Below are 71,886 nucleotides of genomic sequence, written 5' to 3' on the forward strand. Positions count from 1 at the left end.
CAACGGGCAGAGGCCAGGTCAAGCTCAGCTCTGTCCTATCTCTCACCTCACGCTGTGTCAGGAGCCCTGGCACAGGCTGAAGTGAGGTCCTCAGCTCAGGAGAGCTGGTCCAAGGCTCCCCAGCTGCCCAGGGGCTCAAGGGCCCCCTGGGGTGACTCGACCTCGTGAGGCAGCCTTCAGACAGAAGGCCCTGGAGTGAAGCAGCCACTGTGTGACCCTGGCCTCCTTTAACCCAAGTGTCCCATGAAGATGACAGTGGTTCTCCCTCATAGAATTGCACACAGCATTGAGATGGCTCCTTGGCAAAATGGGCAAATGTTCACTGGAACTCTTGGCAGGAAAGTTAGATGGCCTCCTGGAATGGAGAGGCCCGGAATCCCTGACGTGATAGCCTGGGTCGGTCCTCTGCAGAGGTGACACAGCTGTAAGTAAAGGGTGCTGTATTCCCCACTCCAGGGCAAAGGGGAAACTGAGGGCATGCATGTTGGGGAGGAAGAAGGGCCACAAAAGGACCTCAGCAGTCCTGGGTGGAAGAGACCAAGGCCAGGACAGCGGGACCTGCAGGGGCTGGGAGAGGTGGCTGAGTACTGGGAGACGGGACATCACCTCTCTGAGCAGGGGATCCCCTAGCCACGGCTTTAAATACTAGTCCTGCCACTTGCTACCCTGTAACTTCTATATGTCACTTGTCCTCTATGAGCCTCAGTCTCCTCATCTGTACAATGGGGACAAGAAGGGTGTTGTGAGGAGGTCATGAGGTCAGCTGTGCTGGGGAAGGCAGCCCTCCATCGTGGTGGTGCTGCAGTGGAAGCAGAGTGAGGCTGTCTCTACGATCCCTCAGGTCACTTTCTTGCCCATCCTGGGCCTCAGTGTTCCTGCTTGTAAGACAAGGAGGTGAGGGTGGATAATCCCCAAACTCCCTTCCAGCTTCAGATCCAGGTCTCTGCTTGCCTGGTTGCACATATCCCACGTTCCCCAAATTCCCAATGGAAAGAATACAATGGACCATGCAGAAGGTGCTGAAAAGGCTTTTTATTGCTGGGGGTGGAGGGTGATGAGCATAGGATGTCCTGACTGTGAGCACGAGTATCTGAGAGGTGTCCTTTGACTGGGCTCAGTTGTCACTCCTGGGGGATGGTGTTAGTACTGATTGTCCCAGAGGGAGACAGTACAGAGATCCAGTCACATCCCGGAACCAATCTGGAAGGAGACCCTGGTGTGAGGCATGGACACCCCAGGACCCTTACCTGCTCCTGTGTGCAGCAGGCACAGCTCCTGGAGTACTTCCCCCCAAACCCTGCAAGCTCTGAGACTTGGGGGTGGGGGACTGGCACCTGTGATTTGGGGTCTTTCTCTGGCACCTGGCACTGACCCCTCCTCATCCCCTCACCCTCCCACCCCCTCACCTTAGCAAAATGGCCGATGTAAAAAGACTGATCAGGGCCCAGAGGAGCCAGGGTTCAGGGCTTAGTGTATGATCAGGATCAGGGATCAGACTGAGATGCGATCTGGTCTCTATTTGTGACCAGTGTCAGGGCTCAGTCAACTACTGGACTTAAAGCTCAGTCCGACTGTTCTGGGCTCAGTCAGGGAGCAGAATCAAGCACAATCTGCGTGTCTGATTAAGGGTCAGGAGTTGGTCTGTGACCGAGATCAGGGCTCAGTTTGCCACTAGAGAAAGAGGAGAAGCCAAGTTTGTTTCTGCTCCTTTACAGGCCCCTGGGTGGGGTCTCACCCTCTCTCAGCCCGGGGCCCTGGACCCAGCCCTCACCAGCGGGCGGGCATCCCAGCAGTTTTCCTCAAATGCTTTCATCAAGTTCCTCTTGGCTTTCCTGAGGTTCACCTGAAGGAACACAATTAGTAGCAGTTCTCAGTCTCCAGCACTGGAAAGTCGAATACAAATCAGTGACTGCCACCCTCCACCAGGTCAGACTTGACAGCCATGGGTCCACTTATGTGCCATTCCATCTCTCAACAAGTTCATCTGTGAAATGGGTATCATGACACTACCCATCCCCTTCGGGTCATTCCAAGGATCCAGTGAGATAGTATATAAGAAGTATATAGTATATACTTATAGTATAGACTTAGTATATACTATATATACTAAGTATAGCATAGTATACTTACATAGTATAGTATATACTTGTATAGTATATACTTATTTATATAAGAAGCATAGAGCGATGGCCCAATGAACTAGGTCTGTGGCTATTTTCTAGAAGAACTGCCTCCAGGATCCTGATGCTTCACGCATCCCATTTCTGTTGCCCACCGCCCCAACAACCCCAGTCATGCCAGAGACCCAAGTCAAGCAAAGCTCTCGCGGGCTGGGGGTGAAACCACACTTCCTCATAAGAAGGGAAAGGGAAGGAGTGGTGTTTATCATCAATGCCTACTGGATAATAGTCCTTTCCTGTGTTTTCTTTAAATCCATTCATCAGCTAAGCCTTGTTTACAACCTCCTTTCACCTGGGAGGAACCCAAGGCTCAGAGAGGCGGAGCCAGGTGACCAGGACTGCACAGTTGCTAAGTAGCAGATCCAGGGTTTGAACCCAGATCTGGCCCGTCCTCTTTCTCACATCATTCTGGGCAGCAATTTCTGCCAGAGGGACAAAGGAGGGCAGCTGAAGCTCTCAAAGACCGACAGAGACTCTCAGTCCGCAGGGACCCCCTCCAACCGCACTCTCCTGACTTGCTCGGGATGAAGGGTCCTCAGCGTCTCCAGGGTCCCCTGCCCAGACCTGCTGGTGCTGCAGGCATAGAGCAGCATACCAGCCCCTGTGAGGCTGCAGAGGGAGCCTCCTCGCTGCTTCCCCAGGCTGTGACTTACCGATGAGTTTCTTAACACACTCTGCATCCAGGCTTTCAAGGAGTTCACGGATTCGTGGGCACAGCTGCGGGTCACATAGAGCCAGCGAAAGAGAGACACACAGAGAGAAATGGAAAGAGGGAAGGAAAGAAAGAGGTGAGGAGGTGAGGAGAGACGGGAGAAGGAAGAGGCCTGGTTATCACCTGCTATGAGCGCCCTGCCCGTCACCCGCAGAGATGCTCACCCCTGGGGCCTCAGAACTTCTGACCATTAGGATTCTAGAACAGTGGAAACCTAGAAGGCCCATACCTGAGATCCAGAGGACACTAGAACCCTAAAAACCTCAGAACATTAGAATCCCAGTGCCTTAAGTATCTAGACTGTAAGCATCCCAGATCCCTGTGCTCTTTGAAACCTTGTCCTTCGGACTCTGACATTTCAAGGGTCAAATGGGACCCTGGGAACCATAGAGAAGTGTTTCTCACAATTTTATGTGCATCCAATTCCTCGAAGATCTCGTTAAAAGGCAACTTAATGAGCAGCAGGTCTGGAGTGGGACCTAAGGGTCTGCATTCTAAAAAATGCCCAAGGAAGGTCAGTGCTGCTGGTCTGACAACCATATAGCAGTGACCCTCCAGTTCAGTAAATCTCAGGGCCTCCTGGAGGATTAAAAAAAAATAAGCCCAGATTGCAAGGCCCCTTCCAGAGTGACTAATTTAGAATCTTTGGAATTTAGGGCACATGGTACATATGGTTTTGTATATGATACATAGGAATCTGACCTATGGTATGTACAGTTTTGTATTTCAATAAATTAAATAAAGTTGTATTGAAATAAGAAAAATATTAGCTAAGAGGCCTATTGGCAGTCCGTGGGTATGGCAAATGGTTCAAGTGTGGGACCCAGTGATTTCAGCTCATGTTGGGCTCCTCTTCTCCCCAGGCCAGGCTGAGTGAAGTGGGGTGGGGCAGGGGGAGTAGCAACTGACAACTCAAATGGAAGTTGGCCCTTCAGAAAGGAAGGTGGCTAGAGAGTACAGCCCACCCATGGAGTGACACACCTGCCCCCACCAGGCCTGACTGCAGCCCCAGGAGTGGGGGACTCACCTCATCCTGCACTGCAGAGGACACCACCCTTCTCGCAATGTCCACTCCAAAGTCCACAACATCACTGAGCAGTCCAAAGCGTCTGGAGAAGAGAGGAAATTGACAAAGGTCAGGGAAGTTGGCAGAGCGGCCAAGAAGGAGCAGTGGGAAAGAGGGTGGAATACGGTGGAGCTCCTTGAAGTCAGGTGACTTGAGCCTCTCCCCAGGGGGATCAGCACGTAGAACCCCATGGTTGACCAGCAGCCCACCCCAGTAGCTCATGAGTGTCTCATCACAACCCTGAGACCTCTTCCATCCATCCATCCATCCATCCATTCTTCTATCCATCCATCCAGCCAGCCATCCATTCATTTATTCGTCAGTACGTATTTATAGAACACCAACTATATGCTGGGAACCAAACCTGACTTAGGACACAGTGATGAACAGAGCACAAGCAGCTCCTAATATGGTACCTAAATATTAGATTGGTTAAAATGTTCATTCAGAGCTTTCTGTAACATCTTATGGAAAAACCCAAATAAATGTTTTGGCCAACCCCGCATTAAACAAATTTTCCTAAGGCTTGCTCCTTCCCACTATCAGCTCTGAGCATACCTTTCACCACCCCAGGGCAGCCCTCCCTGACTGCCTGCCTAAGGAAGGACTCTGTATCAGTTTGTATCATAGCACTCTGTTAAGAGTGCTGCACTGCTCAGGGATCTTTGCCATCTGACATTTCCCGTGTGAGTTCTTTATTACTGGACTGAATGCTTGCCTGTCTGCCTTCCTCTCAAGAGCATAAGCTCCACGAGAGCAAGGTCCTTGCCTGCAGTCACCATAAATTCTCCAGAGCTCAGAAAGGCAGCTGCTTGGCATAGAACAGTTGCTCCATATGTTTCTGGCTGAAGGAGAAAATGAAGAAAACATACAACTAAGTACGTAATGACAACTTATGATAGGTATTGAGAAGGGTGAGAGATCTTCCAAGAGAGAAGAGGAGGAACCTTGTTTTAGACTCTGAAGGATGAGCTGTACAATAAGATGGAACGTGGGAAAGGTGTTCGAGACTAGGTTCCAGAACATCCTGTGCACAGGCCTTGGGTGGAAGGAGTTTTTCTGAGACTCAGAGCAAACGCTAGTGTGTCTAGAGCAGAGTGAGCAAGGGGGAGAGCACAGTGATATGAGGGTGGACCCAGATCAGGCAGAGCCTCAGTGGCCCTGGGGAGAGCTTGAGACTCCACCCATGGTGGAGAGAAAAGCCCCAAAAGGATTTGGAGCAGCAGAGTGGCATGCCATTTCACAGATATGCACACTGAGACCCAGAAGGCTGGATGATTTCCCTGGGGCTATAGGCTGGGCAATGTCCAGCAAGTCTCAGGCATTTGGACTTATATTAGTCTTTCCAAGTGATGATAGGCTGCAGAGCCTATCTGTGGGTTTTGGGGGGTCCCTACGCAACCTGTGATCAGATCCCTTGTTGGAGCAGGATGGACTGACCTCTATTCATGGCTCAGCCTTGATACCTGCCAAGGCCAACCTGCCCCAGTCTTCAGCTTCCAGACCACTCCTCCTCTCCCAGCCAGGACCAGAGTCAGCCTTTTTCTCTCTACCATCTTCCCTGGGCAAAACCTGCTTATTCAACCATACAGTTTAAGATCTAGATTTCGTGGGTTACTGGAGATCAGTGACTTAAATGGAGAGAATTAATTTTTCAAGGTCTCATCTTGGGAATCTTCCATTGAGTGGAAGAGGATTAGGGCACAATCTGATATCAGAACCTATAGCAGGTTCTTCTTATTCTTCTAGCCTTCTCCTAGCTAGAGGCAAGAAGGTAAACACTATATATTATTATTGTTATTATCATTATTATGATTTGAGGGACATTATATAATAAGAGAAGGGTCAGTTCTTCAAGTAGATGCAACAATGCTAAATGTGCATGCATCAGAGCTTCAAAAACTATGAAGCAAAAACAAATAAAGCTGAAAGGTGAAATACACAAATTCACAGTTATGGTTTGAGAGGTCAACACTCCCATCTTAGTAATGGGAAGACCCAAGAGACAGAAAATAAGGATAGACATTACTATTATTGAAAGCTTAGTATGTGCTTGGCCAAATATTCTCTGAGTACGCTATGCATTTTCTCATTTGGTCAACTTAGTAGTCTATGGAAGAAGGCAATGGCACCCCACTCCAGTACTCTTGCCTGGAAAATCCCATGGACGGAGGAGCCTGGTAGGCTGCAGTCCATGGTGTCGTGAAGAATCAGACACGACTGAGCCCCTTCACTTTCACTTTTCACTTTCATGCATTGGGGAAGGAAATGGCCACCCACTCCAGTGTTCTTGCCTGGAGAATCCCAGGGACGGGGGAGCCTGGTGGGCTTCCGTCTATGGGGTCACACAGAGTCGGACACGACTGAAGTGACTTCGCAGCAGCAGCAGCAGCAGTAGCCTATGAGTGATGTTACCAACCTTAGTTTAAAGATGTGATAGCTAAAGCTTCTATAGGCTAAATTGATTACAAAGACCCAAGTGAGTGGCAAAGCTAGCTTGACTCCAGAGTCTGAACCCTTTTTTTTTTTTTTTTTACCATACTCTGCTCCCTCCCAGGTCAGGAATAGGGCTGAAATTACGGGTCTCCGCTCCTCTGGAACTCCTTGCTCTGCAGAGATGTGTGGGCCTCACCTGTGCCGCACTGTGAGGGAGATGCTTTCTGAGTTGTTGATGCATTCTCCCACGACCACCTTGGAGTCACCAGTCTCGGGATCAGTTTCAACGCTGACACTAGTTTGGAGGTTCACATTGAGGTCCAGGTCGACAATCTCACCCAACAGAGGCCTGCAGGGAATAAGATTCACAGTGACCAGAGGTGGAGAAGTCTCTTCACGTTGCCCACATGAGTCTCTCTCTCTAGATGGCCATTGCATGGGATGTCTATGGATAAAGTCAATACTGTGTAAATTTTTTATGAAATCTATATTCTTACATTCAGTTCAGTTCAGTCGCTCAGTCGTGTCCGACTCTTTGCGACCCCATGAATCACAGCACACCAGGCCTCCTTGTCCATCACCAACTCCCGGAGTTCACTCAAACTCACGTCCACAAGGTCAGTGATGCCATCCAGCCATCTCATTCTCTGTCGTCCCCTTCTCCTCCCGCCCCCAGTCCTTCCCAGCATCAGAGTCTTTTCCAGTGAGTCAATTTTCTGGCCCCATGGGTTTGCCTTGTATGAAATTTTTATGCAGTATCACACCAATAAATAAAATAAAAATAATAGTTAACATTTCTTGAGCACAAACTGTGTTAAGTATTTCACAAAAGTCTTTTACTTGAATTAAGCGATTTCATTTTGACAGCAGTACCTTGAGGGAAAAATGCTATCATTATCTCTATTTTCAGAGTGAGGAAATGTTTGGTCTAGAGAGGTTACTTAACTATTCCAAGATCTCAGAACCAATGGATGATGAAATCGCAGTACAGTTAATTTATAAAGACTCTTCTACACATCTGCATTTTCCTTTTTCTTCGTATTTAAAAAGTAATTATTATTGTTTTTTAAAATTTTTTTATTTTTTCAAAACAATTTTAGGAATCTTTACTTAAAAACAACCTTATCTTAAAATGTTGTAACTTTGGTTTACGAGCAGCAAGCAAAGTACAGAAGCAAAAATGCATTACAGGAGCATTAAGTTCTACATTAGGTCACAGCGTCTAATCTGAAATCACACCCATAATATCATTTTTCAGGATATCTGGGAAATAGTTATTTCCCAGGATGTCTGAACCATAGCTACTCTATTTTGACTTTTAATTGTAAAAAAAGAACAAAAAAATTTTTTTAATAGCCAAAGCAGATTTCACCATTAATGACGTCAGTGTTTTTCTAGGTATGAGAAGATGCAAGAATTGGAACTCATAAAACCTTTTTCTGAAAAGATCTAACTATCTGAAGGCCTGTTCTGCCAGTTTTTTTTTTTTTTTCAGAGCACAGAGTGCCTCATTCCTGATTTTCACCCTGAACTTCTTTCAGGGGGTGTTGAAGGTCAGCAGCTTGCAATGATCATGATGTAATCTTTGTAGAGGCAGCTGGCAAGTACCAACTTCCAGTCAGCAGGGTCCCTTCATAGCCACATATCTGACCACGTGACACCATTTCATGGCCATTGTGTCCTGTGGTGCTGGGAAGGCTCATTCCCAGGTCTAGGGAAGTGATGGGCCACTCAGTGTGCTAAAATTGGACCAGGCCTTGCAAGTAGCAAAAGTCTCTGGACCACTGTCTTACTAGCCTCCTGGTCCAGGAAAATATTTCCTCCTGTTGCTTTTTCCCACACCCAGAGTCACATTATTACAATTATTGATCTCATATGGAACTGTCAGTTCAGCATTATATCACAGGCTCAGTGAAACAAGTGACATAGAAAATAATATAGCCATAGCTAGCAGTTATTAGTAAAATAAGAATTATAAGTCAAGCACTTTCATTAGATAAAGCCTGGTATACCCCAAGTCACCTGACTTCATTCGTTAAATGATTATAGTCTGGTGTTAATCTCCTGGTTGTACATTATGGAGCATCCGACCTTTATTTGAAGATTGGTTACTGAGATAAGCCTTAGAAACTAACCTAGAGTGTCTTTTTTAATAACTTAATTAAATCTTTTAGCAGTATCACATAACAAGGAACTGTCTCAGCAGTGAGTCTTAGTAAACACTAGACATTAACAAAACTAGAAACTTAATTTAACAATTTACAAAACTTAATATTCCGTGATTTTTCATTATGGAGGCCCTGTAGCCAGGGAGGCTTTAACCCATCAAATAAAAAATGAGGTTTGTCAGGGAGCTGGGAAAAGCCAAGCAGCCATCTTGGATTTCCCATAGCCCTGACTCTGATTTCCAGCTATTGTTTTTAATTTTCCAATTTAGAAGCAGACTGTTGCCATGGTTTAAGGACATTAGGATGACACAAGTCTAACAGAGTTCTTGTATAAGCAGAATGAGCTTTTACATGTCTACAAACCCGACAATTGGATGAATTTCTAAAACTAGCATAGGATCAGGCCTATGGTAGAAAAGCATTTGATTTATATGCAGAGGGCTAAGAAGGCAAGAAAACATTATAAATGATCATACGAATCAGGTCCAGCATCTTGGGCAAGCTGTCTATCCTAAGATCTCAAATCCAATGAATGATGAAATCGCAGTACAGTTAATTTATAAAGACTCTTCTACACATCTGCGTTTTCCTTTTTCTTCGTATTTAAAAAGTAATTAAAATACTTAGAAATTATTGTTTCTAATATAACTTATATCATTAATGAATGAATAAAATTCCTAATGCAATTACAGTTTCCATATAATGTTCGCATGCCTTTCATCACATACTGTACACTACTATATGGCCATACTGGTGACTGCCATTTAAAGAGAATCTTGAGAGACAAAATGATGCTGGAGGAAACTTTGCCTAAGAGTTATAAATGTTCATGTCTTCTCAATTTTCAGCTATTATGATTAGATAAGTTTTATGATTTTGGAATTATATTTCATGGAGGAGTTTTTAAAAAAGAGATTTGGTTCTGGGCAGTGTTTCTTAGAACATGTTAAAGGTTAGGATTTGGGAGTTGCAAAGGCCTCCTTATTTTACAGATTGGGAGAGCAAGGCGGCAGGGTGGAAAAGTGCCTGATTCCAGACTGGAGACCTATCGGCCACACCTCACTGCCTCTCCCAACCCTCAGATCGAAGGCTACTCACCGGTTTACGGTGATGTCAGCAGTGATGGGGATCTTCACGTCAGCGGTGTTTTCAGAAGTCGCTTCGAATGTGATATCCGGGACTTGGACATTCCTGATTCTCACCCTGCGTAAAAACCACAATTCACTCTTGTCACTCCTGAAAGCTGTTGCTTGTCTCTTCTCTATGCCAGCTTTGTGCTGAGTTTTGAGCCTCATGGACTTTGCCTGCTTTGGTCTTCATGAGAGCCCTGCTCAGGGGTTGGATTCTCTCCACTGGGTGGCATGGCAGACTTGAGGATCAGACGGCTGTGATTTCCTCAAGACGCCAAGGGTGAATATGTACCAGAGCCAGTATTTGTTTTTTGGGTTTTGTTTTTAGTTGAAGTATAGTTGCTTTCCAATGTTGTGTTAGTTTCAGGTGGACAGCAGAGGGATTCAGGTAGAGATATGTATATTTATAGAGATATCTTTATTTCAGATTCTTCTACCTTATAGGTTATTACAGAACATTGAGTATAGTTCCCTGTGTTATATAGCATATCCTTGTTAGTTGTTTTGTGTGTGTGCGCGCATATATCTATATCTATATCTATCTATATATATATATATATATAGTGTGTGTCTATGTTCATGCCTGGAGTAGGAGATGGCAGCCCATTCCAGTATTCTTGCCTGCACAATCCCATGGACAGAGAAGCCTGGTGGGCTATGGTCCATAGGGTCGTAAGGAGTTGGACATGACTGAAGCAGCTTAGCATATGTTAACGCGAAACGCCTAATTTCTCACCCACATTGCTTTCTCTTCAGGTAACCATGAGTTTGCTTTTTATGTGCACAAGTCTGTTTTGTATAAATTCTTTTGGATCATGTTTTAGATTCCATATATAAGTGGTATCATATGGTATTTGTTTTTCCTCTGTCTGACTTACTTCATTTAGTATGACAATCTCTATCCCCATCCTTTCATTACTGCAGACAGCATTAATTAATTCTTTTTCTGCAGAGTCAGAATTTGAACCCAGAATTGCCTGACTCCCAGACATTATGTGTGGAGCCACCTACATGGTGTGAATTCTCATTTTCTCTCTCCTGAGGCCATTCAGACTTTTATACTCAGCTATATTCAGAGAAGAAAAGTCTTATTCCTTAGAAAAGGGACTTCAGGCATCAGCAAGCAGATAGAGGTGAGGGAGAAGAGAACCTTCATCCTGACTCTGAAATCACAGTATCGGAGGGTCCAGACCCATGAGATGCCTGGACAGGCCCTGTAGCGCTGACTCTAATTTTCCCAGGCTCTGGTAGAGCTGGCCTCAGACCCCTTCTGCTCTGCAAGAACACACAAGGTTTATTCATCTTTCTTTCTTTTATATTAAACTTACCTCCCCAAAGAGACATGTTCTCTTTTCTGGGAACAAAGATCTCCAACATGAAGCATCAACTCACCCTGTAAGCCTGTTCACTACTTGAAAAATTCTAGAAATGAGTCGTTCCAACAAATTCTCAGTGTGCTGGGTCTCCTGTACAACCTCTTCCGAACACCTGGATTCCAATTCAGTCTTCAAATTCTGAAAGACAGCTGCAAAAGCAATCTCCGTTTAGTGTAGTGCACAACTGAAGAAGCAGCTCCTAGGCACCAGGCACTAATGAGACTCCTTGCCTAGGATATTTCATCTTATAACACCTCCACAAAGTAGATATTGCTGCTCCCTGCACTTTCAGATGAGGAAATAAAGGATCAAAAGATTAAGAAATGGGCCAAAGTCACACAGCTAGGAGACCTTGTTCCTAGTATGCTGCCTTCATGCTGATATACGTTCATCATTTCAACAAAGCAATTAACCCACTGAGCAGGCAATAGATACTGATTGCACATCAGCTTCTAGTAGTGAAGATTAAGGAGATGCTCATACAAACAGAATAAACAGAATAAAATAAGAAATGGAAAATGTAGAATCAAAGAAGAAACATGGCTTCAAATTATTAAAGTGGCAAGTAGGAGCCCTGGATAACAGGCCTAGAAAGCAGTGATTCATTCAGGAGCAAGAAGACAGAGAGTCCTAACAGAGGGTGTTTCAGAGAAAAGAGGGATTTGGCAGGGCAGATGTAGAATGGCACATCTGAAAAGAGTTCAGAATCTATGTGTAGAAAAGAACTCAAATGAGAAACAGGAAGGCAACAACTAGGTGAGAAACACACACACAAAAGGCTACAGGAAAAGGTATGTAATCAGAGTACTCCAGTTTGGCTCTGCAATGGACAATAGCTACCTAATTAAAATGATGGAAACAGAGATGGAAACCCTGTCTGGTCCTATAGATAATCCAGACACTACTGCTCTGAGCTCAGTTTTATCAGCACTGAAACTGGAAAGTGGGTCCCTCCTGTATCTTTGACATTTGCCCAAGCCCTGGCAAGGTTTGAAAGGCAGTCATATACAGAAATTAGTTTCTCCTATGAAGACTATTTCTCAGGGTGCTGGTAATGTTTCCAGAAATTGAAAAGAAGGCCAAATTCTTTCAAGAAATCAGAATTAGAAGGACGTATGATTAACTAGAAAGGTAGGTAATTTTAAAGTTACCTAGGCTAGGTAGGAATTCTATTCCAATTAGTTAATACAAAGTACTAAGAAAATTGAATGGCCCAGAAAAGGATATGCTGCAAATATAAATAAACTATTTAAGTTAAATATGTAATGACTAATAAAATATGAAAAATATGAGTGAATCCTTTAATAATTAGGGAAAAGCAAAGTGACATGATTTATAACCTTTCATCTGTGAGACTGGCAAAAAATTCAGTTGTCCACAACAGTGCTGTTAGGAAAGTGGAAAAAAGGTAATCTCATAGAGTATTGGAGAAAATGTTAGCATAGGGTATTATTTGTCAATATCTATTGTAATTTAAAATATGTATACTTTTGAACTTTTGAAATGTCACTTTGAGGAATTTATCCTAAGAATCTATTAGCAAAGTTTACCATGCTATAAGATGTAAAGTGATATGCAGTGAAGTGTTGCTTGTTTCTAGAAAAATAATAAACAATGACCAATTAGTCATTATTTCCAAATAAACAGGAACCAATTAGTCAGCTGTCTTAGTAAGCAACCCATAAAGAGAGCCCCTGCTGCGGCTTCTGCTAATACAGGCACAGTCTTTAGCAGGAAGCTCCCAAGCGCCACTGGCCATTGTTGTTGACTCACTTTCAAGTGTATCGTCAAAGGCATCAAGTCCTCTCTCAAGACCAGAATTCGGCTTCCTCAGAACATTCTTGCCAAGATTGTCAAGAAGAGATGCTGAGGTCCCAGCGAGCAGGCCGCACAAGAGAACAAGTTTCCAAAGCTGCAACATCTTGTCCTGACACCTGGACAGTCATGGGAGGACCAGGAGTGAGAATTACCCACAGGGAAATGGCATCGTGGATGAGCAGCTAAGACTCTGACACTCAGCAGACTTTGAAGATAGACATGGCTATCTCGTCTCTTACAGCCCAGGTCAGAAAGCTAGAGCAACTTGCCCGGAGGGAAACAACCAGTGAAAGTAGGAGTCACTATTTGAAAAGTCATACTTGACTCCCGGTCAGTGCTCTTTGCTAGGGGTCCTTTGCACTCGCTGGCTTCTCTGCCTGGAACATTTCCCTCTTCTTTTCATTTTTCCTGAGTCACTTCCTACCGACTCCAAATTCAGTGAGAAATCATGTCCTCTAGGAAGATCACTCTAGACTCTCCCCAGAGTCCAGGTTAGGGGGCCCCTCTCCACCATCTTGCAGCCTTCATGATATGACCAGAATCCCGGGCACCAGTTAGGGAAGACTGACTGCCTTTCCCATCAGGCTGTGCACCCCCCAGAGGAGGGATGGTGACGTCGCTCACGATTGAATTCATTACACATAGTAAAAACCCTGCTCCTCGCTCAGTACAACAAAAGAAAGTTTGCTGAATAAAAGTATGAACACATAAATGGGCACCACATCATGACCCTGCTTTGCTTGTCAGTTTGGCAATTCTCCTAGTTGAATCCATTTCTCAATTTACACGAGTCAAGATTATTGAATTAGACCAATCCCTCTGCCTCCTGCCCACAAAGCCTTCTGAAGGCCTTAGGTGGGGTGACATTAGGTAGAAAGCCCATCATTCACAGGTTTGGAGGAAAATACTTACAAAATCCTCGCTCCCCTGCACAGTCTCCTGAATTCTGCTGGGTGGTGATGGCCTTATATCTCCTGGATGATAATGGGGTGGGAGGCTGCCCCCGGAAACAAGCCCTGTGTCAGAGCCATCCAAGGAGACTCCAATGAAAATAACCCTGTCCAGAGCGAATACAGAGAGACTTCCAAAGCAAAGGTCACCCAGGATGACTGAACTGGAAAAAGTGGATATGGAGAGGACTTGGTGCCAAGACTAAGAGCAGGTTCTCGTGCTGCCAAGACAGCGGCCACTGCAAGTGGGGGCTGGGATAAAGACCGAGAACGGATGAAGTGGAGAGTGTTCTGGTAGAAGGACCCATGGTGATCATCCAGCTTAATTCCATCAGGATTTGGAAACGCAGGCTCAGAGGGAAATTACTGATACTAATTCTATCAGTATTTGGAAACCAGCTTGAGGTCCCCCAGTAAGACAGGGACAGATATGGGGCTAGAATTGTGGCCCACAGAGTCAGGGTCAGTGACCAGTGAGGTCATTCTTCCCAAACCTTCTCTTATGTCTGAGTGCTCTCCATAAAATCCCTCACAGTGGAACCAGCCTTCGGGCAAATGTTTTCAGTTCAGGACCACCCACCCCTGTCTGCCTACTCCATTTAGTCAGGAGAGTTCCTCCTGTGAGTGAACAAAGTCTGCTTCCATATGTATCCTCATGTATGCAGGATTCCTATGCACACTTGCCCCAACCCCTCTGCTCTCAGTGCAGCGGCCAGAGGTTGAAGCACTCAGCTTCAAAACAGCGTCCCTACCATGGCCTTGTGGAACTGTTCACTGCCACCCCAAACCCATCGACCTCTCCTTCCATGGCCCTACTGACTTCCTTCTGTCCCAGAAAGATGTCAGCCCTTTTGCTGTCTTTGACCTCCACACAGACCGATCCCTTTTCGCAGAACTCACCTGCCTAGTTGTCCCTGGCTCTCGACATCACCTTGCAACCTCATGACGGCTCACCTGAGGTGGTCCCTCCCCATCTTCCCAAGCTCTGCTTCTTGCTGGCTTCTCTCGCAGCAGATCATTATCATTTGATTTTTCCCTTGTTCTCCACCCTCAACCAGTTGTTCCCACCCTTTCCTCTAGGGCTTTCCTCTCACGTGGGTCCCAAGACCCTGACCTGGCTCTAGAATGCTCCAAGCATCTCTATGGCATCTGATAAGGCCATCCACTCTCTGATAAGTTGGTGAGGGTCCCATCATTTGAGATGCTTGGTAATTTGACCAAATGACTGCTAACATCCTGTGTGACTTGATGTGACTGTGAGCTGTGATTCGAAATTTCCTTGGTCCCTCATTCGAAGATCATTGTGGCTCATTTGTATGAGTCCTGCTCACAGCTCTTTTTTCTCCCTGAGTCTGGCTGCCCCATGGGGATATAGTGCCCTCAGGCTTCCTGCCTCTTTCCTTTTCTCACTGTCCTGTCTTCCCAAGACCCACATCCACCTGGCCATTGCCTCCTGGAGTCACTCTGGCTGGTGTTGGGTGGTTTCTCATCATGGACGACGCCCAGGACAAAGCCAGCTTTTTTTGTCCTCTGGGGGCAGCAGTGAGTGGCACTCATCAGCCATGAGGCCCAGGTCCCAGTAGGGGCAGGTGAGTGCCAGGGCCTGGGCTTGGCACTGCAGGTCCACTTTGGCAACTGGTGCTCAGGACAACTCCGTGAGGAGTTGAGGAGTTCAGAAAGCCCCACTTTCCGGTGAGGAAACTGAGGTTTAGGGAAGGGAGGTGACTGCCCAGGTCTCACAAAGATAAGGGCCAGTGTTTGGGTCCCCAGGGAAGGACATTTCACTCAGATCACCTTGAGGCCAGCTGGTGGGGCAAGAGAGTCCTTGGACTTGAATACCCTTTTTATTCTTTGACCTCTGCTGTTTGAGTTGGTCGTAATGCCTGGTGCATTGGGCCCCTGTCAACCTGGAACACCCGGTCCTGGAAGTGCAAATGCATGCCCACTTGGCATTAGGTTGGGATCACTCACTAGTCACCCAGGGTCGTCTCCTCCATTTGCCCATCTGTATCTCAGTAGAAACCTGGAACCCTGTCCTGGACATGAGAGCAGCCAGGAGAATGTAGGGGTAGGTCCAGAGGTTTCGGGAGTTAGCCTTCCTCTCCCTGACTCTGTTCCCACCATCAAAGCACAGGGCAGGTGCCTAAGCTTAAGCCTGGGTCATGGAGAACCCTGTCCAGCAGAGCCTCGGGCCCGTCAGCAGACCATCCTCCCAGACTGTCAGTGCCTAGTTCTGCAAATATCTGAGGCCCCTCTTCCCCTGGTTGTGGGCGCAGAGGTGAGGGCTGTGCAAAACCCTTGTGCAGAGAGTTGTCCCTACTCAGGACACAGCCAAGGAGACTGAGTGTGATACAGGGAGCTCAGACCTGGTGTTGGCCCCAGGCTTCATCTGGTAAAATGGGTAACCGACATGTGTTTGGATCCTGGTGGCAAGTGGAAATTAACATGGTACTGAAGTGCTGGCGCTCATACCCCGGCTTCAGTGCTGGGTCAGCTGTGCTTGAATCCTCTCCTCCTGTTACTGGCTGTGCAGCCTGGACAAGGAGCTCCATCTCCATGAGCCTCAGGTCCCCTGTGTGTGAAATGGGTCTAAAGATGGGATTCTCCTCCAGGTGTGCGGTGAGGATGTGGTGGGATAATGTGTGTGAAGGGCTGAGCATGAAGTAGGTCCCTGATATGCAGTAACACCAGTGCTGAAATGATGATGACAGCTGTTTCTGTTGTCAGGCCGTTTCACCCCCTCCACCTCAGGTCTCCCGTCGATACGTGGTCCCACCCAGAGGGTTATGAGAAGACTGAGTGAGAAGACAAAGCACTCAATACGCTTAATCTTAAGCAGTGGCTTCTGCATTTCTTACTTTTGTGCGCAGTAAAGATGAATGAGATAAAATGGGCTCAGCTCCCCAGTATGCCAGTGTCCACAAATTCTGGCTCCCTCGGGGGATGGTGTATAGCCCTTGACAGGTGTGCTTCCTTGTGTGCTTCCCCATAAGCCTGTTTCCCTTCTAGGACTGAGTTAGTGAAGACAGTACCATGGTCTCAGATATAATCTGATTGAATATAGGGATTGGATGGAGGTTTCTGATAAGAAGTCCTCTCAGGCAGCTCCTGAACTTGGAGGGAAGGATTGATTAGTGATTTCTGCCACAAGTTCAGGAGGGGAGAGTGGAGGCATTGTGTGTTTGCCACTGTGGGACCGGGTCATATCCAAGAAGCCCTTTAGCCAGCAATGGTCACACCAACACCACACATTTATGGAGAGTGGGACTCTGGGACCTGCCTGGTCCTGGGAGAAAGAAATGGAGGCCCTTATCTAAGTTCCAGTCTTGGCCAACAAATAACCTGCTTTGTGACTCTGAGTAACATGTTCATTTTCTCCCAAGTTCTCCATTGCCTCTAACTATAAAATGAACAGAGGTTCCCTGCTAGATGGCTGACTCCTCAGGGCTCTGACAGTTGGTCAGCAACATCTAAGGGATACTTGCTACATTCCCACCTGCTGGGCCACCCAAACTCTTGCTTTGAGCATGAATCCCATCAGCTCCTTGGGCACAGTGATAACCGCCCCGTCTCTGAAGCCATCAGGGCCAAAACCACAGGCTTCATGCCCAGGGCCTGACACAGAGCGGATTTTCAATAAATATCTTTTAGAGCTTGCACAAGCAATTTTTAATGCTGATTAATTAAAATGTACCCATCCAGGAATCCATGCGTTTTATTTGTAACAGTACAATAAGCTTGCTCTTAGGTCATCCTTGGGTGTGCATCCCAGAACTTTTCCCTGTTGGTGGTGTGACAGCAGGTAAATGTCATAACCTCTCTGAGCCCTGTATGTTTTTGCTTTCAACCATGAAAAGAGCACTAGAATATCCTCTCCCTTAGAAGAGCTGCTGGGGGCACTACAAGAGGAAATGTCAGCAGAGAGCCCAGCCCAGCCCCGGCTGAGGAAGGTGCTCCGTGAATAATAGAGAACCGTAATCACTATTGCTGCAACACGTAGTCGTGAGTGTGACCTACGGCAGCATTCAGGAGCCCTGGAAAACAGGGAGGGAGACAAGGGACAGTGTGTGCAGTTCTGAAAGTGTGATGAGGCTGTAAGCAAATCAGAGCGCTGCCACTTACTAGCCTTACGATCTTGCCCTCTTCGAGACTCAGTTTACTCACCTGTAAATACGGCAAATGGGTGTGCCTACATCACTGAACTGGTCTGAAGGGTACACAGTTAACATGTATAAATCTGGACACACAGTCCTTAAAGATTAGCTTTCTTCCTCGTCCACTGGAGAGGGAGCCCCACTAGGCAGGCATCTCGTCTGTTTTGTTCCCTGACGTGTCCCCTGTGTTATAACAATGCCTTGTGATCTAGCTGATGAACACGTGCTCCCTGACGCGTTGTTGTCACTGTTTTTATAACACACAGATCGGGGACCCTGCCCACAGGTGCCTTTCCTGAGGGAGAGCACGTTGCTCTGTTTCCAAGTACTTTCTGTGCACGTCTGCCTCTCCCCAGACACGGGGCACTTCTGCTGCATTAGAATCCACTCCTCCCTTCTCTCTGGCCCTGCAGGTGACCACAGGTATGTGTAGTGGCTAAGGGTGTGGGGTGGCTGGCCCCACGTTTCTCCCCTACGTACGTTGCTCCAGCTGGTGGGAATGTAGCAAGTAGCCCGCAGACACTCCAGACCACCTCTCAGGACACCAAGGGGTCAGCTGTGTAGCACGAAGCCTCTATTCACTTTGTAGTTAGAGGAAATGGAGACCCTGGAGAAAATGAATGTCTTACTCAGAGTCACAAAACAGGTTATAAACTGAGCCAAACCTGGAACCCAGATCAGGGTCCCTCTTCCACCCCACAGCACTAGGCAGGTCCCAGAGTCCCATCCTCCGTGAACATGTGGTGTCCATGCTCCCATCACCAGCTGAGGGGCCATTAGAGATGACCTGGTCCTGAACTGGTGAACATGCAGTCGTTCCACTCCCCCCTCCTGAACTTGGGGCAGACATCACTAATCAATCCAGCCCTCCAAGCCCAGGAGTGCGTGGGAGGGCTTCTCTGCAGAAAGCTCCATCCAGTCCCTACAATTAATGAGGTGTACTTGATACCATAGTTCTTGGAATCTCTAACATGGTCCTGACAGGAAGCTGAGGCTTAGTGAGGAACTGTACCTCCCAAAGCTTATACACCAGTCACCAGGGAGCCAGAGTTTATAGACACAGGTGTACCGGAAGTCTGAGCCCATCTAGGTCATGTGGTCTTTATAGCACACAAAATAAGAAATCTGGTTTACATTGATTAAGCATAAAGCGTATTGGGTGCTTGATCTCCCTTCGTCGTCTCCATAACCCTGTGCAGTGAGGTCATGTAGAGATGGGACAGCTGAGGTGGAGGGGAGTGAAGTGACCAGACACCAGCAATAATTGTAATATCATCATCACTGTTGTATTAGGAGCCTACACACATTATCCCTCCACATCCTCACAGCAAACCTGGGAGGAAGGAGACTCCCATACTTAGTCTCATTTTGCACCCTAGGGACCTGAGGTTCAGGGAGATGAAGTCCCTTGTCCAGGCCATAAACCAGCAACAGGAAAAGAGAGGATTAGAAAGCAGTCTGCCCGAATCCAGAACTGAGGTCTGACCACCATCCCCTTGGCACCCTTTTATTTTATTTTTCTGATGTATGTTAATTTCCATTTTGCCACGGGGATCCAGGTACCAGGTTGTTTACCCATTTTACAATGAGGCAGCAGAAGCCTGGGGCCAATTCCAGGCTTGAGTTCATTACATCACTCTCCAACCCCTGGGTTGCAGTCTTGAGGTGAGAACAAGTCTCTCCACAAGATTTTCCTCACATCCCTCAGCTCTGTGCCCACAACCAGGGGAAGAGGGACCTCAGATGTGTATAAACCAGGCTCAGACAGTGTGGAGGGTGGTCTGCTGGTGGATCCAAGGCTCTGCTGGATGGGGTTCTCCATGTCCCTGCCCCAGGCTTGGGCACCTGGGCTGCTCCCTTCTCCCTACTCTGTGCTCTGATGCTGGGACCACAGTTACGGTGAGGAAGGCTAGCTCCTCAAGGCTCTAGCCCTACCTGTACTTTGTCCTAGCTGAGTTCATCAGGTTCTTACTGAGATGCAGGTGGGGGAACAGAGGAGATGGACACAGGTGACCCAGAGGTTTCTGCTGGTGCTATAAGCCCGATGCCAAGTGGGCACCATCTGGGCTTCCTGGACCAAGTGTTCCGGGTTGACATGGGCACAATGCACCAGGTGTAACAACCAACTCAAACAGCAGGTTTCGAGGAATAACATATTCAAGTCCAAGATCTCACCTGCCGCACCAGCTGGCCTCAATGTGACCTGACCTTCCTGCAGACGCAAATGCTGGTTTTCTGTGCTGTGAGACCTAGGCCAGTCACCTCCCTTCCCTGAACCTCAGTATCCTCAACTGGAAAATGAGGTTTCCCATGCCTAACGTGTGGGTTGTCATGAGCACCGATGGTGAAAAAGTGCAACTGCAGTGCCAAGCCATTCGCCTGGGCCACAGTCTCCCTAGATCGGCCAGCAAAGAGGTTAAGATGATGACCTCTAATCTCTCCTGTGGCTTTGATATTTGCTGTTTCCAGTGTGGTTGTGTGATGGTCGAGTAGGCATCAGATTGCAGGAGGAAGACATGGTCTACAAATGTGTTGCTATTTTTGGATCCAGTATCCACTGCCCTGATTGCCCACACCTTGCCTTCTCTGAAGTCCCAATGGAAGGAATGCAACGGACCACACTGGACGTGCAGAAATGGCTTTTTATTGCTGGAGGTAGAGGGTGACGAGCATAGGGTGTCCTGAGTGCGAGGAGGAGTATCTGAGAGGTGTCCTTTGACTGGGCTCGGTTGTCACTCCTGGGGGTGGTGGTAGGACCAACGGTCCCAGAGGGAGACGGTACAGAGATTAAGTCAAGTTCCTGGGAACTTATCTGGAAGGAGAGCCCAGTGTGTGGCATAGAGACCCCGGGGCCCTTACCGGCTCCTGCATTCACGAGGCACGGCTGCAGGAGTGTTTCCCCCCAAACCCTGCGAGCTCTGAGGCTCGGGGAGGGACTGGCACCAGTGGTTTGGGGTCTTTCTCTGACACCTGGCACTGAGCCCTCCTCCCACCCTCACCTTAGCAACAATGGCTGATGTGAAAAGACTGATCAGGGACCATGACGAGTCATGGTTTGGGGCTCAGCGTTTAATCAGGTTCATGAATCAGACTGAGACAGAGGTCAGGTCACTGCCCGTGACCAGTGTCAGAGCTCAGTCAACAGCAGAGTCAAAGCTCAGTCTGCCTATTCCGCTCAGCCAGGGAGCAGAATCAAGTGCAGTCTGGGTGTGTGATTAAGGGCCAGGGCTCAGTCTGCTACTAGAGACAGAAGAGAAGCCAAGCTACGCTTCTGCTTATCCACAGGCCCCTGTGTGTGTTTCTGGAGGGTCTCATCCTCTGTCAGCCCAGGGCTCAGAGCCTGGCCTTCACCAGCAGGTAGGCATCACAGAGGTTTTCCTCATCTGTTCTATGGATTTTCCAGTTGGAGTTTATGAACTTCCTCTGAAGGAACAAACAAGTAGCAGTTCTCAGGCTCCAGCACTGAAAGCTGAATAGAAATTAGACACCAGTGGCTGACACTCTCCAGTGGGTCAGACTTGACAGCCATGGGACCTCTTGCATGGCACTTGATCTCTCTGAGCCTCAGTTAGTTCATCTGTAAAATGGGTGTGATAGCACTACCCATCCTCACTGGGTCATTGCAAGGAGCCAATGAGAGAGTGTATGAGAAGAACAGAGCGATCACCCAAGGAACCGGGTCTGGATATTTTCTAGAAGAACTGCCTCCAGGGCCCTGACACTGTTACTCACCCCACTCTCTTGGCCCCAGCCTCATCAACCCCAGTGTTTCCAGAGACCCAAGTCAAGGAGAGTCTCCGGGGGATGGAGGTCAAACCACAGCTCCTCATAAGAAGGGAAAGAGAAGGGGCTGTGTTTATTAACAATACCTACTGGGTATTAAGCTCTTTCTGCTCTTTCTTTAAATCCACCCATCAACTTGGCAGTGTTTATAATCTCCTTTCGCTTGGGAGGAACCCAAGGCTCAGAGAGGTAGAGCTAGTTGACCCCGACCTCATAGTTGCTAAGAGAACATCCAGGATTTGAACCCAGATCAGGCCCGTCCTCTTTGTCACATCATTCTGGGCAGCAGGTTCTGCCAGTGTGACAAAGGAGGGATAGAATCTGTCAGAGGCCCACAGAGGCCATCAGTCTGCAGAGACCCCCTCCGGCCACACTTTTCTGACTTGCTCACAAGGAAGGGTCTGCAGCTTCTCCAGGATCCCCTGACCAGACCAGCTGGTGCTGCAGGCTAGAGTGCTGCTCCCTCTCCTGTAAGGCTGCAGAGGGAGCCCCCTTACTACTTTCCCAAGCTGCGACTTAGCATTGTGGTTCTTAACGTAACATCCAGGCTTTCAAGGTAACTGCGGACTCATGGGCACAGCCGAGGGTCACAAGGAGCCAGGGAAAGAGAGTGACACATACAGAGAAATGCTGGGAGGGAAGGAAGGAAAGAGTTCAGCAGCTGAGGAGGGAGAGGGCACATGGGAGAAGGAAGAGGACTGGGTGTTTTCTGCTGGGAGCTCCCTGTTTGCCGCCCACAGAGACACTCATGACCTTGAGGATTCTAGAACAGTGGAAACCTAGGCCTCCAAATCTGAGAGCCAGAGGTCACTAGAATCCTAAAACCTCAGACTATTAGAATCCTAGAACCTTAAAGAATCTAGACTTTTAAACATTGCAGAACACTATTCCCTTAGAAACCTTGACCTCTTGAACCTGAAACTTTATAGAGTGAAATGGGGCCCTGGGAACACAGAGAAGTCTTTTTGTGTTTTTCACAGTTTGTGTGTCTACTATTCCCTGAGGATGCTGTTAAAATGCAAATTATTGAGTAGCTCTGGGGTAGGACCTAAGAGTCTGCATTTCTAATGAGTGTCCATGGGAGGTCAGTGCTGCTGGTCTGAGGAACACACGTTGAGCATGACTCAAGTTCAGTAAATCACAGAACAACACGGAGGATTTTTTAAAATATGAATCCAGATTCCCAGCCTCCTTCCAGAATGACTAATATAGAACATTTGAAATTTGGGCCACATGGTGCATATGGTTTTTTATGTGATACGTGTGAATATGAACTATGATGTGTATAGTGTTTGTATTTAAATGAATTAAGATTGTGTTGAATGAAGGAATATTAGTAAAAGTCCTACTGGCAGTCCGTGGTTATGGTAAATGTTTCAAGTGTGGGACCATTGATTTCTGCTAATGTCAGGCCCCTGCTCATTTCCCTGGCCAGGCTGAGTGAAGCGGGGCAGGGAGCAACTGACTGCCCCGAGGAAGATGGCCCCTCAGAAAGGAAGGTCCCCGAGAGTACAGCCCAGCCAGGAGAAGTCACACCTCCCCCAAGCAGGCCTGGCTCTGCACCCCCAGGAGTGGACGACTCACCGTGTAGTACATTACCAGGGACAACACCTCATTTACGAGGTTGATTGCAAAGTCCACAACCCCACTGAGCAGTCCAATGCACCTGGAGAAGAAAGGAAACGGATAAAGGTCGGTGATTTCCCTAATGCTATAGGCTAGGCAGGGTCCATCGGAGCGCAGGCATTTGGACTTAGTCTTTCCAAGTGCTACTAGGCTGCAGAGCCAATGTTTTGCTTTGCAGTTCTGTAGGCAAACCTATGGTCAGATTCCTTGTTGAGGCAGGATGCTCTGACCTCTGCTCATGGCTTAGCCTTGTTCCTTGCCAAGACCAACCTGCTCCAGCCTCCAGCTTCCACAGCATTTCTCCTCTCCCAGCCAGGAATAGGATCGGCCTTTCTCCTTCCATCCTCTTCCCAGGGCTAAACACGTTCTTTCAAGCACACAGTTTAAGATGTAGATTTGGTGGGTTACTGAAGACCAGCAGTTTAAATGGAGAGGGTTCAGCTTTCAGGATCTCATTTTTCGAATTTCCCAGTGGGTGGATGATGCTTGGGGACAATCTGCAGGACCTGATCTACCCAGCACGGTGAGAGAGAATCTGTGTTGATTGTTCCTGCATTCTTCCATGACCACCTGGGCGATATCAGGCTCTTTGTCAGTTTCAATGCTGACACTGTACTGAAGCACCAAGTTGAGGGCCAAGACGACAGTCTCACTCAACACAGGCCTGCAGGGAAATAGATTCACAGGGAACAGTGGTGGAGACGTCTCTTCACATTTCCCACTTTAGTCTCCCTCTTATGTGGACATTATACGGGATGTCTATGGACGAGGACAGGCCTGGTGTGCTGTGGTCCATGGGGTCACAAAGAGTTGGATAGGACTTAGTGGCTGAACAACAAATGGACACTGTCAATACCGTTTTCTTTCTGGAATCTACATTCTCACATCAGGAATTTCTTCTCCTGGCCTCAAGGGTTTGGCTCATGTGACATTTCTATAGATTATCACAGCGATGATTAAAAAAAATAATAAGAACATTTACGGTATTTTTCCTGGATTACTCCATTGACTCTCTACAGGAAGACCATTTGAATAAAGCACTATCATTGTCTCTGTTTTCAGAATGAAGAAACATGTGGTACAGAGAAGTTAATTAGCTATCTCAAAATCTCATAAGTAAAGTGATAAAGGCATAGTGCACTTTGATGAATAAAGACTCTTCTACACATCCTCATTTTCCTGTCTTTTTGTATTTTCAATGTAATTAAAATACTTAGAAATTGTATTTTCCATATAATTTTCACATGTTTTTCATTGAATACTGTACACTGCTATATGGCCCATTCTGGTCACTGTTATTTTAAGAGAATCTTGAGAGGAAAAATGATGCTGGAATAAGTGTTCATGTCTTCTCACTTCTCAAGTTTTATAATTACATGTGTTATTATTTTAAATATGGAGGATTTTTTAAAAAGGAGACTGGTTTTAAAGGTGAGGATTCTAGGGTTGCAAAGGCCTCCTTAGTTTACATATTGGGAGACAAAGATAGCAGGGTGGAAAAGTGCCTGATTTCAGATTGGAGACCTACTGGCCATACAAAACACTGTACCTCCCAAACCTCTGATTCTAAGGCTGCTCACAGGTTCATGATGACTTCAGGAGTGATGGGGATCCTCACATTAGCCTTGTTTTCAGAAGTTGCTTCAAATATGATATCCAGAATGTGGAGGTTACTGATATTCACCATGTACAAAAGACACAATTCACTTTGTCGTTCCTCCTGACAGCCATTGCTGGGCTCTTCTCTTTGCCAGCCTCGTGCTGAGCACTTGATTCTCATGGACCTTGCCTGCTTTGGTCTCATGAGAGCCCTGCTAAGGGGTTGGATTCTCTCCATTGGATGGCATGGCAGACTGAGGATCAGACAGCTGTGATTTCCCTCAAGACTCCAAGGGTGAATATGTGCCAGAACCAGAATTTCTTTTTAATTGATATCTAGTTTCTTGACAATGTTATATAGGTTCAGGTGTGGGGCTACCATGGTGGCTTAGAGGATAAAGAGTCTGCTTGCAATGCAGGACTCTTTGATCCCTGGTTTGGGAAGATCCCTGGAGAAGGAAATGGTAACCTACTCCAGTATTCTTGCCTGGAGAATTCATGGACAGAAGAGCCTGGTGGATTACAGTCCGTGGGGTCGTAAAGGGTCAGATCAAATGAGCAACTAACACTTCCGCTTTTCACTAGGTTCAGGTGTACAGGAAAGTGATTCAGACATATATATAGATAGATGGGGGGGGTATTTTTATTTCAGATTATTTTCCCTTATAAGTTATTACAAAATATTGAGTAGAGTTCCCTGTGCTATATAGCAGGTCCTTGTTGGTAGTCTATTGTATACAGAGTAGGGTGTGTATATTTATGCCAAACTCCTAATTTATCCTCCACACTGCTTTCCCTTTTGGTAAATATGAGTTGTTGTTTTCTTTTTATTCTTCTTTTTTATGTCCATGAGTCTTTTTGTATAAGTTCTTTAGTGTCATATTTTAGATTCCATGAATTAGTGCTATCTATGATATTTGTCTTTGTCTGACCTAGTTCATTTACTATGATTATCTCTATATCCATCCACTTGTTGCTGCAAATGTTATTATTTCATTCTTTTTTATGCAGAGCCAGAATTAGAACCCAGAACTGCTTGATTCCCAGACTTCACGTGTGGGCCACCTAAGTGGTGTGAATTCTAGTTTCCTCTCTCCTGAGACCATTCAGACTTTTATACTCAAGTTACATTCAGAGAAGAAAAGTCTTACTCTTTGGGAAAAGGAATTTAGGCACCAGCAAACAGGTAGAGGTGGAGGTGAAGAGACCCTTCATCCTGACCCTGATATCACAGCAGAGAAAGCCTAAACCCATGAGATACCTGGACAGCCCCCGCAGCCCTCTGATTTTCCCAAGCTCTCGTGGAGTTGACCTCAGACCACTTTGCTCTGCAAGAACACACAAGGTTTACTCATCTTCCCTGGTGGCTCACTTGGTAAAGAATCCGCCTGCAATGTGGGAGACCTGGGTTTGATTCCTGGGTTTGGAAGATCCCCTGGAAGAGGGCATGGCACATCCCTCCAGTACTCTTGCCTGGAGAATTCCCATGGACAGAGGAGGCTAGCAGGCTACAGGCCATGGGTGTGCAAAAAGTTGGACATGATGAGCAACTAAGCACAGCAGAGCACAGCACTCTAAGAGGAACCCTTTGTCTACATGAGTGACTCTATCAACTATGGGCTTCCCTGGTAGCTCAGCAAGTAAAGAATCTACCTGTAATGTGGGAGACCTGGGTACGATCCCTGTGTTAGGAAGATCCTGTGGGGAAGGGAACATCTAGGCGCTGCAGTATTCTGACTTGGAGAATTCCATGATCTGTATGGTCTGTGGGGTTGCGAAAAACTGAACTAAACTGAAGCGACTTTCACTTTCACCTTTTTGTCTTTGATATTAAACTTATGTCCCCAAAGAGATGTATCACTTTTTTGGAAACAAATATCTCCAAATGAAGCATCAACTCATCCTGTAAGCCTGTTCACTACTTTAAAAATTCCAGAAATGAGATGCAGGTGGGGGACCGGAGGAGATGGACACAGGTGACTCAGAGGTCTCTGCCGGTGCCAAGTGGGCACCCATTTGGGCTTCCTGGACCAGGTGTTCCAGGTTGACAGGGGCCCAATGCACCAGGCATAACAACCAACTCAAACAGCAGCAGTCGAGGAGTAAGCATAGCCAAGTCCAAGGAATATCTTGCCTCACCGGCCAGCCTCAATGTGACCTTCCCTTCCCTGTGGATTCAAAGAGTGGGCTCCTGTCCTGGTGAGACCTAGGCCAGTCCCCGTCCTTCCCTGAACCTCAGAATCCTCAGCTGGAAAATGAGGCTTGCCATGCCTACTGTGTGGGTTGTCGTGAGCACCAGTGGTGAAGTGCACCTGCAGTGCCAAGACGTTCGCCTGGGCCACAGTCTCCCTAGACTTTCCAGCAAAGAGGCGAAAATGATGACCCCTGAGCTCGCCTGTGGCTTTGATGTCTGTTATGTTTCCAGTGTGGTTGTGTGACCCTCGAGTAGATGTCAGAATGGAGGAGGAAGAGAGAGTCCTCCAGTGTGTTGTCAGGACTTACTTCCTGTAGATTTGAATGGCATAAGCTGACTCACACTGGCTTCAATAAAAATAAAAAATAAGAAGTTAGAAATGTATTTGAACTGAAATTTTTGTGGCAAGGTGGACTTCAGGCACACTTGGATCAAGGCACTATAACAATACATTGTCTCATTCCCTTTGTACAGCTTCTTTTTCTAGTGAGCTTTGCCAAAATATTTGTATATAAATAGTGTCTTGAGGAAAAATCAGCCCCAGGCAACATGTGAAGACCTAAAGCCCCCTTGTGAGTCGTGAGATCTAGCTATGGGGTTTTTCAGGTTTGTTTTTTTTTTTTTACATTTTCAAAGGACCAATATTAGTTTGGTTAATATTTTCAATTATTTTTCTCTCCTTATTTAATTTACTCCTGCTGTAATCTTTATTGTACTCTTTCACTGGTTACTTAAGGTTTAATTATTCTTCTTTTTCTAATCCCTTAAGGTGCAGAGGTAGGTTGTTTATTTGGGTTTTTCTTGCTTCTTTATGTAGGCATTTATTGCTACTCTTGCTCATATTTTAATACTAGAGGTATAATGTACAACATGGTAACTATAGTCAGCAGTGATGTATGATATACAGAAACTTTGTTAAGAGAGCAAATTTTAAGAGTTCTCATCACAAGGAAAAACTGTTGTTATTTTTTCTTTATTTTTTATTGTATCTATATGAGAACTTAATGTTAGCTTAACCTATTGTCATAATCACTTCATAGTACACAGAAATCAAACTGTTGGCTTCAACTTATACAGTGATGAATGTCAATTTTTTTCTTACCCCAAAATGGGAAAAAGATGACCAAAAATTATAAACCTTTTTTATGAGAGATGACACTTCCTGAACCCTCTGTCTGTATGGGACAATGATGACAAGGTAGCTTGGGCAGACCTACCAGCTGGAACAAACGGTCTCTTTGTTGGGGAAACATTGAGGAGTGGCTCCCACTTGCCAGGAGACAGGTCCTGAGCAGAGTCTTAGGGTTGAGGAGGATTGAGAAGCTGGAGGGAGAGAAGGAATGATGACCAGGGGGATGGAACAGGCTGGACAAAGGCTCAGCACTGACCCAAGTGGGCTACTGCTCAAGAGAAGTCCTGAATTGTGAGACCTTGTGCACTCTTGTGGGAGTTGGGATTGTCACAAAATATAGACAGAGAGGAAAACTCTCATCCCTTTGCCATGCGAGGAGGGGAAGCGCCAGCTCTGACTGTAAATGGAACCCAGCTCTGCCTCTGACCGCCTGTGCGGCCCTGGAGAAGTCACTTCCCCTCTCTGAGACCAAGTTGCCACACCTCAGCCCAGAACCATTCGCTGCACCACTCAGTAGAAATCAGAATTGAGTGAGGTTCAGTGTATGAAGATTCAGTACAGAATTGCTCACACCATACAGCAGTGATCCCAGTGTGCAGAGGCTGACGTTCATCTTGTGCTCTCCAGTGTCAGCCTCTGGTACAGCACTTTCCACTCACTGACTCATTTAATTCTCACGTCAACACAACGAGGGAGGCTGTACTGTTACCTCCACTGGGCTGGTTTGAGGACTGTGGCTCTGAGAGGGTAAGTGAGTTGCCTGAGATCACACAGCTGGCAACAGCAGAGACCAAGTCGTGCTCAGCTCTGTCCAACCTCTCACCTCACTCTATGTCAGGAGCCCCGGCACAGCCTGAAGTGATGTCGCTTGGGAGAGCTGGTCCAAGGCCCCTCCAGCTGCCCCAGGGGCTCAAGGGTGCCCTTCGGTGACTTGACCTTGTGGGGCATCCTTCAGACAGAAGGCCCTTGAGTGAAGCAGTGCTGGTTCAGGCCTCTGTGTGACCCTGGCCTCTCTTAACCCGAGTCTCCCATGAGGACGACAGTGGTTCTTCCTTCACAGAATTGCACAAGCAGTGAGATGGCTCATGGCAAGATGGGCAAATGTTCCCTGGGCCTCTTGGCAGGAAAGTCAGATGGCCTCCTGGACAGGAGAGGCCTGGGTCCCTGAGGTGATAGCCTGGGTGAGTCCACTGCAGAGGAGACACGGCTGTGAGTAAAGGGCTCTGTGCTCCAGACTCCAGGGCAAAGGGGAAACTGAGGGCTTGCATGTTGAGAAGGGCCCCGAGAGAATCCTCATCAGTCCTGGGCGGGAGAGATCAAGGCCAGGACAGCGGGACCTGCTGGGGGCTGGGGAGAGGTGGCTGAGTACTGGGAGACGGGTCGTCTCCTCTCTGAGCAGGAGATCCCACAGCCACGGGTTTAAATCCTAGTCCTGCCAGTTGTTGCCCTGTAACCTCAATATGTCACTTGTCCTTCTGAGCCTCAGTTTCCTCATCTGTCCAATGGGGACAAGATTGGTGTCTGCTGCAGAAGGGTCCTATGAGGAGGTCATGAGGTCAGGTGTGCTGGTGAAGGCAGCCCTCCAACATGGCAGTGGTGTTAGCAGAAGAGAAGTAAGGTAGTCTCCACGTGACCTTGGGTCACCTTCTTGCCCATCCAGGCCTCAGTGTACCTATTTTTAAAACACGGGAGACGGGTTGCATATCCCCAGATTTCCTACCAGCTGTGGATCCAGGTCTCTGCTGCCCTGATTGCCCATACCTCGCCTTCCCTGAAATCCTAGTGGAAGGAATGCAACGGGCCACACAGGAGGTGCAGAAAAGGTTTTTTATTGCTGGGGGTGGAGGGTGACGAACAGGATGTTCTGACTGTAAGCACAAATATTTGAGAGGTGTCCTTTGACTGGGCTCAGTTGTCACTCCTGGGCATGCTGGCAGCACCGACTGTCCCAGAGGGAGACGGTACAGAGATTCAGTCACGTCCCTGGGAACCAATCTGGAAGGAGACCCCGGTGTGAGACATGGACAGCCCAGGGACCTTACCGGCTCCTGTGTTCACCAGACACAGTTGCAGGAGTGGTGCCACACAAACCCTGCGAGCTCTGAGGCTTGGGGAGGGAATGGCACCTATGGTTTGGGTCTTTCTCTGGCACCTGGTATTGACCCCTCCCCATCCCCTCACCCTCCCACCCCCTCACCTTAGCAACAATGGCTGATGTGAAAAGACTAAGCAGGGCCCAGAGGAGCCAGGGTTCAGGGCTCAGAATATGATCAGGATCAGGGATCAGGCTGAGATACAGGTCTGGTCTCTATCCATGACCAGTGTCAGGGCTCAGTCAACAACAGGAGTGAAAGCTATGTCTGACTGTGTTCTGGGCTCAGTCAGAGAGCAATCTGGGTGTGTGTTAAGAGTCAGGACTCGGTCTGTGACCAAGATCAGGGCTCAGTATGCTACTAGGGAAGGAAGAAAAGCCAAGCTTTGCTTCTGCTTCTCCACAGGCCCCTGTGTGTGTGTGTCTGTGTGTGTGTGTGAGGGTGTTTATCCTCCCTCAGCCCAGGGCCCAGGGCCCAGAGTGCAGCCCTCACCAGCAGGCAGGCAATGCAGAGGTTTTCCTCATCTGTGCTCTTTACTTTGCCACTGAGGTTTCATAAAGTTCATCTGAAATAACAAATCAGTAGCAGTTCTCAGGTTCCAGCACTGGAAGCTGAATAGAAATTGGACACTAAAGGCTGAAACCATTCAGCGGGTCAGACTTGAAAGCCATGGGACCTCTCACATGTCACTCCATCTCTCTGAGCCTCAGTTACTTCATCTGTAAAAGGGGTATGATGACATTACCCATCCCTACAGGGTCATTGCAAGGATCAAATGACATAGTATATAAGAAGCACAGAGCGATGGCCCAATGAACTAGGTCTGTGGCTATTTTCTAGAAGAACTGCCTCCAGGACCCTGACACTGTTACCCACCCCATTTCTATTGCCCCCCAGCCCCAGCAACCCCACTCTTGCCAGAGATCCAGGTCAAGAAGAGCTTCCAGGGGTTGTAGGTGAAGTCATAGCTCCTCATAAGAAGTGAAAGGTGAGGGACAGTGTTGATTAACAATGTCTACTGGATAGTACGCTGTTTCTGCATTTTCTTTAAATCCACTCGTCAGCTTGGCAGCGTTTACAATCTCCTTTCACTTGGGAGGAACCCAAGGCTCAGAGAGGTGGAGCCAGTTGACCCCCACCCCGCAGTTGCTAAGAAAACATCCAGGATTTGAACCCAGATCTGGCCTGTCTTCTTTCTCACATCATTCTGGGCAGCAGGTTCTGCCAGTGTGACAAAGGAGGGATAGAAGCTCTCAGAGGCCCACAGAAGTCATCAGTCTGCAGGGACCCCTCTGGCCACACTTTCCTGACTTGCTCACAGTGAAGGGTTCTCAGCTTCTCCAGGGTCCCCTGACCAGACCTGCCGGTGCGGCAGGCATAGAGAAACGTGCCCTCCCCTGTAAGGATGCATAGGGAGCCCCTTCACCACTTCCCCAGGCTGTGACTTACCAATGCGGTTCTTAACATAATCTGCATCCAGGCCTTCAAAGAAACTGCGGACTAGTGGGCACAGCTGAGGGTCACAAGGAGACACAGAAATGCAGGGAGGGAAGGAAAGAAAGAGGTCAGGAGGTGAGGAGGAGAGGAGAGACGTAGAAGGAAGAGGACTGGTTATTTTCTGCTGTGAGCACCTGCCCACCCCCACAGAGATGCTCAGTACTGGGGGCCCCAGAACTTCTGACCCTTAGGATTCTAGAACAGTGGAAACCTAGAAGGCCCAAATCTGAGATCCAGAGGACACTAGAATCCTAAAACCTCAAAACATTAGAATCCTAGAACCTTGAAGAATCCAGACTTGTAACATTTCAGAACGCTATGCCTTGAAACCTTGACCTCTGGACTCTGAAACTTTATAGAGTTAAATGAGGCCCTGGGAACCATAGAGAAATGCTTTTGTGTTTTTCAGTCTTTTCTGTGCCTACAGTTCCCTGAGGATGTTGTTAAAATGCAAATTACTGAGCAGCAGTTCTAGGCTATGATCTGAGTCTCCATTTGTAACGAGTGTCCATGGGAGGTCAGTGCTGCTGGTCTGAGGAACACACGTTGAGCATGACTCAAGTTCAGTAAATCACAGAAGACATGGAGGACCTTTTTTTTTAAATAAAGCCCGAGTCCCAGCCCGCTTCCAGAGCTGACTGATACAGAATCTTTGAATTTGGGGCACATGGTGTACACAGTTATTTATATGGTGCACATGAACCTGAAGTACGGTATGTACAGATTTCTTTTTATTTAAATGAATAAAAATTATGTTGAATGAAGAAAAATATTAGCTAAAAGGCCTACTGGCAGCCATGGGTATGGTAAATGGTTCAAGTGTGGGGCCGAGTGATTTCAACTCATATCAGGCGCCTGGTCAGCTCCTCCCCAGGCCAGGCTGAGTGAAGGGGGGCAGGTAGCAACTGATTGCCCCAAGGGAGTTGCCCCCTTAGAAAGGAAGGTGCCAGAGAGTACAGTCCAGCCAGGGGAAGTCACACCTGCCCCCACCATGCCTGGATCTGCACCCCAGGAGTGGGGGACTCACCTCGTACTGCGTTACCAGGGACAACACTTCATTCACGAGGTGGACTGCAGAGTTCACAATCTCATTGAGCAGTCCAATGCGCCTGGAGAAGAGACGAAACTGATAAAGGTCAGTGAAGTTGGCAGAGCAGCCAAGCAAGAGCAGTGGGAAGAGGGCAGAAGATGGTGGGGCACCTTGAAGCCAGGTGCCTTGGACCTCTACCCAGGGCGATCATCACTTAGAACCCCATGGCTGACCCACAGCCCACCCCAATAGCCCATGAGAGTCTCATCACAATCCTGAGACGTCATTGATCCATCCATCCATTCTTCTATTCGTCTATCCATCCTTCCATCCATCCATTCTTCTATCCATCCATCCATTCTTCCATCCATCCTTCCCTCCATCCATTCTTCCATCCATCCATCCTTCCCTCCATCCATCCATTCTTCCATCCATCCTTCCATCCATTCATTCTTCCATCCATCCATCCATCCATCCATCCATCCATCCATTCTTCCATCCATCCATCCATCCATCCATCCATCCTTCCATCCATTCTTCTATCCATCCATCCATTCTCCCATCCATCCATCCATCCATCCTTCCATCCATCCATCCATCCATTCTTCTATCCATCCATCCATTCTTCCATCCATCCATCCATCCATCCATTCTTCCATCCATCCATCCATCCATCCATTCTCCCATCCATCCATCCATCCATCCATCCATTCTTCCATCCATTCTTCTATCCATCCATCCATTCTCCCATCCATCCATCCATTTTTCCATCCATCCATCCATCCGTCCATCCATCCATTCTTCCCTCCATCCATGCATCTAGTCACCCATTCATTCATTAACATACTTAGAGAGCACCAACTATGTGCTCAAAGGCAAGACTGACTGCTGACACACAGATGGGCAAGGCACAAGCAGCTCCTAATGTGGGGCCTGAATATTGGGTTGGATAAAAGTTTCCTTTGGAGTTTTCTGCAGGAGCTTATGGGAAAACCCAAAAGACTTTTTGGCCAACCCAGTATTAACAGGTTTTCCTAAGGCTGACTCCTTCCCACCTTCAGCTCTCAGTGTAACTGTCACCTCCTTAGGGCAGCCCCTGTGACTGCTTGCCTAAGGGGGGCTTTCTGTCATAGCGCCCTGGTAGGTGTGCCCTTCTGCCCAGGGATGACTGCAATCGAACATCTTCCATGTGGGTTCTTTACTGCTGGACTGAATGCTCCCCTGTCTGTCGTTCCCTCCAGAGACTAAGCGCCATGAGAACAAGCACCTTGCCAGCAGTCACCAGGACTTTCTCCTGAGCTCAGGATGGTGCCTGCCTGTATGGAGCAGCTCTCCACACATTTTTGGCTGAAGGAATAAATGAAGCAAACATACGATTGGATATTTAATGACACCTTGTGCCAAGTAGTGTGAAGGGCAAGAGTAGAATCTTATGAGAGAGAAAAGGAGAAACCTTGTTTTAGACCCCAAACGATGAGACACACATGGAAATGGAATGCAGGAAAGGTGTCCTAGATGCCTGAGCAGCCCGTGCACAGGTCTTGAGTGGAAGGAGTTTGTCTGAGGCTCAGAGCAAAAGCTTGTGGGTCTAGGGCAGAGTAGGCAAGGTGTGGATCCAAATCAGGTAGAGCCTAGATGACCCTGGGAGGGTCTGAGATTGCATCCAAAGTGGAAAGAAAAGCCCCCTGAGAGTCTGGAGCAGCAGAGTGGAGTGCCATTTTACAGACACGGACACTGAGACCCAGAAGGCAGGATGGTTTCCCTGGCACTATAGACTAGGCAGTGTCCGTAGGGCTCAGGCTTTTGGATTAACATCTCAGTCTTCCCAAGTGCCGGTGGGCTGCAGACCTATCCTAGCTTTTACTTTGGGGATCTGTAGGCAAACCTGTGATCAGATACCTGTTGGGCAGGATGAACTGACCTCTGTCCATGATTCAGCCTTGTTATCTGCTAAGGTCAACTTGCCCCAGCCTTCAACTCCAGACTAGTTCTCTCTCAGCCAGAACCAGGATCAGCCTTTCTCCTTCCACCCTCTTCCCAGGATTAAACATGTTCTTTCAAGCACACAGTTTAAGATGTAGATTTGGTGGGTTACTGAAGATCAGTGATTTAAATGGAGAGGACTCAGTTTTCAAGATATCATTCTTTGGAAGTTTTCAGTGGGTAGAGGATGGTTTGGGGACAATCTGAAATTAGAGTCCATAGTAGGGAGAATGGCATTGAAACATGTATATTATCATATGTGAAAGGAATTTACTATTCATCTTGCCCTCTCCTAGCTAGAGGCAGGAAGGCGAACACAGTGAATTATTATTATTATTGAGGGACATTATGTAATATGAGACAGGTCAGTTCTTCAAGTAGACATAAGAATGCTAAATGTGCATGCATCTAATGACAGAGCTTCAAAAAGCATGAAGCTAAAACAGACAAAGCTGACAGGTGAAATACAGCAATTTACAGTTGGAGGGGTCAGCACTCCGGTCTCAGTAAGGGGAAGAACTAAGAGACTGAAAGTCAGCATGGATATTATTTTCACTGAGAGCTTAGTATGTGCCAGGCTGTATGGTAAACACTTGGTTTTCTCATTTGGCTAACACAGTAGCCTATGAGTTATGTATTCTTACCATCCTTCGTTTACCGATGTGAAAACTGAAGCATCTAGAGGCTAAATTGATTACAAAACCATAAGTTAGTGGCAAACCTAACCTGATTCCAGAGTCTAACCTCTTTTTTCCATACTCTGCTTCCTCCCAGGTAAGGAATAGGGCTGAAATTATGAGTCCCAACTCCTCTGACATCCCCACTCTGCTGAGACGTGTGGACCTGACCTGCCCAGCACGGTGAGTCTGATGCTCTCTTGATCACTCCTGCATTCTTTCACGACCACCTTGGAGACTTCAGTGTCTTCATCAGTTTCAACGCTGACACTGTACTCAAGGACCAAGTTGAGGGCCAAGTCGACAATCTTACCAAACACAGGCCTGCAGGGAGAAAGGTTCACAGTGAACAGAGGTGGAGAAGTCTCTTCACATTGCCCACTTTAGTCCTTCTCTTGTGCATACATTATATGGGATGTCTAAGGACAAGTACAGGCCTGGTGTGCTACGGTCCATGGGGTCACAAAGAGTTCAATAGGACTTAGCTGATGAACAACAAATGCACAATGCAAATACTATCTGTTTTGTTTATGGAATTTACATTCTTACATTAGGATTTTTTTCTCCTGGCCACAAGGGTTTGGCTCATGGGAAATTTATATAGAGTATCACACCAATGATTAAAAGAAAAATGAGTTAACATTTCCTAAGAGAATACTACATTAGGTATTTCCAAAAAGGTATTTTACCTGGATTAATCTACTTAATCTCTACAGCAATACCATTTCTGAAAGTACTATCATCATCTCTGTTTTCAGAATGAGGAAACATGTGGAATAGAGAAGTTAAGTCACTATCTCAGGATCGCATCACTACTGAATGGTGAAGTCATATGCACTTTAATTTATAAAGACTCCCACATGTCTCTGCTTCCTATCTCTCTGTATCTTCAAAGTAATTAAAAGACCTAGAAGTTATATTTTCCATATCATTTTCACATGCTCTTCATTACATACTGTACACTGCTATACGGCCCATACCGATCACTGCCATTTAAAGAGACTCTTGAGAGAAAAAATGATGCTGGGGTAAACTTTACCAAAGAGTTACAAGTTTTTGTCTTCTCAATTCTCAAGTTTTATAATTAGAAAAGTGTTAAGATTTTGGAAATGTATTTCATGGGGGGATTTTTCTAAAAAAGAGATTTGATTATAGGAAAAGTTCGCTAGAACATTAAAGGTTAGGATTCTAGACTTGCAAAGACCTCCTTATTTCACGGATTGGGAGCCTAAGGGTGGAAATTGCCTGCTTTCAAATTGGAGCTCTATAGGTCATACTGCAGTGCATCTCCCAAACGTCAAATTCCAAGACATACTCACAGCGTCACGCTGACTTCAGCAGTGATGGGGATTTTCACTGTAGCACCTTGGCCATCAGAAATCTTTTTGAATGTGATATCCAGGACGTGCAGGTTACTGATTTTCACCCTGTGCAAAAACCACAATTCACCCTTGTCATTCCTCTTGACAGCCATTGCTGGGCTCTTGTCTATGCCAGCGTTGTGCTGAGTGTTTGAGCCTCATAGACCTTGCCTTTGGTCTCATGAGAGTCCTGCTCAGGGATTGGATTCTCGCCCTTGGATGGCATGGCAGACTGAGGATCAGACAGCTGTGATTTCCCTCAAGACTCCAAGGGTGAATATGTGCCAGAGTCAGAATTTCTTCTTTTTCATGAAATTGATACATAGTAGCTTTACAATGTTATGCTAGGTTCAGGTGTGGGGCTTCCATGGTGACTCAGAGGGTAAAGAATCTGCCTGCAGTGCAGGAGACCTGGGTTTGATCCGTGGTTTGGGAAGATCCCTGGAGAGGGAAACAGCAACCCACTCCAGTATTCTTGCCTAGAGATTTCATGGACAGAGGAGCCTGGTGGGCTCAGTCTGTGGGATCACAGTCAGACATAACTGAGCGACTAACACTTTCACTTTTCATTAGGTTCAGGTGTACAGCAAAGTGATTCAGATATAGATAGGTATAGATATAGATGTATTTTTATTTCAGATTCTTTTCCCTTATAAGTTACTACAAATATTGAGGATGGTTCCCTGTGCTATACAGTAGGTCCCTGATGGTTGTCTATTGTGTATATAGTACAGTGTATATATTTATGTCAAACTCCTAATTTAGCCTCCACACTGTTTGCCTTTTGGTAACGGTGAGTTGTTTTTTATGGCCATGAGTCTTTTTGTGTAAGTTCTTTCGTATCATATTTTAGATTCTACATATTAGTGCTATCTATGATATGTGTCTTTCTCTCTCTGACTTGCTTCATTTAGTATGATTATCTCTACATCCATTCGGGTTTTGCTACAAACAGCATCATTTCATTCCTTTTCATGCAGAGCTAGAGTTAGAACCTGGAACTGCTTGATTCCCAGACTTTACGTGTGGGCCACCTACATGGTGTGAATTCTAGTTTCCTCTCTCCTGAGACCATTCAGACTTTTATACTCGGTTATAGTCAGAGAAGAAAAGTCTTATTCTTGGGGAAAGGGAATTTAGGCACCAGCAAACAGGTAGAGGTGGAGGTGAAGAGACCCTTCATCCTGACCCCAATATCACAGCAGAGAAAGCCTAAACCCATGAGATACCTGGACAGCCCCCGCAGCCCTCTGATTTTCCCAAGCTCTCGTGGAGTTGGCCTCAGACCACTTCTACTCTGCAAGAACACACAAGGTTTATTCATCTTCCCTGGTGGCTCACTTGGTAAAGAATCCACCTGCAATGTGGGAGACCTGGGTTCAATCTCTGGGTTGGGAAGATCCCCTGGAGGAGGGCATGGCAACCCCCTCCAGCACTCTTGCCTGGAGAATTCCCATAGACAGAGGAAGCTGGCAGGCTACAGGCCAAGGGGTTGCAAAAAGTCGACAGGACGAGCGACTAAACACAGAACAGCACAGCACTCTAAGAGCAACCCTTTGTCTACGTGAGTGACTCAACCAACTATGGGCTTCCCTGGTGGCTGAGCTCGTAAAGAGTCCACCTGCAATGAGGGAGATCTGTGTTCGATCCCTTTGTTAGGAAGATCCCCTGGAGAACGGAATGGCAACACACTCCAGTATTCTGGCCTGGAGAGTTCCATGATCTGCATAGTCAATTGGGTTACAAAGAGTTGGACCTGACTGAGCAAATTTGACTGTGTAGATCACAACAAACTGTGGAAAATTCTTCAAGAGATGGGAATACCAGACCACCTGACCTGCCACCTGAAAAATCTGTATGCAGGTCAAGAAGAAACAGAACCGGACATGGAACAACAGACTGGTTCCAAATTGGGAAGGGAGTACATCAAGACTGTATGTCGTCACCCTGCGTATTTAACTCATATACAGAGTACATCATTTGAAATGCTGGGCTGGATGTAGCACAAGCTGGACTCAAGATTGCCGGGAGAAATACCAATAACTTCAGATATGCAGATGAGAGCACCCTTATGGCAGGAAGCGAAGAACAACTAAAGAACTTCTTGATGAAAGAGAAAGAGGAGAGTGAAAAAGCTGGCTTAAAATTCAACATTCAAAAAACGAAGTTCATGGTAACTGGTCCCATCAGATCATGGTAAATAGAAGGGGGAACCATGGAAACAGTGACAGACTTCATTTTTTTGGTCTCCAAAATCGCTGCAGATGGTGACTGCAGCCATGAAATTAAAAGACCCTTGCACCTTGGAAGAAAAGCTATGACCAACCTAGACAGCATATTAAAAAGCAGAGACATTACTTTGCTGACAAAGGTCCATCTAGTCAAAGCTGTGGCTTTTCCAGTAGTCATGTATGGGTGTGAGAGTTCAACTATAAAGAAAGCTGAGCACTGAAGAATTGATAGTTTTGTACTGTGCTGTTGGAGAAGACTCTTAAGAGTTCCTTGGACTGCAAGAAGATTAAACCAGTCCATCCAAAAGGAAATCAGTCCTGGATACTCATTGGAAGGATTGATGCTGAAGCTGAAACTCCAATACTTTGGCCACCTGAGGCAAAGAACTGACTCCGTGGAAAAGACCCTAAGGCTGGTAGGTTGAAAGCAGGAGGAAAAGGTGATGACAGAGGATGAGATGGTTGGATGACATCACTGACTCGATGGACATGAGTTTGAGCAAGTTCCTGGAGTTGGTGACGAACAGGAAAGCACTGGCTTGCTGCAGTCCACGGGGTTGCAAAGAGTTGGATACAACTGAGCGACTAAACTGAACTGAGGGACTTCCACTTTCACTCTTTGTCTTTGATATTAAACTATGTCCCCAAAGAGATGTATTCTCTTTTCTAGGAACAAAGATCTCCACATGAAGCATCAACTCACCCCGTAAGCTTGTTCACTGCTTCAAAAATTCCAGAAATGAGTTGTCCCAACAAGTCCTTAGCTTCCTCAGTCTGCCCCGGGTCCTCCTCAGCGGTCTGCAGTTGCTCCAAGATAGCTGCAAAAACAATCTCCACTTAGTGTGGCACACAACTCATGAAGCAGCTCCTATGCACCAGGTACTAAATGAGAATATTTGTCTATTTTTATTTCATTTAATCTTTGTAACAACTGCATAAAGTAGGTATTACTAATATCTGCACTTTCAGATAAGGAAATAAAAGATCAGAAGTTTTAGAAATTGATCAAAGTCACACAGCTAGGAGGCCTTGCTCTTTTTATGCCACCTTCATGCTAATACATACTCATTATTCATCAACAAAGCAATCAACCCACTGAGCAGGCAATAGGTATTGATTCCACATCAGCTTCTAGCAGTGAAGCACTCATGAGCTGCTCATACAAACAAAACAAATGTAGAATAAAATAAGAAATGGAAAATCTAGAATCAAAGAAAATATACGGATTGTCAACTAGGAGTCTAGGAATGACAGCTTTGCATAAGGCCTAGAAAAGGGTTGACTAAAGAAGAGAAGAAGAACAGAGACTCCTAATGGACAGAGGAAAGAGGGATTTGATAGAGGAAGTGACATGGCAGATGTGGAATGGCACATTTGAAAAGTATTAATAAAATATGAGTAGAAAATAATTCAAATGGGAAACAACAAGGCAACTACTAGCTCAAAGAATTAAAAAATGCTGCAAGAAAATGTGTGAAATTAAAGTACTGCAACGTGGCTCTGCAGTGGACAGTGCCTAGTGATAATGATGCAGAGATGGAAACTACATCTGGTCTTATAACTTACTAGGTGACTTTGATGCAGACACCTCTGCTTCTGTATTCAGAAGCATTGCTGTTTTATCAGCAATGAAATTGGAAAGTGGGTCCGTCCTGTATCTATAAGGTTGTCTAAGCCGTGGCAAGGTTTAAAGGGCAGTCTTTTATAGAAGTTAGCTTCTCCCACCAAGAATGTTTAACAATGTCCCAGTAAAGTTTCCAAAAAGTGAAAAGAAGACCAAGGTCTTTCAAGAAATTAGAAAGACAAGGAAATATGATTCACTAGAAAGATAGGTAATTTTAAAGCTACCTAGGATAGGTAGAGATTCTTTACCAGTTGGTTAATACAAATTACTAGGTAAATTGGATGACCCAACAGAAGAATACGCTACAAATATAAATATTTCACTGACAATACATAAATGGCTAATAAATATGAAAAAAATGAGTGAATGCTTTCATAATTATAGAAATGCTGTGATGAATTATAACCTGTCATCTGTGAGACTGGAAAAAATTTCAGTTGTCCAGACCAGTGCAGTCAAGAGAGTAGAAAATAGATCCTCTCACAAATGATTGGAGAAACTATTAACATAAGGGATTATTTGTCCATATGTGCTGTAAATTAAAATATGCAAGCCTTTTTGACCTTTTGAAATGTCACTTTGAGGATTTTATCCTGTGACTATATTAGCAAAGTTGACCGTGATATAAGATGTAAAGTGATATTCAGCTAAGTATTTCCTGTTTCTAGAAAAATAATAAACAAATGAACCAGGAACCAGTTGGTCACCTCTCTCAGTAAACCACCCATAATGAGCAGCCCCTGCTGGCAGCTTTTGGTAATACAGGCATAGTATGTGGGAAGCAAGCTCCCAGGCCCTCTGATCATGCCTGTTGTTGACTTACTGTCAAGTGTACTGTCAAGGTTGACAAGTCCTTTCTCAAGACCAGATTTCAGCTTCCTCAGAACATCCTTGCCAAGATTGTCAAGAAGAGATGCTGAGGTCCCAGCCAGCAGGCCGCACAAGAGAACAAGTTTCCAAAGCTGAAACATCTTGTCCTGACACCTGGACAGTCATGGGAGGAACAGGAGTGAGAATTACCCACAGGGAAATGGCATCGTGGATGAGCACCTAGGACTCTGACACTCAGCAGTCCTTGAAGATAGATGCAGTTACCTCTGCTCTTACAGACGGGCAACCCAGGGCCAAAAGCTGGAGCAACTTGCCCAGAAATCAACAACCAGTGAATGAAGGAGTTACTATTTGAAAAGTCATGGTTGGCTCCAGGTCAGTTCTCTTTACTAGAGGTCCTTTGCACATGCTGGCTTCTTTGCCTGGAACATTTCCCTCTTCTTTTCATGTTTAGCTGAATCACTTCTTACTGACTTTCCAGCTTCAGTAGGACATCGTGTCCTCTTGAACTCTCCCCAGAGACTAGGTTAGGTGGATTCACTCCACCATTTTGCTGCCTTAATTCACTGCTATGAGTCCTGGGTCCCAATCAGTGACAACTTGGCTGCCTTCCCCACCAGGCTGTGAATTCCTTAGAGGAGGAATTGTGACTTATTTCACAATGAGTTGGAATTCCCAACTCATAGTAAAAAACTGCCGCTAGTAAGTACAACAAAATAAAGTCTGCCAAACAATAGCATGAACAAATAAGTGGGCACCACATCATGATGCTGCATTCATCATCGATCTGACATTTCTCCTAATTGAATCTATTTCTTAGTTTGCTCCATTCAAAATATTAGCTAATTCAAGTGGCCCCACCCCCCTGCCTCTTGTCCTTAGAGCCTTCTGAAAGGCTTCCCTGGTACCTCACAGTAAAGTTTGCAATGCATGAGACCCAGATTCGATCTGTGGATCAGGAAGATCCCCTGGAGAAGGCAATGGCAAACCACTTCAGTTATTCTTGCCTGGAGAACTCCGTGGACAGAGGAACCTGATGGGTTACAGTCCATGGGATCGCAAAGAGTCAAACACAACTGAGTGGCTAATTTAATCCCTATGCTTCTTGTTCCCAAAGCCTTCTGTAGGCCTCCACATGGAGTGACATTAAGGGGGAAGCCCACCATTCACAAGTTTGAAGAAAAATACTTACAAAGTCCTTGCTCCTCTGCACAGTCTCCTGGAATTCTGCTGGGTGGTGATGGCCCTTTTATATTGATGGCAATGGGGAGGGAGGCTGCCCCTGGAAACAAGCTCTGGGTCCAGAGCCATCCAAGGAGACTCCAATGAAAATAAGCCCTGTCCAGAGTGAACAGAGAGACTTCCAAAGCAAAGGTCAGCCAGGATGCTTGAGTTGGATGGCGATGGAGAGGACTTCGTTCCAAGACTAAGAGCAGGTTCTCATGGAACCTCCAGATACCAAGATGGTGGCCATGCTGGGGGTGGGGGCTGGGGTAAAAACTGAGAATGGATGAATTGGAGAATATTCTGGTAGAAGGATCCATAGTGATCATCCAGCTTAATTTTATCAGCATTTGCAAACTCAGGCTCAGAGAGGGAAAGCAGCCAGCCTGTAAGAGAGGGACAGAGATGGGGCTAGGCTTGCGGCCCATGGCATCAGGGTCAGTGACCAGTGAGGTCTTTCTTCCCAAACCTTCTCTTGTGTCCGAGCGCTCTCCATAACATCCCTCCCAGTGGAAACAGTCTCAGAACAAATGTTTGCAATGATGGGTTGCTCAGGACTCACCCTCCCCATCTGCCCACCCCACTGAGTCAGTAGGGCTCCTCCTGAGAGTGAATACAGGCCGCCTCTGTACAGACCCCATCTGTGCAGCATCCCTCTGCACACTTGCCCCCAGCCCCCTACTCTCAGTGCAGCTGCAGGAGGTAAGCTCTCCCCTTAAACCAGAGTCCCCATCACGGCCCTGTGTCACCTACTCACTGCCACCCCGAGCTCATCACCTCTTTCTCACGGCCCTACTGTCTTCCTTCTTTTCCAGAAAAATACCAACATCATTGCTGCCTTGGCCCTCTGCACAGACCATTCCCTCTTTACACAACGCTGCTCTTGAAGCCAGTGTGAGTTTGGTCCTGCTATTCAAACTCACAGTAAGTCCTGACTTAACACAATTATAGATTCACGTCAACTCCTCCCTTTAGGTGACAACTCCAGAGTCAACTTACCACATTGGAAACATAACAGACGTCAAAGCCACAGGAGAGCTTAGAGTTCAACTTAACCTCCTTGCTGGGAAGATTGGGGTACCTATGGTCCAGAGAAGGAGAAGGACTCAGCCAAAGCTAGACGCGAATTGAACCTAGCTTATTTTCCTCTTCCATTTCACGTGCTTTAGTTCTGTTGAGGTTTTCCACCTGGGCAATATAGTTTTAAAAGAAAAGATTAAATAAAATTATCAAATAAGTTTGCTTAAGCTATGGATACCTGAGCTCCTCTCTATATACGTAGAGTCAGGGGCTGCAGGGTGGATGACCAGACGTGGAGGTAACTGGACTAGGGTGGCTCAAAGGTACTTTTGCCCTTGAGTTCTAAGAGCTCTGATCCCAACACCATCCTCCGGACCCCACCTCTGCCTCGACATGACTGCTCACCACTAGGTGCTTATCTTGCTTCACCTTGCTTTTTCATTTCAGGAGCAACCAGGCAGGGCTGTTACTGTTGTTATATCTTGACTGAGGAAAGTGAGGCTCAGAAGGGAAGGATGCCTTGCTCAGGGTGGAATAGATGGGAAGGGGCAGATCTCGAGAGGGCACCCAGTTCTGCATCCTCTCCCATTGAGATCAGCTGTACCAACTCTCAGCCTCTGGGAGCAGCAGCGAGTCTCACTCTTTGGCCGCAGTAAGTCCAGGGCAGTACCTGGCCAGTTGCTTGTCACTGCAGGACTACTTTCACCATTGGTGCTCAAGACAACTGGCTAAATAGGTTTGGAAAGCTCCATTTTCTAGTTGAGGAAACCGAGGTTCAGGGAGGGAAGGTGACTGGCCGACGTCTCACAAGGACAGGAACCAGCATTTGCGATCTCAGGGAAGGACCTTTCTCTCACCTTGAGGCCAACTGGTGGGGCAGGAAAGTCCTTGCGCTTGAATACCTGTTTATTCCTGACTTCCGCTGTTTGAGTTGGTTGTAATGCCTGGTGCATTGGGCGCGTATCAACCCGGAACACTCGGTCCAGGAAGCCCAGATGGGTGCCCACTTGGCATCAGGCTGGGAGCACCGGTAGAGAGCTCCAGGCCACTCAGGGTCAGTCTCCTCCGATCACCTACCTGCACCTCAGCAGGAACCTGTGACACTTTGACGTGAACGCGGCCAGGTCAAAGTAGGGGTAGGACCAGAGGCTTGGGGAGCTAGTGTTCCTCATGCTGACTGTGGTCCCGTCATCAGAGCACAGGGCAGGTGCCCAAGCCTGGGGCTGGGACACGGAGGACCCCACCCATCTGAGCCTTGGACTGGTCAGCAGACTCACCTCCCAGGCTGTATATGCCCAGTTCTGCAAACGTCCAGGCCCTTACTCCCCTGGTTGTGGGCACAGAGCTGAGGGTTGTGCAAAGAGAGTTTTTCTGCCTCAGGAACACAGCCCAAGGGGCTGGTGTGATGTAGTGAGTCCAGACCTGGTGTTGGCCCCAGGCTTCAGTTGCCTCTTTGTAAAATGCGAGACAACTCCATGTCTAGTGGCAAAATGGAAATTACAATACCCCAACTCTGGGGTTGGGTGGACTGGGTTTGAATCTTCCTTTTGCCTGTTGCTGGCTGTGTGGCCTAGACAAGGAGCTTCATCTCCCTGATCCTTAGGTCCCCTAAGTGTGAAATGGGACTAACTATGGGCCTCTCCTCCCAGGAGTGCTGTAAGAAGTGGTGGGATAATGTATGCAGGCCCCTGATAGACAGTTGCTACAGTGATGTGATGATTACAGTCGAGTCTGGTGTCTGGTCACCTCACTCCCTTCCACTTCAGGTTTTTCATCTATTTATGACCCCGCTGCACAGGGTTATTGAAAGGCTGTAGTGGGTAGATTAAGCAGCTAATATCCTTAATCAGTTGCAACTGCATTTATTATTTTTGCATTCAGTGAAGACTAAATGAGCTTGAATGGGCTCAGATCTACAGGGTCCCTATGTTCACAAATTCTGCCACGCTTGGGCGCTGATATATAGCCCTTGGCACAGATATTTCCTCATTCTGCCCCAGTTTCCCCTCGAGTCCAGTGAGGGAGTCTCAGTAGGATTCTCCCTGATTGTGGGGCCTGGGTGGAGCTTTCAGCCAAGATGCCCTCCCAGGAAGTCCCTGGGCTTGGAGGGCAGGATTGATCAGTGATGTCTGCCACAAGTTCAGGAGGAGAGAGTGGAAACACTGCATGTTCCGCAGTGCAGGATTAAGTCATCTCTAAGGTCCCTGCAGCCAGTGCTGGGTACATCGACAGCACATGTCCAAGGAGGATGGGACCCTGAGACTTGCCTGGAGCTGGAGGAAGGAAAAGGAGACCCAGATCTGGATTCCAGTCTTGGCTCTGTTAACCACCTGCTTTGTGAGCCTGGGCACGACATTAATTTTCTCCCAGGGTTCATTTCCTCTAATTACAGAATAAGCAGTGGTTCTCTGCTAGACAGCTGACACCTTGGGGCTCTCAGAGGTGATCAGGAACATCTGGGGCTACCTGCCACACTCCTACCAGATGGCGCCCTGGAGCTCTTGCCTTGCAGGAATCCCACCAGCTCCCTGGGCACAGGATAACAGCCTACTCTTTGAGGCCATGAGGACCAGAACCAGAGGGCGTCACCCCAGGACCCGACACACAGATGCTCAATGGTTATTTCTTACAGCCTGCAGAAGCAGTTTCCTCTATTGCTGATTAATAAAGTGTGCACATTAGACATTCATACATTTTGTTTATAACAGCATAATATGCTTGCTCTTACAGTCAGCCTTGGGTGTGCATCCCAGACTTTTCCCTTGTTGGTTGAGTGACAGAAGGCAAGTGCCCTTCATGTCTCTGAGCTTTGTTTGTTTGCTTCTTTTTTAACATGAATCCAGAATAAGAATGTCATGGGGCGTTCTAATTACCTTAGAAGAGCTGCTCAGGTATCTGAGGAAATGTCAGTAGAGATCCCAGCCTGTCCTTGGCTAGATAAGGTGCTTCATGAATAATAGAGACCATGGTCATCACTATTACTGCAATAAAGAGTACTGAGTGGTGACCAAAGACAGCTTTCAGGTGCCCAGGAAAATCGAGAGGATGACAAGGGGTAGTGTGTGCAGGTCTTGAAACTATGATGGGTCTGGGTTCAAATCCTAGCTCTGCCTTGTGAGCTTTCCCTCTCATAGACTCGGCTAACTCACCTATAAACGGGGCACAATGGATCACAACACATCACTGAACTGGTCTGAAGCATACATACATTAGCATGTATGAACCTGGACACACAGCCCCTAGAAATGTGCTCTCCCTGCTGTTCCACTGGATGGGAGCCCCACAGGGGAGTGATCTTTTCTCTTTTGTTCCCCGATGTGTCCCCTGTGTCATAACAATGCCTGTGATCTTAGCCGATGAACACATGTTCTGCAACATGTTATTTTTGCTATTATAACACACAGATCAGGGATCCTGCCCACAGGTGACCTCCCTGAAGGAGAGCCATGCTGCTCTATTTTCAAGTACTTTCCAGGCACATCTGCCTCTCCCGAAACACTGGGAAGTTGTGCTGCATTCTCTCTGGTCCCTCCCTGTTCAGGTGACCAGAGGTATGTGTAGTGGCTAAGGGTGTGGGCTTGGCTGCCTGAGGTTTCTCCCCTGTGCATGTGGCTCCAGCTGGTGGGAATATAGCCAGTAGCGCCCATTTATTCCTGACCACCTCTCAAAGCCCCAAGGGGTCAGCTGTCTAGTAGGGAACCACTGCTCATTTTGCAGTTAGAGGAAACCGAGACCCAGGAGATAATGAACCTCTTACTCAGAGTCACAAAGCAGTTTATAAACTGAGCCCAGACTGGAACCCAGATCAGGGTCCCTCCTCCTTACCACAGCACCGGGAAGGTGTCACAGTCTCCACGTCCATGATCATGTGGTGCCCATGTGCCCTCACAGGTGGAGGGACCGTTCGAGACGACCTGGTCCTGCCCTGGTGAACATGCAGTTGTTCCACTTTCCCTTCCTGGACACGGCAGGCATCGCTAATCAATCTTGCCCTCCAAGCCCAGGACTGCCTGGGCTTCTCTGCAGAAAGGCCCATTCAGTCCCTACAATCAATGAAGTGTATTTAACACCATAGTTCTTAGAGTCCCTAACGTGGCCTGGAAGGGAAACTGAGGCTTAGTGAAGAACCGCACCTCCCAAAGACTATAGACCAGTCACCATGGGAGCCAGAATTTGTAGACAGAGGTCTAGCGGAAGTCTGAGCCATCTAGTTCATGCTGTCTTTATAGCACACAAAATAGGAAATGTAGTTGCCATTGATTAAGCATAAAGCATATGGGATGTTTAACCTCCTCACTTCATTCTCTCCATAACCCTGTGTGGTGGGGTCATGTACCCATGGGAGACTTGAAGTAGAGGGGAGTGAAGTGATCAGACACAAGGAATAATTATAATATCACCATCACTGCTGTAGCCGTGTATCAGGGGCCTGCCCACATTATCCAAATGCATTTCCACAGCACACTATGGAGAAGAATACCAAGTGTGTGAGTGCTAAGCGGCTTCAGTTATGTCCGACTCTGTGTGACCCTAAGGACTATAGCCGGCCTGGGTCCTCTGTCCATGGGATTCTCCAGGGAAGAATAGTGGAGTGGGTTGCCATGCCCTCCTCCAAAGGATCTTCTGAACCCAGGGATCAAACCCACATCTCTTATGTCTGCCTGCTGGCAGGCAGGTTCTTTACCACTAATGCCACCTGGGAAGCCCGGAGAATCCCATATGTTCTCTCATTTCACAGAGAAGAGACCTTAGTCTCAGGGAGAGGAGTCCCATGTTCAGTCCACATATCCAGCAACAGGAAATGAGGTGATTTGAACCCAGTCTGCCCGAACCTAGAGCTGGGTCTGAGCAGCACTTCCTCTGTTCCTTTTTTGCCATGGGGATCCAGGCACCAAGCAGTTTTAGCCATTTTACAGTGGGGAAGCTAAAGCCTGGGGCCTCCACTGCGACTGAGTTCACTCACCACTCTCCAACCACTGGGCTGTGATCCTGAGGCCAAAAATGCTCTTCACCAGATTTCCCACAGCCCACACCTCTGTCCCCATGCCAAGGGAGGAGGACCACTGAGGACTGCAGAACTGGGCACAGACAGTGGGCAGGGTGGTCTGCTGATGGTCCAAGGCTCTGCCTGAATGGGTCCTCCATGTCCCAGCCCCAGACTTGGGCACTTGGGCTACTACCTTCTCCCTGATCTATGCTCTGAAGTCAGAACCACAGTCAGGGTGAGGAAAGCTAGCTCCTCAAGCCTCTAGCCCTTCTCCTATTTTGTCTTGACCTTGTTCATCAGGTTCCTACTGATGTAGGAGGGAGACCAGAGGAGATGGACCCTGGAAGACCTGGAGCTCTCACCCGGTGCTCCCAGCCAATTCCAAGCAGGCATCCATCTGTGCATCCTGGACCGGGTGTTCCGGGTTGACAGGGGCCCAGTGCATCAAGCGTAACAACCAACTCAAACAGCAGAGGTCAAGAAATAAACAGGGTATTCAAGCCTAGGACTCTCCTGCCACACCAGTTAGCCTTGATGTGATCCGAGTGAGAGGTCCTTCCCTTTGCACCAAAATGCTGGACCCTGTCCTTGTGAGACCTGGGCGAGTCGCCTCCCTTCCCCGAGCCTCAGGATCCTCAATTGGAAAAAGGGGTTTTTCCCTGCCTCCTTAGTGGGTTTTGATGAGCACCAGTGGTGAAGGTGGACCCTCAATGCCAAGCCCAGGGCCAAGCATTTGCTTGCCCCTCCTGGGTGCTGGACTGGGGTCAATGACTGTGGCTCATGGTTGTTTCCAGAGGCTGTGAACTGGAACAGCCGATCTCGATGGGAGAAGATGCAGAGCTGGGAGCACTCTCCAGGTCTGCCTCTTCCCATCTTTTGACCTTGAGCAGTTCATCCTTCCCTTCTGAGCATCACACCCCTCAGCCAAGAAAGGAGGGCAGTGACACACTGTGTGATTCCTGTTGAGATGAAACAGGATGGAGCAGGAGAGGCACAGAGAGCTTTGAGCGTCCTGTGTAGGCGGAGCTGGGGTTCCAGAGGAAGGCAGCGCCGGGGGCAGTCACAGCTCTTAGAAATCAAAGTTGAAAGTACCTTCGGGCCATCTCTTCAGTTGTTTCCATTTCTGGCCAGACTCTATGGGGCCCGCTATCCAGGTACCCCTGACCCTAAGTATCTAGGAAGGACTCAGGCATCTAAAGTTTCAAACACCTTTCCGTTCCGTTGCTCAGTCGTGTCCGACTCTGCGACCTCCGTCCATGGGATTCTCAAGGCAAAAATACTGGAGTGGGTTATCGTTTCCTTCTGCAGGGGATCTTCCTGACCCAAGGATCGAACCTGGGTCTCCCGCATTGGAGGCAGACGCGTTAACCTCTGAGCCACCAAGGAAGCCCAGGTAATATTGTTTAATCTTTATGGTAAAAGGCTATTACCCAAGTAGATAATTTCAAGAAACCTAATATACATGAAGAGAACAAGGAAAATAAGTGAGGTTCAAGTCATGTGTGGTCTTAGATGAGTCCTTCTCCTTTTCTGGGCCACAGTCTCCCTAGACTTTTAAGCAAAGAGGTGATAATGATGACCTCTAAGCTCTCCTGCACCTTTGATATCTGTTATGTTTCCAATGTGGTTGTGTGACCCTCGAGTAGATGTCAGAATGGAGGAGGAAGACATGAGTCTACAAATATGTTGTCAGGACTTCCTGTGGATTTGAATAGCAGGACCCGACTCATACTGGCTTCAACAAAAATAAAAAATCAGAAGCCAGAATTGTATTTGAACTGGAACATTTCTGGCAAGGAGGGCTTCAGGCACACTTGAATCAAGGCACTAAAGCGATACATTGACTCTTCCCCTTTGTATAGCTTCTTTTTCTAGTGGACTTTGGCATAATTGTGTCTAAATTCTATCTTTGAGGACAAAGCAGAACCAGGAAACATGTGAAGAACTAAAGCCCCCTTGTGAGTCATAGGATCTAGCCAATGATTTTCCAATTATTTTTCAAAGGACCAATACTAGTTTCCTTAATATTTTGGTTAATATTTTATATTCTTTATGTCTTCTTTATTTCATTTACTCCTGCTGTAATTTTTATTGTATTTTTCAATGATAACTTTGGGCTTAGTTTACTCTTCTTTTAGTCCTTTAAGGTATAGTTGTAGGTTCTTCATTTGCGTTTTTCTTACTTCTTAACGTAGGCATTTATTGCTATTCTTCCCATATTTTAGGTTCTAAATAAATGAGTGCTGTGGATGTATTGTATAACATGATGACCATTGCGAACACTTTATGATATATGTCGGTAACATCACACATCTTTTGCATATCATACATCTGTTATGATGTATGATATACAGGAATGTGGTAAAGAGAGCAAAGTTTAAAGAGTCTAATCACAAGGGAAAAGTGCTATTCTTTTTCATTATTTTTTATTGCATCTATATGAAAAGATGAATATTAGCTTAACCTATTGTGAAAATCATTTCTTAATACACAGAAATCAAACTTGCCTTTAACATATACAGTGATGAATGTCAATTATTTCTCACAAAAAATTGAAAAAAGTTTTAAAAAAGTGTAAACCATAATCATGAGAGCTGACACCTCCTGAACCCTCTGTCTGTATGGGACAATGATGACAAGGTAGCTTGGGCAGACCTACCAGCTGGAAAACATGGTCTCTTTATTGGGGAAACATTGAGGAGTGGCCCCCACTTACCAGGAGACAGGTCCTGAGCAGAGTCGGAGGGCTGAGGAGGATTGAGAAGCTGGAGGGAGAGAAGGAATGATGACCAGGGGGATGGAACAGCCTGGACAAAGGCTCAGCACTGACCGAAACGGGCTACTGCTCAAGAGGAGTCCTGAACTGTGAGACCTCCTTGTGCACTGTTGTGGGAGTTGGGATTGTGACAAAATATAGACAAAGAGGAAAGCTCTCATCCCTTTGCTATGGCCAGCAGGGGAAGAACCAGCTCTGCAGGAGACTGACTTCAAATGGAATCCAGCTTTGCCTCTGACCAGCTGTGTGGCCCTGGGGAAGTCACTTCACCTTTCTGAGACTCTGTTGCCACACCTCCTCCAAAGACCATTCGCAGCGTCACTCAGTGGAAATCAGAATTGATATACAGTGTATAAATATTGAATATGGGATTTCTCAACACCATTTGACAGTAATTCCAGTGTGCATAGGCTGACATTCATCTTGTGCTCGCCAGTGTCAGACTCTGCTTAAGCATTTTACACACATTGACTCATTGAATCATCATGACCGTCAACGGAGAGGTTTTGCTTTTAACTCCATGGGGCCAGGTGAGAGAACTGTGATTCTTGTAAGTTGCCTGAGATCACAGCTGGCAAAGGGCAGAGGCCAAGTCAAGCTCAGCTCTGTCCAGCTTCTCACCTCACGCTGTGTCAGCATCCCCAGCACAGCCTGAACTGAGGTCCTCTTGGGAGAGCTCAGGAGAGCCGGTCCAAGGCCCCCATATGGCCCCAGGGACTGAAGGGCCCCTTGGGGTGACTTGACCTTGTGGGGCATCCTTCAGACAGAAGGCCTTTGAAGAAACAGCCGCTCATGCAGGCCTCTGTGTGACCCTGGCTTCTCTTAACCCGAGCCTCCCATGAGGACGACAGTGGTTCTTCTCTCACAGACTTGCACACAGCACTGAGATGGCTCCTTGGCAAAATGGGCAAATGTTCCCTGGGCCTCTTGGCAGGAAAGTGAGACAGCCTCCTGGAGAGCAGAGGCCCGGGGTCACTGAAGTGATAGCCTGGGTCAGCCCTCAGTAGAGGGGACACAGCTGTGAGGGAGGGGTGCTGTGCTCCCCACTGCAAGGCAAAAGGGAAACAGTGCTTACACGTTGCAGAGACAGAAGGGCCACGAGAGGACCTCATCAGTCCTGAGCAGAAGAGACCAAGGATAGGACAGTGGGACCTGCTGAGGCCCGAGGAGAGGGGGCTGAGTACTGGGAGATGGGATGTCAGCTCTCTGAGCCATCAGTCCCATAGATGCGGGTTTAAGTCCTAGTCCTGCCAGTGGCTACCCTGGAACTACCCTGCTACTTGATGAGTCACTTGTCCTCTATGAGCCTCAGTTTCCTAATCTGTACAATGGGAACAAGAGCGGTGTCTCCTGGCAGAAAGGTGCTGTCAGGAAGTCATGAGGTCAGGTGTGCCGGCGAAGACAACTCTCCAGCATGGTGGTGGAGTTGGCAGAAGCAGAGTGAGGCTGTCTCTACATGAGCTCAGGGCACTTTCTTGCCCATCCTGGTCCTCAGTTTTCATGTTTGTAAGACAAGGAGGTGGGGCTGGATAATCCCCAGATTCCCTTCCAGGGCTGGATTCAGGTCTCCGCTGCCCTGGTTTCCCATACCTCATCTTCCCTGAAATCCCAATGGAAGGAATGCAACGGACCACACCGGAGGTGCAGAAATGGCTTTTTATTGCTGGGGTGGAGGGTGATGAGCATAGGATGTCCTGAACGTGAGGAGGAGTATCTGAGACGTGTCCTTTGACTGGGCTCAGTTGTCACTCCTGGGGGATGCTGGCAGCACTGACTGTCCCAGAGGGAGACGGTACAGAGATTCAGTCCCGTCCCCGGGAACCAATCTGGAAGGAGACCCCAGTGTGATGCATGGACACCCCGGGGCTCTTACCAGCTCCTGAGTTCACCAGACATGGCTGCAGGAGTACTTCCCCCAAACCCTGCGAGCTCTGAGGCTCAGGGAGGGACTGGCACCAGTGGTTTGGGGTCTCCCTCTGCACCTGGCACTGAGCCCTCCTCATCCCCTCACCCCCAACCCCTCACCTTAGCAACAATGGTTGATGTGACAAGACTGATCAGGGCCAGAGGAGAAAGGGTACAGGGCTCAGAATATGATTAGGATCATGGATCAGACTGAGATGTAGGTTGGGTCTCTATCTGTGACCAGTGCCGGGGCTCAGTCAACTACTGGGGTCAAAGCTCAGTCTGACTATTTTGGGCTCAGTTAAGGAGCAGAATCAGGTGCAGTCTGGGTGTGTGAATAAGGGTCTGGACTCGGTCTATGACCAAGATCTGGGCTCAGTCTGCCGCTAGAGAAAGAAGAGAAGCCAAGCTTGTTTCTGCTTCTCTTCTGTCCCCTGTGGGTGTGGGGGGTCTCATCCTCTCTCAGCCCCGGGTCCTGAGCACAGCCCTCACCTGCAGATGGGCATCGCAGCGGTTTTCCTTCTCTGTGCTCTTCACTTTCCCTGTTGGGTTTCCTGAAGTTCATCTGAAAGAAGTAGCAGTTCTTAACTCCCGCTCTGGAGAGTTGGACAGAAGTCGGGCACCAGTGGCTGCTGCCCCCCCTCCAGCCAGGCAGCTGACAGCCATGGGCATGTCACTCCATCTCTCATGCCTCTGTTAGTTCTTCTGAGAAATGGGTATGACGCCACTACTCACCCCACAGGATCCTTGCAAGGGTCAAAGGAAATGGTGCAGTGAAGCACGGAGTGATCGCCCCGGGACCGGGGCCTTTGACTGTTTTCTAAAGGACTGTCTTCAGGTCCCTGACACTGTCTCTCACCCTGCTTCTGCTACCCAGAGCCCCAGCAACCCCAGCCACGCCAGAAACCCAGGTCAAGGAAAGCGCCCGGGGCTGGAGGTAAAGCCACTGTTCCCCATAAGGAGGGAAAGGGAAGGGACGTGTTTCTTAACAATGCCTACTGAATAGTAGGCTTTTTCTGCTTTTTCTTTAAATCCACTCATCACCTCGGCAGCGTTTACAATCTCCTTTCATCTGGGAGGGACCCAAGACTCAGAGAGGTGGAGCCAGTTGGTGACTCCACAGTTGCCAAGTAGCCAATCCAGCATTTGAACCCAGATCTGGCCCGTCCTCTTTCTCACATCATTCTGAGCAGCAGGTTCCATCACTTTGACAGGAGGAGCAGTAGAAACTCTCAGAGGACCACAGAGGCCATCAGTCTGCAGGGACCACCCCCAGCCACACTCTCCAGACTTGCTCAGGGTGAAGGGTCCTCAGCTTCTGCAGGGTCCCCTGACCAGACCTGCCAGTGCTGCAGGCATAGAGTGGCGTGCGCCCTGCTCTGAGGCTGCAGAGGGAGCCCCCTCCCCACTTCCCCAGGCTGTGACTTACCAATGCGCTTCTTAACATACTCCGCATCCAGGCTTTCAAGGAAACTGCGGATAGTGGGCAAAGCTGAGGGTCACAAGGAGGTGACGAGAGACACACACACAGAGAAATGGAGAGAGGGAAGGAAGGAAAGAGGTCAGGAGGGAGGAGGGAGAGGGGAGAGGGAGAAGGAAGAGGACTGGTTATTACCCGCTGTGAGCACCCTGCCCGCCGCCCACAGAGATGCTCAGTACTGGGGCCTCAGGACTTCTGACCCTAGGATTCTAGAACAGTGGAAAATTAGAGGGTCCAAATCTGAGAGCCAGAGGACACTAGGATCCCAAAACCTCAGAACATTAGAATTCTAGAACCTTAAAGAATCAAGACTTTTAACATTCCAGACGCTATGCCCTTAGAAACATTGACCTCTGGACTCTGAAACTTTATAGAGTTACATGGGGCCCTGGGAACTATAGAGAAATGGTTTTCACAACTGTGTGCCTACAGTTCCCTGAGAAGGTTCTTAAAATCCGAATTATTGAGCAGCAGGTCTGGAGTAGTACCTAAAAGTCTACATTTCTCATGAGTGTCCATGGGAGGTCAGTGCTACTGGTCTGAAGACCATACTTTGAGCATGACTCAAGTTCAGTAAATCACAGAACAACATGAAGCATTTTTTTTTTTAAATAAAGCCAGATTCCCAGCCTCCTTCCAGAGTGACTAATATGGAACCTTTGGGATTTTGGGTACGTGGTACATATGGCTTTTTAGATGAAACACATGAATCTGAAGTATTATATGTAGATTTTTTACTTTAAATGAATTAAATTTGTCTTTAATGAAGCAAAACATTATCTCAAAGACCTACTGGCAGTCCATGGGTATTATAAACGGTTCAAGTGTGGGATCCAGTGATTTCAGCTGATGCTGGGCCCCTGCTCACTTCCTCCCAGGTCAGGTTGAAAAAGGGGGGCAGGTAGCAACTCACAGCCCAAAGGGAAGTTAGCCCCCAGAAAGGGAAGTGTCCAGAGAGTGCAGCCTACCCTGGGAAAGTCTCTCCTGTCCCCACCTGGCCTGGCTCTGCAACCCCAGAAGTGGAGCATTCACCTCACAATGTGTTACCAGGGATAATACTTCATTCGAGAGGTTGGTCGCAAATTCTACAACCTCATTGAGCAGTTCAATGCACTTGGAAAAGAGAGGAAACAGATAAAGCTCGGTGAAGTTGGCAAAGCAACCAAGCAGGAGCAGTGGGAAGAGGGTGGAAGATGGTAGAGCACCTTGAAGTCAGGTGACTTGAGCCTTTACCCGGGGCGATCATCACCTAGAACCCCATTGTTGACCAGCAGCCCACACCAATATCTCATGAGAGTCTCATCACAACCCTAAGACCTCATTCTTCCATCCATCCATCCATTCTTCCATCCATCCATTTAGTCATCCTTTCATTCATTTGTCAACACATATCTAGACAACACCAACTATGTTTGCAGCTATGAAATTAAAAGATGCTTACTCCTTGGAAGGAAAGTTATGACCAACCTAGATAGTATACTAAAAAGCAGAGACATTACTTTGCCAACAAAGGTCCATCTAGTCAAGGCTATGGTTTTTCCTGTGGCCATGTATGGATGTGAGAGTTGGACTGTGAAGAAAGCTGATCGCCGAATAATTGATGCTTTTGAACTGTGGTGCTGGAGAAAACTCTTGAGAGTCCCTTGGACTGCAAGGAGATCCAACCAGTCCATTCTAAAGGAGATCAATCCTGGGTGTTCATTGGAAGGACTGATGCTAAAGCTGAAACTCCAATACTATGGCCACCTCATGCAAAGAGTTGACTCACTGGGACTCTGATGCTGGGAGGGATTGGGGGCAGGAGGAGAAGGGGATGACAGAGGATGAGATGGCTGGATGGCATCACCGACTCGAAGGACATGAGTTTGAATGAACTCTGGGATTTGGTGCTGGACAGGGAGGCCTGGCGTGCTGTGATTCATGGGGCTGCAGAGTCGGACACGACTGAGCGACTGAACTGAACTGAACTGAACTATGTGCCCGGAACCAAGGCCGACTGGGGACACAGTGATGAACAAAGAACAAGCGGCTCCTAACGTGGTACCTAAAATATTGGCTAAATATTGGCTAAATATTGGCTAAAAGGTTCATTTGGAGTTCTCTGTAACAGCTTATGGAAAAGTCCCAAAGACTTTTTGGCCAACCCAGTGTTAACACATATTCCTAAGCCTGGCTCCTTCCCACCTTTGGCTCTCAGCATAATTGTCACCTCCTCAGGGCAGCCCTCGTGACTGCTTGCCTAAGGGAGGGTTTTGTGTCATAGCACCAGGTTAGGTGTGCTGTTCTGCACAGGGATGATTGCAGTCTAATATTCCTTGCAGGCTCTTTACTGCTGGACTGAATGCTTGCCTGTCTGCTTTTCCCTCCAGAGACTAAGCCCCACAAGAGCTAGCTCCTTGCCCTCAGTCACCAGTAAGTTCTCCAGAGTTCAGAAGGGTGTCTGTGGCCTGGAGCAGATGGTCCGCACATTTTTGGCTGAGGGAGTAAATGAAGCAAACATACAACTGAATCCATAGTGACAACTTGTGACAGGCATTCAGAAGCGCAAGAGGAGAATCTTAAGCGAGAGAAGAGGAGGAACCTTGCTTTAGTTCCTAAATGAGGAGACAAACGTGGAAATGGGATGCAGGAAAGGTGTCTCAGGTGCCTGAGCAGCCCGTGCACAGGGCATGAGTGGAAGGAGTTTGTCTGAGTCACAGAGCAAAAGCTAGCAGGTCTAGGGCAAAGTGGGCAAGGTGTGGATCCAGATCAGATAGAGCCAGATGGCCCTCAGAGGGCCTGAGATTCCACCTAAAGTGGACGGAAAAGCCACCAGTGTTTGGAGCAACAGAGTGGAATGCCTTTTGACAGATACAGACGCTGAGACCCAGAAGGCAGGATGATACCCTGGCGCTATAGGTTAGGCAGCGTCCAGCATGGCTCAGGCATTTGGACTTACAGCTGTCTTTCCAAGTGATGGTAGGCTGCAGAGCCCATCTTTATTTTGGGGAGTGTCTAGGCAGCTTGTGGTCAGATCCCTTGTTGAGGCAGGATTCACGGACCTCTGCTCATGGCTCAGCCTTGTTCCTTGCCAAGGCCAACCTTCTCCAGCCTTCAGCTTCCAGACCTTTTCTCCTCTCCCAGCCATGACCAGGATCAGCTTTCTCCTTCCATCCCCTTCCCTAAGCTAAAAATGCTCTTTGAAGCACAGTGTTTAAGATGTAGATTTGGTGGGTTACCAGAGATCAGTGATGTAGATAGAGATGTTTAAGTTTTCAAGATCTCATTTTGAGAATTTCTCAGTGGGAAGAGGATGATTTGAGGATAATCTGAAATTATAGCCCATGGTAAGTATTTACTATTCCTCTTGGCCCTCCTAACTAGAGGCAAGAAGGTAAACACAGTGAATTAGTATTACTATCATTATTATTGTTGAGGGACATTGTGTAATATGAGAAGGGTCAGTACTTTGAGTAGACATAACAATGTTAAATGTGCAGGCATCTAACAACAGAGTTTTAAAAAGCATGAAGTAAAGACACATGAAGTTGAAGTGGAGACAGCAATTCACAGTTATGGTTGGAGAGGTCAACACTCCTATATCAGTAAGGGGAAAAACCAAGAGACGGAAAGTCAGCGTGGATGTTATCATTACCTGAGAGCTTAGTCTGTCCCAGGCTGTATGCGAAACACTTGATTTTCTCATTTGGCCAACACAGGAGGCTATGAATTAGGTATTATTACCATCCTCTGTTTACAGATGTGAAAACAGAAGCTTCTAGAGTCTACATTGATTACAAAACCACAAGTTAGTGGCAAAGTGAGCTTGACTTCAGAATCTGATCTCTTCTTTACCATACTCTGCTCCCTCCTGGGTAAGGAGTAGGGCTAAAATTTTGGGATCCAACTCCTCCGAGATCACCACTCTGCTAAGATGTGTGGACCTGACCTGCCCGGCACAGTGAGTGAGATGCTGTGTTGATCGTTCCTGCGTTCATCCACGACCACCTCAGAGACACCAGGGTCTCTATCCGTTTCAACGCTGACGCTATAACTGGGGACCCAGTTGAAGGCCAAGCCGACAAACTCACCCAACACAGGGCTGCAGAGAAACAGGTTCACAGTTAACAGAGTTGGAGAAGTCTCTTCACATTGCCCGCTTTAGTCTTTCTCTTGTGTGGGCATTATATGGATGTCTATGAACGAGGCCAGGGAAGCCTGGCGTGCTGCAGTCTGCAGCTGCAAAGAGTCGTACAGAACTTAGTGACTGAACAACAAATGGACAATGTCAACACTGTCTGTATTCTTTATGGACGCTATATTCTTACATTAGGAGTTTCTTCTCCTGAACACAAGGGTTTGGCTCATGTGATATTTCTATGGAGTATCACTCTGATGATTAAAATAAAAATGAGCTAACATTTCTTAAGCAAAATGCTACATTAGGAATTTCAGAAAAAGTATTTTACCTGGATTAATCCATTGAATCTCAATAGCAATACCATGAGAGAATATTGTCATCTCTGTTTTCTGGATGAGGAAACACGGCATAGAGAAGTTATATAACTCTCTCACAATCTCATAAATAATGAATGAGGAAGTCATACGCACTTTAATTTATAAAGACTCCCACACAGCCTCATTTTACGATCTCTTTGTATCTTCAAAGAAATTAAAATACTTAGATATTATATTTTCCATACAATTTTCACATGCTCTTCATTACATACTGTACACTACTATATGGCCCTTACTTGTCACTTCCATTTAAAGAGAATCTTGAGAGAGGAAATGATGCTGGAGGAAACTTTACCAAAGAGTTATAAATGTTCATGTTTTCTCAAGTTTTATAATTAGATAAGTGTTCTGATTTTAGAAATGTATTTCATGTAGGATTTTTTAAAAAAGAGATTTGATTACGGATGATGTTTCTTAGAACATTATAAAGGTTCAGATTTCGGAGTTGCAAAGGCCTCGTTATTTTATAGATTGGGAGACTAAGGCAGCAGTGTGGAAAAGTGCCTGATTTCAGATTGGAGAATTACTGGCCATACAACACTGCCTCGCCCAAACCTCAGATTCTAATTCATACTCACAGGGTCACGTTGACTTCAGCAGTGATGGGGACCCTCACGTTAACGCCTTTGCCATCAGGAGTCACTTCGAATGTGATATCCAGGTTGTGCAGGTGACTGATATACACTCTGTGTAAAAACCACCATTCACCCTTATCATTCCTCTTGGCAGGCACTGCTGGGCTCTTCTCTATGCCAGAGTTGTGCTGAGCAATTGAGCCTCGTGGACCTTGCCTGCTTTGGTCTCATGAGAGCCATGCTCAGGGGTTGGATTCTCTCTATTGGATGGCATGGCAGACTGAGGATCAGACAGCTGTGATTTCCCTCAAGACTCCAAAGGTGAATATGTGCGAGAGCCAGCATTTTTTTTTTTTTTATGGAAATACAGTTGATTTGGGCTTCCCAGGTGGCACTGGTGGTAAAGAACCCGTCTGCCAATGCAGGAGACATAAGAGAAGTGGGTTTGATCTTTGGGTTGGGAAGATGCCTTGGAGGAGGGCATGGCAACCCACTCCAGTGTTCTGACATGGAGAATCCATGGGCAAGAGCCTGGCAGGCTACAGTCCATAGTGTTGAAAGCAGGACAGGACTGAGTGACTGATCATGCACACGTGCATAGTTGCTTTACAAGGTTGTGTTAGCTTCAGGCGTGCAGTAAAAAGGTTCAGATATATAGATATAGATGTAGGTATGGATATATAGATACAGAGGTATTTTTATTTCAAATTCTTTCATTTATGGGTTATTACAAAATATCGAGCATAGTTCCATGTGCTATATAGTAGGCCCATGTTGGCAGTCTATTTTATATATATCATTGTGAATATATTAATGCCAAACTTCTATTTATCCCCCATACTGCTTTCCTGTTAGGTAACAATGAATTTGCTTTTTACGTCCATAAGTCTGTTTCTGTTTTGTATTAGTTCATTTGTGTCATATTTTAGATTCCACGTATAAATAGTGCAATATGATATTTGCTTCCTCCATCTACTTTCTTGACTTAGTACGCTTATCTCTACATCCATCCATGTGGCTGCAGATGGGATTATTTCATTCTGTTTTATGCAGAGCAAAAATTTTAACCCAGAACTTCTTGACTCCCAGACTTCACGTGCGGAGCCACCTAATGTGGTGTGAACTCTAGTTTTCTCTCTCCTGAGGCCATTCAGACTTTTATACTCAGGTTTTTTAGGGAAGAAACATCTTATTCCTTTGGGATGGGCCTTTCAGTTCAGTTCAGTTCAGTTCAGTTCAGTCGCTCAGTCATGTCCGACTCTCCGCGACCCCATGAATCACAGCATGCCAGGACTCCCTGTCCATCACCAACTCCCGGAGTTCACTCAAATTCATGTCCACAGAGTTGGTGATGCCATCCAGCCATCTCATTCTCTGTCGTCACCTTCTCCTCCTGCCCCCAACCTTTCCCAGCATCAGACTCTTTTCCAGTGAGTCAACTCATCGCATGAGGTGGCCAGAGTATTGAAGTTTCAGCTTTAGCATCAGTCCTTCGGCACAAGCAAATAGGTAGCAGTAAAGGTGAAGAGAACCTTCATTCTGACCCTGAAATCATAGAAGGAAAAAGCCCCAACTCATGAGATACCAGACAGGCCCTGCAGCCCTGATTAATTTCCCCAGGCTCTGGCAGAGTTGGCCTCACTTCTGTCCCGCAAGAACACACAAGGTTCATTCATCTTTATTTCTTTGATATTAAACTTACGTCCCCAAAGAGATGTATTAAAATCTTCAACATGAAGCATCAACTCACCCTGTAAGCCTGTTCACTACTTGAAAAATTCCAGAAATGAGTTGTTCCAACAAGTTCTCTGCTTCCTGGACCTTCTCCGGGAACTCCTCTGAAGTATTGGTTTCCTGGAGAGTCTTCAAAAACAGCCTTCAGTTTCTGAAAGATAGCTGCAAAAACAGTCTCCATTTAGTGTGGTGCACAACTTAGGAAGCAGCTCCTAGGCACACGGTTCTTGATGAGGCTATTTGCCTATGCTATTTCACTTCATGTTTATGGCACCTCCATAAAGTAGCTATTACTATTATTTCTCCTTTCAAATGAGGACGCAAAGGGTCAAATGATTAAGAAATGGGCCAAAGTCACACAGCTAGGAGGCCTTGTTCCTTGTATGCTGCCTTCACGCTAATATATATCCATCATTCGTCAACAAAGCAATCAGTCCACTGAGAAGGCAATAGATATTGATTACACATCAGTTTCTAATAGAGAAGCATTAATGCGTTGCTCACATAAACAAAATAAACTTAGAAAAAAATAAGAAAAGGAAAATCTAGAATCAAAGGGAACATAAAACTCCAAATCATTACAGTGGCAGGTAGGAGTCTCTGGATATTGTATCTTTGCAGCAGGCCTAGAAAGCAGTACTTCATTCAGGAGCAGGAGGACAAAGTGACTTAATGGGGTTTCTTTCAGAGGAAAGAGGGATTTGATAGAGGAAGTGACATGGCAGATGTAGAATGGCACCTGTGGAAAGAGTTCAGAATATACATGTAGAAAATAATTCAAATGAGAAACTACAGGGTGACAGCTAGCTCACGGGAAAACAAAAAACTACAAGAAAAAATACATAATCATAGTAGCGCAACGTGGCTCTACCATGGACAATATCTACCTAATTAGAACAGTGAAAACAGAGATGGAAACTACAGCTGGTCATGTAACTTACTAGGTGACCTGAATTCAAGCACGTGTGCTTCTGAGCTGTTTCACCAGCAATGATATTGGAAAGTGGGTCCCTTCTGTATCTTTAAGGTTGCCTAAGCCCTGGAAAGGTTTGAAGTGCAGTCATTTATGGAAATTAGTTTCTCCTATAAAGCACATTTGTCAGTGTGCTGGTCATGTTTCCAGAAAATGAAAAGAAGGCCAAGTTCTTTCAAGAAATCTGAATTACAAGGTGATATGATTAACTAGAAAGGTAGGTAATTTTAAAGCTGCCTAGGCTAGGTGGGAATCCTTTTCCAATTAGTCAATACAAATTCCTAAGAAAATTGAATGACCCAACAGAAAAATATGCTACTAATTTAAATAAGATATTTAAGTTAACTTACATAAATGGATAATAAAATATCAATAAATGAGTGAATGTCCTAATTAAACAAATGCTGAAGTGATTTATAACCCAGTCATCTGTGAGACTGGCAAAACAATCCGTTGTCCGGACAAGTATTGTCAAAGAAGTAGGAAAAAAGGTACTCTCACACTCTATTGGACGAAATTTTAACATAGGGGATTATTTGTCAATGTCTGCTATAATTTACATTGTGCATACCATTTGAACTTATAAAATGTCACTTTTAGGAATTTATCCTATGAATATATTAGAAAAGTTAACCATGATATAAGATGAAAAGTTATACACAGTTAAGTATTGCTTGTTTCTAGAAAAATAATAAATAAGTAAATGAACCATGAGCCAATTAGCCACCTGTCAGTAAACCACCCATGAGGAGCAGCCCCTGCTGGCAGCCTTTGCTGACACAGGCATAGGATGTAGGTGGCAAGCTCCCAGGTGTCACAGATCATCTGTTAGTGACTCACTTTCAAGTGTACTGTCAAAAGTGTCAGGTCCTTTCTCAAGACCAGATTTCAGCTTCCTCAGAATATCCCTCCCAAGATTGTCAAGAGGAGATGCTGAGGTCCCAGCGAGCAGGCTGCACAAGAGAACAAGTTTCCAAAGCTGAAACATCTTGTCCTGACACCTGGACAGTCACGGGAGGAACAGGAGTGAGAATTTTCCAGAGGGAAACAGGATCTTGGAAGAGCACCTATCATTCTTACCCTCAACAGACCTTGAAGATAGACATGGTTACCTCCTCTCTTCCAGACGGGCAGTTCAGGTCAGAAAACTAGAGCAACTTGCCCAGAGATGCACAGCCAATGAGTGGAGGAGCTACTGTCTGAAAAGTCATGCTTGACTCCAGGTCAGTGCTCTTTACTAGAGGTCCTTTGCACATGGTTGTCTCTCTGCCTGGATCATTTCCCTCTTCTTTTCATTTTTACTGAGTCACTTCCTACTGACTCTCTAGCTTTAGTATTACATCTTGATGTCTATGAAGCCCACTCTAGGTGACTCCCCAAGGTCTAGGTTAGAGGGTCCGCTGGTGGAGTGGAGATGGTGATCCTGCTGCCCCTGGGTACCTATTAGTGACAACTTGGCTGCCTTTCCTAACAAGCTGTGCACCAATTAGAAGAGGGATTGTGACTTGTTTCACTGTTGAATTCATTACACATAGTAAAAAGCAAAACAAAAACCTGCTCCTAGTAGAGCACAATAAAATGGTTTGCTGAATAAAAGTGTGAGCAAATAAATGGACACCACATCATGACCCTGCATAGCTCATCAGTTTGACTCTTCTACTAATAAAAGCTATTTCTCAATATATTCTATTCAAAATAGTAACTAACTGGATTACTCCATCCCTCTCCCTCTTGCCCCCAAAGCCTTCAGAAGGTCTCCATGAGAAGTGACATTAAGGGGGAAGCCCACCATTCATAGGCTATGAGAAAAATACTTACAAAATCCTTGCTGTCTTGTACAGTCTCCTGAATTCTGCGGGGTGGTGATGGCCCTTCTACGATGGTAATAGAGTGGGAGCCTTTCCCGGAAACAAGCCCTGGGTCCAGAGCCGTCCAAGAGGACTCGAATGAAAATAAGCCCTGTCCAGAGTGAACACAGAGGTTTCCAAAGCAACGGTCACCCAGGATGCTTGATTTGAAATGGATGGATATGGAGAGGACTTTGTGCCAAACTAAGAGCAGGTTCTCATGGAGCCTCCAACTGCTAAGATGGTGGCCATGAGGATGCGGGGCTGGGATAAAGACTGAGAATGGATGAATTGGAGACTATTGTGGTAAAAGGACCCATAGTGATCACCCAGGCTAATTCTGTCATTATTTGGAAACTCAGGCTCAGAGAGGGGAAGCAACCAGTTTGAAGTCACCCACTTACACAGGGACAGTGATGGGGCTAGTATTGTGGGCTTATAGAGTCAGAGTCTGTGTCCAGTGATGTCATTTTTTCCAAACCTTCTCTTGTGTCTGAGTGCGCTCTCCAACATCCCTCAAGGTGGAATCAGCCTCAGGGTAAATATTTGCAGTGATGCATTTTCTGGACCACCCTCCCTCTTTGGGCTACTCTATTTAGTCGGTAGAGTTGCTTCCGTGAGTGAACAAGATCTGCCTCCATATATACCCTCATATATGCTGTATCCCTGTGTATGGTTGCCCTCCGACTTCTCTGCTGTCAATGAGTTAGCCAGAGGTTGAAGCTCTCAGCTTCAAAACAACATCCCCATCATGGCCGCTGTGTCATCTGCTCACTGACCCTTCAAACCCATCTACCTCTCTTTCCATGGTCCCTGCTCTTCCTTCTGTTCCATAAACACGCTAGCCTCTTTGCTGCCCTAGGTCTCTGCACAGACCATTCTCTCTTCCCTAAACTTTCCTCTCCAGCTGTCTGTGGTCTCAACATCACCTCACAACCTCCATGAATGCTCACCTGAAGTGGTCCCTCCGTTCTTCCTTGAGCTCAGCTCAAAGAACACCATGCCTGTGATCCAGCTGTTCTCACCACCCCACATGATGCATTAAGTACGTTTGAAAGTATAGATGCCTGAACCCCTCCCTAGATACTCAGGGTCAGGGGCTTCAGGGTGGATGGTTAGAAATGGAAAGAACTGGACTGGTGGCTCAAAGGTACTTTCTACCTTGAGTTCTAAGAACTGTGACACCAATGTCATCCCTTGGAACCACTACTCTGCCTAAATATGACCCTCACAAACCTAGATGCTTATCTTGCTTTATCTTGTTTCATCTAGTCAAGAGCCAGGCAGGGGTGTTATCGCCCCATTTCCTGGCTGGGGAACATGAGGCTCAGAAGGGCAGGATGACTCGCTCAAGGTCACACAGATGGGAAGGGGCAGAGCTGGGGAGTGCACCCCTTTCTGCATCCTCTCCCATGGAGATCGGCTGTTCACACTCTCAGCCTCTGGGGGCAGCAGCGAGTCACATTCTTTGGTCAAAGTGCCCAACACCCAGTAGGTGCAGGCAAGTACCTGCCCTGGGCCTGGCACTGCAGGTCGTCTTTCACCATCGGTGCTCACAACTACCCCACGAGGAGAAAATTGAAGCTGAGGAAATTGAAGTTCAGGGAAGGAGGGTGACTCTCCCAGGTCTCATAAGGACAGGAACCAGTACTTGCATACCCAGGGAAGGATCTTTCACCCAGCTCACGAGGCCAGTTGATGGAGCCGGAGAGTTTTGGTCTTGAATTATTTATTCTTGACCTCTGTTGTTTGAGTTGGTTGTAATGCCTGGTGCATTGGGCGTATGTCAACCTGGAATACACGGTCCAGGAAGCCCAGATGGGTGCCCACTTGGCATCAGGCTGGGAGCACCGGTAGAGAGCTCCAAGTCACCCAGCATCAGTCTCCTCCGTTTACCCATCTGCCTCTCAGCAAGGACCTGCAGCCCTATCTTTGACATGAATGCAGCCAGGACAAAGTAGGGATACAGCCAGAGTTTGGGGAGCTAGTTTTCCTCATGCTTACTGTGGTCCCCTCACCAGAGCACAGCCCAAGTGCCCAAGCCTGGACCTGGGGCATGGAGGACCGCACCCAGCAGAGCCTTGGACCCATCAGCAGACTAACCTCCCGGGCCGTGTCCAGTTCTGCAAACATCAGACATTTTCTCCTGCCTGTGGGCACAGAACTGAGGGCTGTGCTGAAATCTTGTGAAGAAAGTTTCACCCGCCTCAGGAACATAGCTCAGGAGCCTAAGTGTGATGTAATGAGCTAGGACCTGGCATTGGCCCCAGGCTTCACCTGTCTCACTGTAAAATGGGTAAACAAACCTGTGCTTGCATCCTGGTGGCAAAGTGGAAGTTAAAAGCATACCAAAGGGGTGGCGCTCATACCCTGGCTTAAGTGTTAGGGAAGCTGCGTTTGAATCCTCTCTCTTCTGTTAGTGGTTGTACAGCCTGGACAAGGACCTTCATCTCCCTGAGCGTCAGGTCCCCTGTGTGTGAAATGAGTCTAAAGATGGGATTCTCCTCCAGGTGTGCGGTGAGGATGTGGTGGGATAATGTGTATGAAGGGCTGAGCATGAAGTAGGTCCCTGACATGCAGTAACACCAGTGCTGAAATGATGATGACAGCTGTTTCTGTTGTCAGGCCATTTCACTCCCTCCACCTCCGGCCTCCCGTCGATACGTGGTCCCACCGCAGAGGGTTATTGAGAGGACCAAGTGAGAAGATAATGCATCCGATATGCTTAGTGCTTAATCAATGGCTGTTGCATTTCTTACTTTTGTGCAGCAAAGACTGAATGAGATAAAATGGCTGAATTCCCCAGTATGCGGTGTCCACAAACTCTGACACTCAGCAAATACACATTACAGCCCTAGGATGCATTTTTCTTATTGCTGGTTAATTAGGCTGTACACGTTTAGACATCCATTTATTTTATTTATAACAGCACAATCCTCTTAGAGTCAGCCTTGGGGGTCCATCCCAGACTTTTCCACTGTTGGTTGTGTGACAGCAGGCAAGGGCCCTAACTTGTTTGAGCTTTGTTTGTTTGTTTGTTTCTTTTCAACATGAAACCAGAATTAGAATGTCCTAGAACCAACCTAGATAGTGTATTAAAAAGCAGAGACATTACTTTGCCAACAAAGGTCCGTCTAGTCAAGGCTATGGTTTTTCCAGTGCTCATGTATGGATGTGAGTGTTGGACTGTGAAGAAAGCTGACCGCCGAAGAATTGATGCTTTTGAACTGTGGTGCTGGAGAAGACTCTTGAGAGTCCCTTGGACTGCAGGGAGATCCAACCAGTCCATCCTAAAGGTGTTCATTGGAAGGACTGATGCTAAAGCTGAAACTCCAATACTTTGGCTACCTCGTGTGATGAGTTGACTCACTGGAAAAGACTCTGATGCTGGGAGGGATTGGGGGCAGAAGGAGAAGGGGACGACAGAGAATGAAATGGCTGGATGGCTTCACTGACTCGAAGGACATAAGTTTGAGTGAACTCTGGGAGTTGGTGCTGGACAGGGAGGCCTGGCGTGCTGTGATTCATGGGGTCGCAAAGAGTCGGACACGACTGAGTGACTGAACTGAGCTGAACTGAACTGAGGACATTCTAGTTACCTTAGAAGAGCTGCTCGGGGAAAGAACTGAGGAAATGTCAGTAGAGATCCCACCTAACCTTGACTGGATAAGGTGGTCCATGAACGATAGCGATCATTTTCATTACTATTACTGCAATAAAGAGTACTGAGTCATGATCAAAGACAAATTTAGGAGCCTAGAAAAATAGGGAGGGTGACAAGGGGCAGAGTGTGCAGTTCTTGAAAGTGTGATGGGGCAGGGTTCATCTGCCTTGTGAGCTTTCCTTCTCACAGACTCAGCTAACTCACCTGTAAACTGGGCACAATGGGTGTCCCTACATCACTGAACTGGTCTGAAGCATGTACAAGTTAACATGTATAAACCCGGATACAGGGCCCCTAAAAATGTGTTCTCCTCACTCTTCTACTGGAGTGGGAGCCCCAGGAGGCAGGGATCTTGTCTGTTTTGTTACCTGATGTGTCCCCTATGTCATAACGATCCCTTGTGATCATAGCTATACATATTCCCTGACGTGTTGTTGCTGTATTATAACACACAGATCAGGGACCCTGCCCATGGGTGACTTGCCTGGGAGAGAGCCATGTTGCTCTGTTTTCAAGTACTTTCCAGGCACATCTGCCTCTCCCCAAACACTGGCAAGTTTTGCTGCATTAAGACCCACCCCTCCTTTGTCTCTCCCTCCCTGTTCAGGTGACCACAGGTGTGTGTAGTGGCTGAGCATGTGGGCTTGGCGGCTTGAGGTTTCTCCCCTGCACACATTGCTCCAGCTGGTGGGGATGTAGTCAGTAGCCCCCAGATGTTCCTGACCACCTCAAAGCCCTGAGGGTTCAGCTGCGTAACAGGAAACCTCTGTTCATTTTCTGTTAAAGGGAATGGAGACCTTGGAGATAATGAACATCTTACTCAGAGTCACAAAGCAGGTTATAAACTGAGCCAACACTGGAACCCACATCAGGGTCCTTCTCCACCTCACAGCACTAGGAAGGTCTCACGGTCCCACCCGCCATGAACTGGTGGTGTCCACATGCCCGTCACTGGTCGGAGGGACCATTAGAGATGGCCTGGTCCTGCCCTGGCGAGCATGCAGTCATTCCACTCTTCCCTCTGAACTTGTGGCAGACATCACTAATCAATCCTGCCCTCCAAGCCCAGGAGTGCCTGGGAGGGCTTCTCTGCAGAAAGCTCCATCCAGACCCTACAATCAATGAGGTATACTAGAGCATAGTTCTTAGAGACTCTAAAATGGTCCTGGATGGGAAGATGAGGCTTAGTGAGGAACCACACTTCCCAAAGACTATAGACCCATCACCATGGGAGTCAGAATTTGCAGACAGAGGTCTACCGGAAGTCTGACCCATCTAGCTCATGCTGTCTTTATAGCACACAAAATAGGAAGTGTAGTTGCCATTGATTCAGCGTAAAGCATATGGGATGTTTAATCTCCTCACTTCATTCTCTCCGTCACCCTTGCAGTGGGGTCATGTAAAGAGCGGAGACCTGAGGTGGAGGGAAGGAAGTGACCAGACCAGGAACAATCATAACCATCATCAGCACTGTTGTAACTGTGTATCAGGGGCGTATACACATGATCCCGCCGCATCTCCACAGCACACTCGGAGGAGAATCCCAAGTGCGGGAGTGCTAAGTTGCTTCAGTCGTGTCCAACTCTGGTGACCCTAAGGAGTGTAGCCCTCCAGTCTCTTCTTTCCATGGAGTTCTCCAGGCAAGAATACTGGAGTGGGTTTCCATGCTGTCCACAAAGTAATCACCCCAACATAGGGATCAAACCCAAATCTCTTATGTCTCCTGCACTGCCAGGCAGGTTCTTTACCACTAATGCTTCCTGGGAAGACTGGAGAGGCCCACACTTATTCTCATTTCACCAAGAAGGGACCTGAGACTCAGGGAGATGGGTCCCTTGTCCAGGCCAGCAATAGGAAAAGAGAGGATTCGATGCCAGTCTTCCGGAGCCTGGAGCTGAGTTCTCAGCACCACATCCTTTGTACCCTTTTTGTTATGGTGATCCAGGTACCAGGTTTTTTAGCCATTTTACGATGAGGCAGCTAAGGCCTGAGGCCAATATTGGGTCTGAATTCACTACATCACTCTCCAATCCCTGGGCTGTGATCCTGAGACCAAAAATTTTCTTCCTAAGTTTTCCCACAGCCCTAACCTCTTTCCCCACACGAAGGGAAGGAGAACCTCTGATATTTGCAGAACTGGGCACAGACAGTGGGGAGGGTGGTCTGCTGATGGGTCCGAGCCTCTGCGGGATGGAGTCCTCCATGTCCCAGCCCCAGGCTAGTGCACCTGGCTGCCAGCATCTCCCTGTGCTGTGCTCTGAAGCTGGGACCACCATCAGGGTGATGAAAGCAGATTCCTCAAGCCTCCAGCCCTACCCGTACTTTGTCCTGGCTGCATTCATCCTTTTCCTACTGACGCAGGTTGGGACTCGAGGAGACCGACCCTGAATGACCTGGAGCTCTGTACCAGTGCTCCCAGCCTGATGCCAACTGGGCACTCATCGGTGCCTCCTTGACCAGGTGTTCCGGGTTGACAGGGGCCCAACGCATCAGGCATAACAACCAACTCAAACAACAGAGGTCAAGGAATAAACAGGGAATTCAAGCCTAGGACTCTCCTGCCCACCAGCTGGCCTCGATGTAATCTGAGTGAAAGGACGCAAATTCTGGCCCCTGTCCTTGTGAGACCTGGGCCAATCACCTGCCTTTCCTGAACTTCAGTACCCTTAACTGGAAAAGGGTATTTTCCCTGCTTCCTTAGCAGTTTGTCATGAGCAACAATGGTGAAAGTGTACCCTAAGTGCCAAGCCCTAGAGCAGTCACTTGCTTTCCCCTCCTGGGTGCAGGACTGTGACTCACGGTTGCCTCATCGGCTGTGATCTCAATGAGAGAAGAAGCAGAACTGGGAGACTCTCCAGCTCTGCCCCTTTCTATCTTTTGACCTTGACCAAGTCATCCTCCCCTTCTGAGCAACACAAACGCCTCAGGGCAGTCACACCCCCTGCCTGGTTCCTGTTGAGATGAAGCAGGATTAACAGGTAGGGTTGGGAGGGTCTTGTCTAGGCAGAGCTGGGGGTGCAGAGGAAGGGGAGTGGGGTGGGGTGGGGTCAGTCACATCTCCTAGAACTCAGTCGTTTCCATTTCTGGCCAGATACTCAGGGGCCAGACTATCCAGGAATCCCTGACCCTAAGTATCTAGGAAGGGGCTCAGGCATCTAAAGTTTAAGCAAACTTATCAGATAATAAGTTGTTTAGTTTTTTTGGTAAAAGGCTATTTATCCAAGTAGATAATTTCAACAAATCTAAACTATGTGAAGAGAAAGGAAAGTAAGTGGCGTTCAAGTCACATGTGGCCTTAGATGAGTCCTTCTCCTTTTCTGGGCCACAATCTCCCTAGAGTTTAAAGCAAAGAGGTGAAAATGAAGACCTCTAAGCACGTGGTCATGTATGGATGTGAGAGTTGGACTGTGAAGAAAGCTGATCGCCGAAGAATTGATACTTTTGAACTGTGGTGCTGGAGAAGACTCTTGAGAGTCCCTTGGACTGCAGGGAGATCCAACCAGTCCATTCTAAAGGAGATCAGTCCTGGGTATTCATTGGAAGGACTGATGCT

The 71,886-nt window shown here is 47.1% G+C and overlaps 1 protein-coding gene across 1 annotated transcript; it reads right to left on the reverse strand.

Moving 5' to 3' along the window:
• Nucleotides 1-1,023: 1,023 nt before the first annotated feature.
• Nucleotides 1,024-14,780, reverse strand: LOC129548295 (short palate, lung and nasal epithelium carcinoma-associated protein 2A-like). The gene is made up of 8 exons (XM_055414847.2): nucleotides 14,737-14,780; nucleotides 11,085-11,237; nucleotides 9,661-9,765; nucleotides 6,591-6,743; nucleotides 3,920-4,001; nucleotides 2,834-2,897; nucleotides 1,772-1,843; nucleotides 1,024-1,200 (listed from the first exon to the last, which is right to left on the reverse strand). Exons 1-7 carry the CDS (start codon nucleotides 14,778-14,780, stop codon nucleotides 1,800-1,802), a joined length of 645 nt encoding a protein of 214 aa, XP_055270822.2. The 3' UTR covers nucleotides 1,024-1,200; nucleotides 1,772-1,799.
• Nucleotides 14,781-71,886: the final 57,106 nt, after the last annotated feature.

This window comes from Moschus berezovskii, chromosome 15 (assembly GCF_049115385.1).
Source record: "Moschus berezovskii isolate FMDL1 chromosome 15, NW_MosBer_1.0, whole genome shotgun sequence".
Lineage (NCBI taxonomy): Eukaryota > Metazoa > Chordata > Mammalia > Artiodactyla > Moschidae > Moschus > Moschus berezovskii.

Excerpts from the sequence above, each read along its gene's own strand:
- LOC129548295 (XM_055414847.2), bottom strand. The coding sequence starts at position 14,780 with ATGAGGTTGCAAGGTGATGTCGAGAGCCAGGGACAACTAGGCAG. Across the intron at positions 4,002-6,590 it reads TCCCTCACAGTGCGGCACAG|ACGCTTTGGACTGCTCAGTG; the intron begins GTGAGGCCCACA and ends TCTCTTCTCCAG. Across the intron at positions 1,844-2,833 it reads GTGTGTTAAGAAACTCATCG|GTGAACCTCAGGAAAGCCAA; the intron begins GTAAGTCACAGC and ends GTGTTCCTTCAG.